At 39.4% G+C, this 67,830-nt stretch overlaps 2 protein-coding genes across 2 annotated transcripts; both read right to left on the bottom strand.

Moving 5' to 3' along the window:
* Positions 1-13,535: 13,535 nt before the first annotated feature.
* On the bottom strand, positions 13,536-45,200 carry LOC139450797 (uncharacterized). Its single transcript, XM_071232638.1, has 11 exons — positions 45,168-45,200; positions 33,906-35,183; positions 33,094-33,189; positions 32,599-32,712; positions 29,687-29,800; positions 25,751-25,864; positions 19,548-19,661; positions 17,106-17,219; positions 16,429-16,542; positions 15,911-15,997; positions 13,536-13,981 (listed from the first exon to the last, which is right to left on the bottom strand). The coding sequence occupies exons 2-11, from the start codon at positions 35,170-35,172 to the stop codon at positions 13,815-13,817; spliced, it is 2,301 nt and encodes a 766-aa protein (XP_071088739.1). The 5' UTR covers positions 35,173-35,183; positions 45,168-45,200; the 3' UTR covers positions 13,536-13,814.
* An 8,122-nt stretch (positions 45,201-53,322) lies between these two features.
* Positions 53,323-66,657, bottom strand: LOC139450483 (layilin-like). Its single transcript, XM_071232196.1, has 5 exons — positions 66,580-66,657; positions 66,201-66,351; positions 64,108-64,346; positions 55,227-55,307; positions 53,323-54,014 (listed from the first exon to the last, which is right to left on the bottom strand). The coding sequence occupies exons 1-5, from the start codon at positions 66,635-66,637 to the stop codon at positions 53,833-53,835; spliced, it is 711 nt and encodes a 236-aa protein (XP_071088297.1). The 5' UTR covers positions 66,638-66,657; the 3' UTR covers positions 53,323-53,832.
* Between the last annotated feature and the right edge of the window lie 1,173 nt (positions 66,658-67,830).

Genomic DNA, 67,830 nt, shown 5'->3' with positions numbered 1-67,830 from the left:
TGTACTTTTATCTCTCACAAACGGTATAAAAAAACTGAAAGTATTCCTGGAACGTGCACTTTAATATATTACGGTACACAGATATTGTTTTCTTATTTGCCAGTGAGCGCCCTTCAGGGCAATCCGTCCACCATTCGCCCGCTGGAGTAACTGCCCTTTATCAAAGGGAAACTACTCTAGCCAATAAAACCTCACCTTCGTTTAGAGTCTGCCTGGCTTTGCGTAATATGTCTTAACGGCATTGCGAAATAAGGTCAAATATGCCAGCGACAAAATAAACCAAGGTCAACTTTCCGACCTATTTCGATCAAAACTGTTTTTAATTCGGGGATAAACGATTTTCGGTATCTTAGACTATTATTCTGATAATGATAGCAAAGTTCGTAGTAATTGGTCGCCGATAGAAGAGGGGATGTTATATGGGTTTGTAAACACTGAAAGTAATACCTACCTATCCATTTATGTTTGCATTTCTCATCCGTATATGAGACGGTGCAGTTTTTAGTCGTTGGCTCTATTCTGCCGAGAAACTTTCCCATTGTTAACAATGTTTGTCACATACAATTAAGCTGTCTTGTATGAATAGCAAGACAGGTTTATAACCTCGACATATGTTTATCTTTCAGACAATGACGTACGTTTTACTACGTCTACATTTATCTCACGTACTACATACGCATCTATCATTGTTAAGTGTCACATGTCTTATTTGTTTAGGGGGCAAGGTAGGCGCCGCGATTCGCTGTGCAGAGTTGCGTCCCTTGGGCACGCCAGAGACCTATAATTGTGGGTTCTAATCCCGGTTCGCCCCGATTATGTTTCTAGGTTTGTCAGCACCATACCTGTGTGGTAAACCGAAGTGGTAAACGTCTAAGACCTGCATCACTTTGGGCTTTCCTTCCACATTAAGCTGACACGCCGTGATATAACTGGAATACTTTTAAAAGCGGCGTTAAACCCAACTCACTCACTCACTCACTTATTTGTTTCCATTTCCAACATTTTATGAACGCACTGATATATGTAAGGGTTTGATCTCTTTGAATCAGCATTAAGTTAATTTGAACACATCACATAAATTCATTTCCAGGATTGAATCATGCGAACTTTAAGCCACCGTACTCCACTTTTGACGTAAAATAACACAACGTAGAAACCACATAGACACCAACCAACCCTTTACCATCCCATTCCTTGTATGCCTTTTTATGTAATTATTCGATCGTTTGCTTAGTTTGTACTGATAGAGAATGTCTAATTCATTGTTAAATACTTGGAACTGTTTTCTTGCATGCAACGCATCTTTTTACATGAAAAAGAAAGATGTACGGCGATTATTGTGTGGAAGCTGTATCCAGATGTTTGCTGCATCGTCGACATACCTGTAATCAGTCAACTTTACAATTTGTATGTATCGCACATTTTCAATCTCTATGTTTGGTAAATCACACGAAACGACATCAGGTCAACCACCTCCACTTGACGTGAAAAAGCGAATCGATTTGAAAGAAAAATGTAATACCTCTGTGAAAATATTGACAATGATATTTGGCGTCATTCCAGATATATATTGTATTCCACTTTCACACTTCTGCTATAACTTTATTATATTAAAAATGTCGACGTTTAATTAGGTTATATAGCAACATAACTATGCATTTCTACTGGGTATAAACTCCTGTCTTATCCAATTCATCAAATCTTGATAAATTTAAATCTATTACTGCGTTTCTTTCATCTTTGTGAGAAGATCTGACACATCCTCCATAGGAATTCAGCTTCATGTCTTTACAAAGTAGAGATAATTTATGGATAACAACTTCAATATTTTCTGTTAAGGCGACGTTTCGTTATAGATCCTTATGCCGGTGTCAAGCAAGTTGTTATCCATAAATTGTCTCTACTCTGTCATCCGTCAACTTCTTAGTAATGCCTATCAAACAAGTCATGTCTTTACCAACTCTATTCGGACATTTCCATCTTAACCAAAGAAAACCGACCCAAAACAGATTTTTTTACTGAACTATTCGCTTGTACACACTTTTGGTTACAAATGTAGTGGCGCTAAGAAAAGAGAAAGTATTTTAAAACATCCATAGCAACATGAAAGCCTGGCATTTTATGTCTTCCTTTAAAAACTACCCGTTTGACGTAATTATAATTACGAGAAATTTAAACTGCAGCAACGCTGTAGTTATCAGATAGCTATGCAATTACAATGAGATACATGTATTACTTTTTAATTATGCGATAGCTAAGTCGTAATTACGAAAACTGAAGTCGTATTTACGGGTGAGCTACTTTGACTTTAAAATATATATTTACAGATGGAATCAACCGGCTACGATGCATCACATATGTTGCTGACATATGATTATAAATCTTACAGATTTATACCCTATATTCATTAGGGACTGTCCATGGGATATTCTGGAGGGGGCGGCGGCGGGGCTGGGATTTTGTCTGGAGATTAGATACGTTTTTCAGCTGCAGCTGTAAAACCATATATTTTTTTAATTAAAACTGTGAGCCTGAATATTTTTTAAAAGAAGAACACCTTGCAACATCGAATTTTTGTTGCAGACAATTTCTTTTTTTAACAGTCTAAAGCATAATTATTTTTTTTCAAGAATTCTCGGGGACAAATTTGTGGTCGGTCCCTTAAAAAAACATCTTGCAATGAAGACATTTTATTTTTAGCTGATGCAATTTCATGACTGTTGCACTATTTCGAAGACAAATATACTCTTTGGTGAAGCGACGCTCATGTCACGCTACGTTGATCAGTTCAACGAAATATGTTCTTAAATTTTCAACGGAATGCAAAACCACATTTCCGCTTTCTAGAAACTATTGTCGGCAAATGTAAACACGTTCAAACCTTGACATGAAAACTGTCACAGGTATATAAGTAACACGTAGCTATGGGAGATTTGTCATGTGCAGTTTCAATGCGTTCGAAGATGATAATGGTAGTGTACTCAATGCCATGTGTATACAATGCCATGCAAGGGTGTATTTGAGTCCACTGTAGCTATATACAGCCACTAATCAATTACATACAATGCCAACTTACAGGTGGACACTCCTGCTGCATTAATCTTCGTATTTATTGTGGTATATTGATCATTTTATCAAAACCAAATTGTAAAACACAATAGCCATGATATTGAGCTTATTAGATCGTTCCATGTTCCGGTCATATGAAGGTTCTTATGGGAGGCGGAATTTTTAACAAGAACAAAAACATTATGTTTTATGCAAATGTTGATGAGTCAAACATATAAAATCAATCTATTTACATCACCCATATATACAACCAGGACATTGCAGCAAAGCATTTGTGTAGGATCGATGTAGGTGTGCTAGCTGGGATGATTATTGTTTTATGAAGGTTTCGCAAGAATATTGGATTTGAACTCATGGTCATCGGATCCTAACAAGAGAAACCGAGGCAAGTCTGTACCACGATTGCAGCATATTAAACCGAAGGCCACCTTCGAGACCCATTCCATGCAAACAATCAGTTTATTTCAGTTATTGACATTGCTTTAGAACATCGTTGCAGGTTGCCGAGGTAACTAAGTGGTGAGTGAGTGAGTGAGTGATTTTGTTTATGCCGCTTTGAACCTTATTTCACTGATATTACGGCGTGTCACTCCGGAATTATGCAGGTCTCGGGGTTTGCAACTTGGATGAAACCCACGAAGATGAGAAATATAATCAGAGCGAACTGGGATTCGAGCACACATCACGGCTGCAACGCTACACATTGAATTGCTCCGCCTCAGACGATTGACGATTATTATGGAATAATATCACACCATACCTTTCTACAACAGAAAGACAGTTCTATTGACTCGAGGTGAAATGGGGTTTAACGTCGCGTTCAAGATTACTTACATAGTGCCAGGAATTCACGTGTTTTTGTGCGTGCGTACGTGCGTGCGTGCGAGTGTGTGTGCGTCTCTTGGTGTCACACGGTCGGGGATGGTAATTACAACACCTGGGTAGTAATTCTTAGATATATCACACCTTTACATCAAATTAGCTAGACCCCATACTAGTATGTAAAGAGAGAGAGAGGATATGGTTTTACGCCGCTTTTTTATCAATATTCCAGCAATATCACGGGGGAGGACACCAGATATGGGCTTCACACATTGTACCTATGTCGGGAATCGAACCCGGGTCTTCGGCGTGACGAGCGAACGCTAGTATGTAAAGTAATCAGCCAAGAGCATTATGATATTTGCTTGCGAGGCGGCAGTGCGGCTCACAAAATGACTATGGTTTAGAAACATGAACGTGTGTCATGAACAGGGTTCGACAAATACGCCGGCCAACTAGACAAATGCTAGTGAAACTTGATCTGGGCCAGTAATTTTATATTTATACTGGACCAGCTGGCTATTGAAATAATTTGATTTTCCGTCGGTCTGGAATCTCGAACCAATCTGATTATACAAACAACAAAGTAGATTCATCTGGAAAACATGGTCAGTCGTAAACCTTTTCAAAATTAACTATGATGGCATTCCCAAAGACATAAACAAAAGTTACTACATTTTGGGATAGAGGGCAAATTTCAAGATTCTTGTAATGGCCGCGCCCACACTGGTGGCAGCGATGTTACCAAGAGTGTAACGAGGGTGTCACGCGCTGGGAAGGAGCTTGGACCGTAACACGATGTATAAAATATCTGTAAACTGGCTATTTATGTCCGTGTGGCATGCGCATGATATGGTAACAACTTTACATAGGAAAGTGAGAGACCAGTTGTTAATAACCAATAAATTCCATCGTAGCAAACAGGAAGTGATTAATGTGACCAATCAAATTAATGCTACTTTCTACGCTTCACATACCGGTATAAAAAAAATGGCCGTCATGGCCGGAACCGCTTCGTGGAATTTTTTAAAGTCACTGTGGCAAATTGAAAAGCCCTGTGAACCAACACAAAGTGCCAGAAAGAAGGGAAGGACATTCCAACAGTCGTGGAAGCTCAAATTTCCATGGTTAGAAGTGCAAACAAACAAAGTCAGCAAGATTTATTGCAGTGTGTGTCGGAAGTACGAGAAAGCAGGAGCTTTTATTACAGGTTGCAACAATTTAAAAACTAGATACAATCAGAGAGCATGACAAGTCAAAATCACATATTAAATGGTTTCTAAAGAATGCTGCTAGGACACAGGAACCTGGCACTTCACCAGCAGAAAAACACTTCAGTCGTTAAGCTGCAAGGACTTATTTTGAGTTTTGTTACACTGTTACAAGTGTTTGAATATGTTACTAGTGACACCTCTGATTGTGCTACGTTATTTGTGCAGGAGACGAAAGCACATATGTCCTCTTTTATTGCCTGGTTGACTTTCTAGTTTTACTGAGATTTACTGAGTTGTGTCAACGACCTGACAAATAAAGGTAAAAAACCCAAATTCCTTCTGCTGCTTTTTCACCTTATCTACAAATAAACGAGACCAGTGAAACCGCCTAACCTGTTTCATATTTAGATCTTTGCATTAAAGACTGTACTATGACAAGAGGGAGTTCATGTCGAGCAATATTACAGCAGCTCCAGCCTTTGGTGTCTGCATTTCACAACAAATGAGGCACAATCAAACGCAAGCGTGCTCTTTCTACGAAGATTTCAAAGAGGCGCCTCTCCTCCCCGCCTGTGTGCAGCGTTCCGTCTCTTGGACACGCCAGAAACCCTTAACTGTGGGTTCGAATCTCCGTTCGCTCCGATTATGTTTTCAGGTTTGTCAGCACCATACCCGTGCTCGTGGGTTTCACCAAAGCGGTAAACCTCTGTGACCCGCATCACTTCGGGTTTTCCCCTAAACAATAACTGACATGCCATGATTGGAATACTGTTCAAAACGGCGTTAAACCAAACTCTCTCACTCTCATGCTTGTGGAAATTGTTTTTGTTGCCTTACTTTCCTGTTGCGGTCAAACTGCTTTGACTTCTACGTAGAGTCTAATTTGAAATGAACACCACGCACGTGTATTAGTATGTTTAATTTCGTCAATGGGACCTGGGGGAGTAGTAACTCATTATCTACACATACTTTATAACATATCGTCATGTACCTACTTCAAAATTGTACCTATTTGACCAGTTGAGGAACAAAGTTCAATGAAACAGTTAAGTTATTTTAGTTGCAGAAATACTTCGGACCTGTTGGACCAGTTGAGGAACAAAGTTCAATGAAACAGTTAAATTATTTTAGTTGCAGAAATACTTTGGACCTGTTGGACCAGTTGAGTGACAAAGTTTAATGAAACAGTTAAATTATTTTAGTTTCAAAATACTTCGGACCTATTTGACCAGTTGAGGGACAAAGTTTGATGAAACAGTTAAATTTATTTTAGTTGCAGAAATACTTTGGACCTATTTGACCAGTTGAGGAACAAAGTTTAATGAAACAGTTAAATTATTTTAGTTGCAGAAATACTTCGGACCTATTTGACCAGTTGAGGGGCAACGTTTAATGAAACAGTTAAATTATTTTAGTTGCAGAAATACTTCGGACCTGTTGGACCAGTTGAGGAACAAAGTTCAATGAAACAGTTAAGTTATTTTAGTTGCAGAAATATTCCGATCTTATAAATTCTATTTGCGTAATCAACACTTTCTCATTGCTTCTCCATTACATCATAACAAAGTGTGTCATTCATATAAACATAATATTCAGTGTGAAGTTCACGTGACGACAGCTTTTTTACACTGGCCAAGAGGCTTGTCACTTGGCTGGTACAAGCCGAAACAGATAGAACAGTGTAGTAACAATAATACGCCGCTTTTAAATATCAGGACGCCTCCATTGTTTTGTGGGCAGAAATCTCCATGGAGAATCGAAGGTCGGTGGTTCGACCAACAGACGTTAAAGAGCAGTGCGTGTTGTTACCCCGCCTGGGCACTCAAGGGATGAAGCAACGACTGGTCGGCTTAGAGTCAGAAAATGTATCCGAGTCTCAGGCTGTCCATGACAAAATGTTCTCTCAGTGGGCTAGCACTATAAAACGGGCAGCAATCCGGAGAGGCGTGCACGCGCACACACACACACACACACACACACGCACGCACGCAAGCACGCGCGCGTGCATGTCGCTTGATAAGTGCAATAATGATGAAGGTGATGTCAAACCTTATTTCACCTCACCGTTGATACTGGCTCGGCATATCAACACCTCGAACCTCTTGGGGTGCCACACTGTCCGTGTGATGATGCTACACGTCTTATCACAAGAAGTTTACTCGGAATGTTTGATCAAGATTTGAGATTTTACGTACGCTACAATTCGATGGTGGCATCACAACTGAGATGGATTAAATCTTATGGTATTTTCTATATGTAATACTTCCTTTACAACCTCTATTTGAAGCATGTAACTTGAGCCTAATTTTGGAGAAGGTTTGTTACAAGTGCCACCGGTCCGGCACGATACGTTCATGATCATGGGAAGTTCTTTTTCGCTTTTTCCAACTGGCGACACCTATTTTTTTACTTTTTACAGCCGACAAGACAGTCGCAGTTGCAGACAACAAGCTCCTTTCGAGACCGATGTTGATTGTTTAAAATAATATACTCAACAACAAAAGTTCCAGTGACACCAATATTTTAGTGTATTTTAGAGTTTGGTTTTCAATATTGTAGTACATGTATGGATTCAATCCACAAAAACGCAACTGCTACAGAAAAGCATACATTCCATGCAAAAGCTGATTTTTATGCAAGCCCCATGCATTTCACTACCCAAGAATGGGTATAAAAACATGTGTGTTAACGGGATTCCATATGCATTGTTTAGCATCGTGCTGACAACAACCACTCAGAAAAACAACAAAATTAAGCAATTATTTAACATTACGAAATGCTACGCCTGTCCGAAAATGAGCGTCTGCGAGCCATTGGTATGCTTGAAGCAGGATCTAGTCAACGTGATGTTGCAAGACAATTTAACGTCCACAGAAACACCATTTGGTGTTAATGGCAACGTTGGCAACAGACGAATACAGTCAGAGACCATCCTTGGAATGGCAGGTCACGCGTAACCAATAATCAACAAGACAACTGGATTCGAACAACACACATACAAAATCGATTCCAGCCAGCAACAATGGCTGCAAGAAGTATCCCTGGCCTTCGACGAATATCTTCACAAACCGTACGTCGCCGCCTCAGATGTGCAGGGATTGTCGCCAGAAGACATTTGACATTTTGACAGGAAACCACCGTCAATGACGTCTACAGTGGTGCAGACAGCGTCTACGCTGGACGGCCATTCAGTGGGGACAAGTTCTATTCACTGACGAGTCTCGTTTTCACCTCAGCCACAGCGATGGACGGATTCGAGTGAACCGACGATCGAGCTCAAATGGCGAATCAAATTGCTGCAAACTTTCATCCGACTACTGGAGTACGGAGTATGGGTCAGCTCGTATCCATGCTCGACGGCCACGTTTTGTGTTACCCCTTACAAATCGTCATATTGCCCACAGACATCAATGGTGTACACAATGTCGAAATTGGGGTAATCGTCGTTGGTCACGATTCAATCTGCACTTCCTTGATATAGCAGTGGTCGTGTCTGGCAACGTCGAAATGAACGTCAGGCTAATGTCAACCTAAGACCTCATGACAGATTCGGCGGTGGATCGGTTATGGTGTGGGGTGGCATCACTATGACTGACCGAACCCCACTCCATATTGTGCATGGAATGGTCGACGGACAGTACTATCGGGACAACATACTGACATCCACCTTTTGCAAGGTGTGTGGGTTGACGTTTTGTCTTTCAGGACGTCAACGCCTGTGCTAACGTTGCTAACCGTGTACGAATTGTCAATGTTCAGCTCCAGCAGCTCAACATCCAAACAATGTCATGGACAGCAATGAGCCCAGACCTTCCTCGCATTGAACAAGTATGTGACATGATAGGGAGACGTGTGCGTCAACGTCATAGGCCGCTGACAACGTTGGCTGAACCTGGCCAGGTGTTGCAAAAGTGGGACAAACTCCCTCAAATCGCCATTGCCTCGTCGAGTGAATGAATGTTTGACAAATTGTGGCGCTATTACGCCCTATTGATCTAAAAACGTTGTAATTTCCCATGTTCCCCTATTGTACTTTAAGATCCTTGGCGGTCAAAACATCTGTTGTCATGCTTCGATACCAGTTGCAATGTGTTCTCAATGCGTTCATTATTATTATACAATTATTTAAGGATTGACTGTGTATTTTGTTCCGGTTCATTGAAGTATGAATAAAAAAACCGATGTGCCAACTGTATGAGTAGCGGATTCTTACAAAAGTCTGCAAATCGGTTTTTCAATTCATACCTCAATGAACCGAAAACAATACACAGTCAATCCTTATGATTAAATTCGACAACGAAAGCATGTTTTATCTACAATAGTTTACCGAAAACAGTTGTATATATCAACGCAGACCAAAATTGACGAGATTGATAAAACATTCCATGTTTAGGAATACGTGCTGTGGCGTGACATGAATCAGGTGATTGTTTAATTTATTCACTTAACTTGACATGCCAACAATTCAGTAACCAGTCAACGGAGAGTAGGATAAAAACAAAGTTAATAGGACCTGTCAATCAAGACATTGCGTTAGAACCTACACCGAAACGTCGCTCTTAATTGTAATAAAGAAGTTGTTCATCCATAAATTCCTATCCTTACTTAATCAGAATGCAGGAATTACAATGAACACGAGACAAATTTATTTATTACTAAATACTAATATCTCTTACAATTTTGGAAATATCCAAGTATCCCAAACATTTTTATAGATTATACATAAGAATACTAGGCTAATACGCGATTCTGGATAAGGGCCTAATTACATATTATATATCATTTAATATCATGTAAATTAGAAATTAACGTGTCCGATTTATGAAAAACAAGTCATGATTATACAAGTTTGACTAAAGGGTTACGAGTATTAAAAAATATATAGTATTTATCTTATTTATTTCGTGATGCTATCCCAAACACACCACTCTGGCATTCCTCCGCGGTGTAGCCATCAACGTAAATGCAGGTGCAGAAGTTGAAACCATCCACCTACCTGCCCTCATTATGACAGGGAATTACTGAACACTCATCGATGTCTACAATGAAGAACCCCATACTCTTCACTGTTGGGTGTCAGTAGTTCATGTGCGAATTTCGAAAAAAATCATATTACATTAAAATTTGATGTGTGTTTATTGTGAGTGAGTGAGTGAGTTAGTATGGTTTTACGCCGCTTTTAGCAATATTCCAGCAATAACACGGCGGGGGACACCAGAAATGGGCTTCACACATTGTAGTGTTTATTGTGAAGTGAATAGTATTGGACCTTAAGTGCGCGTGACCTATCACCGTTTTTAACTATATTTAAGTAAAACTGTATATGACGATGTCTAATCAACTGAACTAATTATTTTACTCTCACATATAGTCTCCCAGAATATGTTAGAAACCTGTCAGAAGCCTTCCTTTGTAAATGTTTCTTTGTAATTGTATTAAATGAGGACGGGAAATATCGTATTCATAGGTCAAGTCAATTGCAATCAATAATACATCTCTTACTATTGTTGTATACTTGGGATACACATGAGTAAATATCATGAAGATTGAATATAATTTCAGAAACAGAACCGTAATTCTATTTTACTAAGACCCGTAAAAATCCGGGGTAGAATATGTCTTCAGTAACCCATGCTTGTCGTAAGAGGCGACTAACGGGATCGGGTGGTCAGACTCGCTGACTTGGTTGATGCATGTCATTGATCCCAATTGCGTGGATCGATGCGCATGATTTCAATCACTGGATTGTCTGGTCCAGACTCGATTATTTACAGACCGCCGTCATACAGCAATAATATTGCTGAATGCGGCGTTAAACAACAGACAAACAATTCTTGTCGTAAGAGGCGACTAACGTGATCGGTTGGTCAGGCTCGCTGACTTGGTTGATGCATGTCATCGTATCCCAATTGCGTGGATCGATGCTAATGATATCAAATTACTAGATTGTCTGGTGTCGACTCCATTATTAATAGCCGGAATATTGCTGAATGCGGCTATAAACAAAACAACTATTTATTTGTTTTAAAAAAACAAAAAAACTGCGGCATTAAACGACAGTTACTCACTCACTTCTTGAACTACTGCTATGGCTGTATATAAACACTCACTCAAATCTATGTACTTACACAAACAATGGCTAGGGTAAAGTATTCAAATATTTATTAAATCCCACAAATTGATAGCGCTTACACAAACAATGGCTAGGGTAAAGTATTCAAATATTTATTAAATCCCTCAAACTGATAGCGTTTGCACAAACAATGGCTAGGGTAAAGTATTCAAATATTTATTAAATCACCACAAATTAATAGCGCTTACACAAACAATGGCTAGGGTAAAGTTTCAAATATTTATTAAATCCCACAAATTGATAGCGCTTACACAAACAATGGCTAGGGTAAAGTATTCAAATATTTATTAAATCCCACAAATTGATAGCGCTTACACAAACAATGGCTAGGGTAAAGTATTCAAATATTTATTAAATCCCTCAAACTGATAGCGTTTGCACAAACAATGGCTAGGGTAAAGTATTCAAATATTTATTAAATCACCACAAATTGATAGCGCTTACACAAACAATGGCTAGGGTAAAGTATTCAAATATTTATTAAATCCCACAAATTGATAGCGCTTACACAAACAATGGCTAGGGTAAAGTATTCAAATATTTATTAAATCCCACAAATTGATAGCACTTACACAAACAATGGCTAGGGTAAAGTATTCAAATATTTATTAAATCCCACAAATTGATAGCGCTTACACAAACAATGGCTAGGGTTAAGTATTCAAATATCTATCAAATCACCACAAATTGATAGCACTTACACAAACAATGGCTAGGGTAAAGTATTCAAATATCTATCAAATCACCACAAATTGATAGCACTTACACAAACAATGGCTAGGGTAAAGTATTCACATATTTATTAAATCACCACAAATTGACAGCGCTTGCACAAACAATGGCTAGGATAAAGTATTCAAATATTTATTAAATCATCACAAATTGATAACACTTACACAAACAATGACTAGGGTAAAGTATTCAACTATTTATTAAATCACCACAAATTGATAGCGCTTACACAAACAATGGCTAGGGTAAAGTATTCAAATATTTATTAAATCACCACAAATTGATAGCGCTTACACAAACAATGGCTAGGGTAAAGTATTCAAATATTTATTAAATCACCACAAGTTGATAGCACTTACACAAACAATGGCTAGGGTAAAGTATTCAAATATTTATTAAATCACCACAAATTGATAGCGCTTACTCAAACAATGGCTAGGGTAAAGTATTCATATATTTATTAAATCACCACAAATTGAAGGCGCTTACACAAACAATGCCTAGGGTAAAGTATTCAAATATTTATTAAATCACCACAAATTGATAGCACTTAAACAAACAATGGCTAGGGTAAAGTATTCAACTATTTATTAAATCACCACAAATTGATAGCGCTTACACAAACAATGGCTAGGGTAAAGTATTCAAATATTTATTAAATCACCACGAATTGATAGCGCTTACACAAACAATGGCTAGGGTAAAGTATTCAAATATTTATTAAATCACCACAAGTTGATAGCACTTACACAAACAATGGCTAGGGTAAAGTATTCAAATATTCATTAAATCACCACAAATTGATAGCGCTTACACAAGCAATGGCTAGTGTAAAGTATTCAAATATTTATTAAATCACCACAAATTGAAGGCGCTTCCACAAACAACCTTAAATAACAAGAGTTACACATTATAAAGTAAAAAACAACATGACTTAAATATGGTAATTTCAACGAAAATAAGAATAATGTACTTAGGAATACAACTTTCAAATCAAATATCAATATGGAATCTAAATATGTGAAATCAAATACAGGTTGAATGATGGAACCAATCAGTGCTGATTACAAAGAGACGTTTAACCTATATTTATCAAAGTCGTGAACGCACAAAACTAAGACGGGTATATTCTATGTGCACAACAAATATAGGTTCATATAATATAAATGTGAATCTTGAAAGGTACTAAATGGACACAGTCAAAGGTTGTACATTAAACATAAATATAAACAATAACAATGAAAACAAGTAATGTGTTGCAAATGATCATGCGGATTTATCTATGTGTATACAACAAACATTATCGCATCCATATCTCAATATCATATCTCAGCCCCACATCCTCCGGCGCTTACGTTCACCTTAAAACTTCCTTCCTATAAAAACGACTGATATAATAGCCAAAATACATAAACAATGTGGGGAAAGCTTCTCATTAATTAGATGAGTGGCCTCGAAAAATAGTAAGCCTTTACAAAAGATCGAAAGGTTAGAGATCAGTCTTTATCAGGAACTGATTTGTGTGTAGGGGAGGATGACATGCAAAGTTATTTGGGTTTTTTTATTTTGTCCAATCGCACAAAAGTTTTTGTTTGGAAATGCTTGAACAATAGCCATACTGCTGAACAGTGCCATGCGTCTTCCATCCAGTATCTCCATATTCACATGTACAGGAGGGATCAAATAGGAGTCAATGTTAAGCCGATTTTCAATGTTATCAATGTACGTTCTGGTCCAACAAATCGGTTTGAAAGAAGGCAGGAATTTATTATTTGTTTACACAGTCGTTTTAAATGACTTTTTTAACGTAGCTTTTACAGTCTACTTAAATAAACCAGAGTAAGTCACTGAAGGCGAACGCATTTCCCCGAACCGGACACTGTGTAGAGCACAGACGCACAGAGAACGTCCTGTTTGCATAGGACAAGGCAGTCTTCCAGGTACTCAAGCTCATCGGTCATGTACGGAGCGGCCGAAACTGTCCCACGCCAAAACCGCGTCTCTCCATGAGCTGGAAACAAAATAAGTTAATGTTAAGTTATTAGTTAAGTTTAATGCTATCAACCGTTCATGCTCACAGTCGTTTTTGTTTGGTGAATGCTTGCATGCATATCGGTATCTGTGACAAAGGGAAATCAGCTGCTTTAACAAATACAGAATAAACCTGCACAGTTAACATAGACATAAGCTATTTAAGCAAGTCAGCCCTTGGCTGCCCACCATCCCGGAGGCCTATCTGGCGACAGAATATCAATCTCGACATCTCTAGGGGGGGCAGGTAACACTTGCGTTGACCACCGTTGGTGGTTTTTCAGAGAAATAAAACTGAAACTGACAAAACGGTGGTCGGAAAAGCACTTCGTCACTGTTGAGACTCGTGTCTACAGGCGTCCAGGTGAACGTTTATGTCACTCCGTACGTTCTTGGTAGCTTTTGAGGTTACGGCATTAGGACCTGGGGCGCCATAACGGCTACAAGAAGTACTCAAATCAGAGTGATCTCTCGAGCAGTTCTGACCCATTCTCTAAGTTATCCCTCGGGCACACCAGAAAGCTGTTTGTTTGGTTCGAATCCCGGCCCTCTCCGATTATGTTTTGTCAGCACCATACCAGTGCTCGTGAGTTTCACCAAAGTGGTAACAGTATGATACCTGAATCACTTCGGACTTTTTTCCCACATTGAGCCCTAGTCGCCATGATAAAACTGAAATACTTTTAAAAGCGACGTGAAACCCAACTCACTCACTACTCGCATGTTCTATCCAATAGACCATGATCCCTACTATGGTGGCCTAACTTTGGTTGCTGGTGGTCTCTAACCCATTTTTATTTGTATTGTTATGAATAGTTCAATGTTAATGGTGACATGCTAGTTTTAAATCTACGTCTGTAATGATCTAGTTATTTCAATCTCGATCAATCGCCATTTTGTCTTGCCTGTACGATATACTGACACATTGCACTAAATCACACTGATCATGTTTACACTCCCAATGTTCGCATGTAAAATTATAAAACGGCATTGCCAAAAAACAAAAGTCTCGATTATGCCAAAACAGATTTCATAGAGCCTAAAAGGAAAAGAGTTATAAAAATTATATGAATGGATCTCTGAAAATCAGTGATAAAATCGTCTGTTCGAAAAAGGTTATCGGGTATTGTCCTACAGATAGTACACATAAATAAAAACGACAAAACAATTTCCATATTCATAAGAAATATCGGCTGAAAGCAGAGTCTATTGTACAATCCCGACCAGATCATGTGTTTTTGAATCACTATGAAATAGTGATGATACCAGGTGCTTGCGAAAAGGTACGCGTAACCTGCCCCACTGGCGGCATCCGTCAGAAATACCTGCAAAAGCAATTCATTTGTTCACCTGAAAAAATGGGGAACATATGCTATAAGTCAAAATGAGGTATTGAATCGGACATCATTTTTGTCACTAATGCCTCCACATGTCTACCGTAAATCTTTTTGAAAGCTTTACTGAGGCATTGAATCGTAACCTTGATTAAAAAAAAAACTTTCAGCGTATGATGCGCTTGGAAATCTTCGTAGAAAAATTATGCCCGTTTGGACCTTAAATGTTGTAAAATGTAGACACAAAAGGCTGGAGCTGCTGCAATATTGAAGGGCATGTTGACTATTAGAAAGTTGAAGTCATCCCTTCACTTGACCAGTCGGATGAGTCCGATTCATATGCATAAACGAACAGATCAGCAAGAAGGGGAGCACAATTGATGCCACGTGCCATATGTAATCCAGCAATTGTTATTGTAGAAAAGTCTGTTCTGTTCTCTTTTACATCAAATCATGTTTTTGCCAACAGCTACAAAATTTTGATTTTTTTATAATTCGAAATATTTTATATTACTTGGCTATATGCAATCTCAGGTTGTAGTATGCTATCTGTCATCATAATCCAGATTACTTACAAACGCTCTCCGCCTGTTTATAGAATGCTTCGATGTTTGCCGGAAGGATGTTTGCAGTGTCGGAAGTTGTTGGTCGGATGTAAGTATCTAAAAGAAATACGTCAATGATATTTCATGAAAGTGACACGCCACAGTATTGCCACAATGATCCAATATCTCTCTAGTAAACCACTGAGTGGCCAACACACATCTCCCAAAGCATCATTCACCAGCTCTACACTTTCCACGTCATGGTTGCCATGGTCACTCCTGATTGCTTCTTTACCAAGCTACCTACCTACCTACCTACCTACCTACTACCTACCTACCTACCTGCATGGCCAGAATCACCTCAAAAAAGTATTATTATCATGTATTCTTTCTGGACTATGCCAGTGTTTGGGACACTTTAGCCTTTCCTCTCACAATGCTATGTCAGGCCCCTTGAAGACTGACATAATGGCATTAAGAAAACATATTAACTAACTAAAAAAATTAACATCTTAACAAAAAGGGAAATAATTCTAACGGGACTGCACCTGTCTGACAGGTTTGCCCTACAAAGCTCAGCGGACAGGAGCAGTTGAAGCCAACAGACGTCTGTATGCACGTGGCATTGTTCTGGCAGGGAATGGCAGCACATGGATCACCTCCTTAGAAACAGAGATTGTGAAACAATGAAAAAATATGGTTTATGTTTCCGCCTAAGGAATGTAGATACTGTTCATATGCTGCAAAAACATAACATATGATTATTTAATTAAATGCAATTTTATTACTCTGATGACATGTTAATACCCACTGACATACATACTTTGCACCAGGAACAAATGTTACCACACACAAAAAGTATACTTTTTAATGGTTGTTTCATTATCTTATTGTTATTATTTAATCACTATCACATGTTGTACAGACATTATAATTACTGTTACTTCCACAACATGTAAAGATGATACTTCAATGACGGGACATTAAAAACTTTAAATACAGTTATTTCAGACCAAACTCAGAAATATCTTATTCTATAAACATCTATCAAAAATATCATAATGATGTCCAATGTAATAGAAATCAATCTCAAATAATACATACCTGTCTGAAATATTACAATGCTATCCACGTGTTACCATGCAGTGGATACCTATTTTTAATGATCAATTTCACTTATGCATTCAGTAATCGATATTATGACCTGGGATTATAATGAATTTACCTATTTCACAGACAGTTCCGCTGATACCAACAGGGCAATTGCAGATGAACCCATTTACCCCGTCTACACAGGTACCGCTATTGACGCATGGATTGCTGGCACACTCGTCGATATCTAGAGAACAGTGAGTGGTTAATATAAACAGTTTACCAACCATATGAGTCTTAAAGTAATTTCGATTTTGACCTTAAATATCCTTGTTCAGTATAAATACATATACAGTAGCAAATAATATTGATATGAATGCGACACCTAACTTTCAACCACACACACGTTAAGTGTAGCATCTAACTTGTGTCTCGACTCAACGAATGAGTGAATGCTGTATCGGATTAATGTGGTGGGAATGTTGGTTACAAGCTACGGATTATAAACGTAACGAATCCGGGATTGGATCCAATCGGATTGTGGCAGCGATAATGGACACAACCGTGAGTCATACAAATCAAAACAATTCTTGAATATAAACAACATATGTCATATAATGGGTACATTTCTCGGCAGGATAAAGCCAGCGGATACAAACGGTATCCTTGGGGGTCATATACGGATAAAGATGCAAATATGAAAGGTCAGGAAGGTATTTTATTAACATTTTCAAATGGCGTCGACCTTATGAATCGACGATCGAGTCAGAATAATTGCTCTCAAATTTCCCTGAACCAAGTCAGATCTCGTGGTATAGGATATGGCCCCACACACCGAAATTGTCGAATTCACACACACAATGTGGGGCAAAACGCTCATTTCGACGACGATGTCTTCCATCTCGCCGGTGAAGAAGAAATCGTGATTCATCGCTTAACCACCCTCGTCTACAGTTTATCAAATTCCAAGGCTGTAAGATATGGCACCAACGCAAGCGTCGCTGTCGATGGATCGACGATAACTGGTCTTCTGGGTCGGATTCCAGCCTCGCGAAGATGGTTCCTGACAGTCTGGTCCGATATCCTCCTCAAACCAGAGATGCGTCGTGCAGTATCCGTAGCCGTGGCATTGCGATGACGTAGGTGGAACAGTCGAATGTAGCAATCCTGTGCAGGGGTGGTAACTCTTGGTCGGCAGGTTCTTGGACGGTCTGCATTGGAATTGAACTGTGTGTATAGGTCACAAAGGGGGCAAATGGTGCTGTGGAAGACGTTGAATTGACCGATTCCCCTCTTTGGATACGTCATATGGCGATGTTCCGATCGGCAGCGCTGAGTCTCGGCATTTACAAACTTGAAAAATGTTGACAATTGAATGACAAATTATTGGCTTATGCTTGCCTTTTTATAGCCACTATCGCCAGTTACGAATGCCATAACTTGCACGTGCATTTTGCTTTACTGTTTTCCTCCATGACATTTTTTAACAAGTGTGAAAGCAATGCCGTTTAAGACATTGCAAATCGACAATTACTGCGTTTTGTCGAACCGTTTGTCGAATATAAGGCTTCCAATATGTTCCAATAACATAAATTTATATCCAATTTATATCCTGGATTTTCAGGTTCAAAGAACTATGTACTACCTGTGCGTTTCTTTTCTTTTTTGAAGAGCGTATGTATTCCTAGTACAAGAATATTTACCATCTCCAAACAAACTCGCGTAATAACTCCCCTAAAATACATACGTAAATTACATAACTCTATCCCCATCATGAATATGAAAATCAATATGTTTATATGAATCATTCCTATAAGATTATAAGCATGTGATCATTAAAGTTATTACAATTCTGTTCAGCACATGATATGACATTTTAAAAAACAAAATAATTATATTTTCGTAGTGTTCGTTGTCATTCCTGCATTCTGATTAGTTGAACTTGTCACACGTTATTCCATTCCTTTCCCAAGGAATGGAAATCAAATAAATCACGCCTCTGATTCGAAAGAGTTGCAGTTCTTTTCTCCTCTTGCCTTCATTGACAGATCTCATGAACTTTGTTTGACGTTACTCCTTGTTAAATTAAACAGTCACCTGATAGATGTCACGTCTAAGTATGAATTCCTACGCTTTGAATATAAATCAATCTCGTCATATTTGTCTCCTTTGATTAGTAAAGCTGGCGTTGGGCTGATGCTGAAAATGGATTGATATTAACGTTCTATGAACTTTGGGTGTGTGTTTGAGTCACTCACTATTAGCACATTTTGCTGAAGGGCGCTGTTTTCACACTGCTCAAACCATGGATCACTTTTTAATCCTGCATCTACCTAATCACGATATTTATATATATCAATAACATTCAGATTATTCTAACAAATTACAGGATAGAACAATAATATACATTATACGAAGTTAACTCAGTTGACACAACTCACATTGTCCATATACCTGGTCATTACTGGTCATCTAACTTATACATGTTGATATTACTTAAAGAAGAAATATTTCATTAAGCATTTAAACTTTTTTGTTTTTGTATTTTTAGGCTGATATTATATGTAAAGCTTACTTGTCTGACATTCTTCCCCCGTGTATCCAGTAACGCACGCGCAGGTATAGGCGTTGACGGTGTCAACACACGTGCCGTTATTCTGACAGGGGCTCCCGGAACAGGAATCGAAATCTACAATTAAGAACTTCAGATTCGTCAAACAGAATTGCCAATACTTCCAACACCATGGTCTTGCAATCAAGAGGAGTTAAAGAGACAGTATTCTTCAGTTCCTGAGATAAATAGTTAGAGGTTTCAGAGCGTTTTACGGCATTCAGTGGCGAAATAGGACTTCTATTAACACAACCCAGTTCGTAGAGGTTTACAACTTCTATAAAGACACCAAATTAAACATGGTATCGGCAGAAATAATCATATAGTCATGATGAATCGGAGATTATACTACTAACGACCATCGGACACTAGCACGGTTCAGTGACGCAATTCCACACGGAAAATGTACATGTGTGTGGAAGGTGATATTCTAATCCCAGATACTCACTGAAAAAGATATTTTATTGAAAGCATTTGAGATAAAAATCATTATTACTGGCAATTACAAGCAACTTAAAGGGAGATAACTCTAAAACATTTGGATAGGTAAATCAGGTCATCGGCACGAGTTGTCCTTTCCTGTCTAACTTCTAAAGCGAGCTACACCCCCACCCGATGAGTTACCCTAACAAGCATCCCTTTGCTATGTGTTTATGGCTATGGTTTGGGGTTGGTCCAGCGGCCTGCTGGAGGGGATGTTCCGACGGCTTGCCGACAGGGGGATGGGGGTGGGAAGTTGCTCATCGATGGTTACCCTCGTGGGTTATCTCCTCTGGGTTCTGAGCTGCTCAGGTGTTCGATTTCGTCGCTCAGATGTTTTATTTGCAAGGTTGCTTCGACGGCTTTTCGACAGGGGCATGGAGGGGAGTTGCTCATCGATGGTTACCATTGTGGGTTATCTCCCCTGGGTTTTGAGCTGCTCGGGTGTATCATAATGGCGATGGGATATTATTTGTGATAAGTATCTCACCCAGGCTACCACCACCAATACTGAATAATCTGTGCCAATATTTTGCCAAACACAAGTATTTTGTTCTGTTTTCATATTTGATGTTTTAATTGTTTGGTTTTCATGAATTGATATCACAATAGTTCTTGTGATAACGCACAACTAGTTCATTTATAGTATTACATCTTATATTTTTAGAAGTCTTTTGGTAATATTTCACATTTACGCATGGGATTCAGAGAATTAAGTTGAGACATAACTTACTTATTGCTGAATTTTCTTTTTTTCCTGCAATGCACCATTTCGGCGCAGGTTCTAGTACCATTATATTGATTTCAAAGAATGGCGACCAACGTTTCTCAACTTTGGGACGCGTATTATTATGGGGGTGATAGTCTGAATTCGCTATAGCTTAATTTGCATCTTATGCCCGGTAGCAAACCTAAGTATTTAGAGCTAATTAGCCAATAATTAATATGTCCTTCAACATCAACATTCTACCTTTCTACGCAAAATGTCGACTTTAATTCAGTCTATAGTTCTCAAAACCTTGATAGACATTTAGTATATTGCACAATAGCATTATATACAAGTACATATGTCGAGAAGTTCCAGCATAGGGATTCCAAGGAAGAATATGTCCCTAGTATAGATGCTTATCGTAACCGCCGACTACAATATATGGACTAGTTACCCGGCCCGATTGTAGTTCATTAGCACAGGATGCCTACATCGTTCAGTTTGAATACATATAAGTTGGTGGTTTATTTAGTGTAGTTTGCATACACACCAGCTCAGTGCGATATGGGACTCGGTGTTCATGTCTGCGCTGTCCTGCGTTGCAGTTTGACAACTGTTGTTGCGTTAGGTACCGCAGTTATGCTGTATTCTCCAAGTTAAATTTCGATAACACTTTCATGCTGTTAATTCATCATTATGGTTGTAGGTACAGATGTGAGTTGTTTCTTTACATTTGGAATGTTTCTATTTACAGACGTTCTGAAACATAGCATGTGATTGAAGGAAGTGTTAATTAATACAATTTGGATAGTTGTATACGTTACAAGGATTTGTTTCCATTTGCAGCTTTCTGAACCTCATCATCAGCTGCCGTCTTAATTAGTTCCCAACGATACAGCGTTAATACTGCAATAATGCTCAACGCTACATCTTTTGTGCAAACGAAAAATGGAAATAAACTGTGTATGACGTGATTCTTGCAACAACATTAGGTATATTTATATGTTAATAACATTTGCTTAGTTAGGCGACAAGACAAGGACAGCAGATGTCAGATGAATCAAGGGAGATAACGCTGCTTTTATGCTGTAAACATCATGTTGTGGGAAGCTCCAGATTCTTAAGTCGATGTGTTCAGAACTGACATTAAATATTCGATATCAGGAGACCGTTCAAGGCATGTTCTAAGAGACTAAGTTATGCCAAATGATGGATGTGCCAATTTTAGGATGGTGCTCACAGATTGTTTCCCTTAATATGAGTGTGCCATGGATTGCACTAATTCAGTTGAGGGACACTTTGGCATGTAGTTTTCCATTGATTGTTTCATGTTTAGGTGTCAGTCAAAGGTTGTAATTTTAGTATAAAGTATTAAGAACATTGTCATCTGTCTTGTCATCGAGATCTCGTGATTTCGCGAAAATTGAAAATACTAAGGGCTGGAGACTCCGCAAAGTGGATGAAAATAACCCTGTGGGTACCCTGTGACAGACCAATAGTGACATTGGACTCTCTCAAAGTGCAGCATTCACCCAAATTAACTGTGACGGGAAATTGGAACACGGGAGTTTAGTCAGCGCCTTCTAGGATGTAAGGAGCTGTATGTAAAAATGCAACCAATATTCAACCAAAGCCCTGCCACAATTCATCATTGATATCTGATGTCTATTGAACGTCAACATTACAGCTTTCAAATCCACCCAAAAATCAATGTCATGTCTCTATTGAAGAACAACATTGTGTCAAAAGGTGATATCTGATGTTCCTTCAACGTCGACATTTCAACGTCATTACAACTTTCATATCCAGCCAAAAATCAATGTCACGTCAATGTTGAAGCATTACCTTGAACACTGACTGCCAGTGAACAGAACTTTGCACGGCAGAAAAAGAAGCCCTGTCTATCATATTTGACAATCAGAAGTTTCACAACTACATACATGGACGAAACTTCATGTTGATAACAGATCACAAGCCTCTCACAACACTACTAGGGCCGAAGACCGGAATAACTACACCAGCTGCCACATGATTACAGAAATGGGCAGTAGTCCAAATGGCAACCAGTATGAAAGCAGGTACCAGAAATCAGGAAATCATGCTTGTGCGGAAGCCTTATCCATCTAACCCAGCACAAAAGGCGAGAAATCGCTTGAGGCAGACATTAACTACTTCACCAACACGAACAACCTATCCGTATTGGCAGAAGAAAATTGTCCAAAGCACTGGACCTGACAACAAACGGATTGTCACATCATGTAGCAGATGAAAATCTTCAACCATTCTTCCGGCGAAGAACTGAGCTTTCTGTTGGCGAAGGTTGTTTACACTGGCATGTACGTGTGATTATACCATAGAAGTACAGAGACTATGTCTCAGAAGAATTGGACGCAGAACACATGGGAATTGGGAATTAGCAGCACATGCTTACGCGGCCATATCTCCCAGCATCAAATGGAGCTGCAGAGAGATCCCATCAAGAACGTAAAAACTGCACTAAGAAACACTTCATCGAATCCAAGAATGGAAGATATGAGTCTGTCAATAATAATACTGGTTTCCTTGACGACTCCACACTCAGGAGCAGGGCCAGATTATCTCAGTTGAAACTGGACTTGGGAACAAAATTGGAAAATGCTCAACTGAATCAGATATATTCGACGATGATCGTTCCTGAAAATCAGTACGCCAGTTGAATACCAACACTCCTGTTTTGTTTACACATTCCAGAGAAGGCACAGAAAGATGAGGATCGTGACGAATTATCACGAAATGTAGTCTCTACGTTATTTGGCAGAAGTTTGAGAGCGAACCAGATTCGTTCGTCAGGACCCAGGAAGGTGAGACAACCAAAATGATAACAAGATTGCAGAGAAGAAATGTCCGGAACCCAGTCACAGCAACAACAACTAGAAGCAGACGATTGTTCAAGAAGTTCCAATGACGAAAATCAGGCCCATAGTTTTAAATAAAAAAATATCTGGTTTTATAGCTGCAGTTGAAAAATATCTCACCTCCATACAAAACCCCCTTCATGCTCACCGGTATCATCATGAAGTTCGCAGGCCTAGTGACGTTTTAACGCTATTTTCGGTATCAATTATATCAAGAACAAAACAATACCAACGTCTTCCACACACACTGCACAAACACCAGAATCGCACAATCTCAGTTCCACAAATTTCATGTCTTAAGGTATCTTTTCTATATCGCATATCTCCAACTATAGTTTCAAGTTCTCAAAAGACTAATGTTTGAATCTGGCGGTTCCTAACTATGTCATTGAAACAGCCACCTTCTACCTTACCTATTTGTTCTGTTTCCTGACAGTTACATAGAGAATCTCACCAGAGTGTCTTTTGATATCAAATATATCAACACGAGTTGATAAAAGTGGAAAAATTCCGAGGCTTGCCGAGGATTTTTGCCACTTTTATCAACGAGTGTGGATATATTTGATGTCAAAAGACACGAGGGTGAGATTTTATTTATCATCCAACATCATTCTTCCAACTTTTTCAGTTTGTAGACAATTATAAGCAGTGTCTTCAGTGTAAAGAGTACTGCTTACAGCTTCAGTAGCAGAGCCATTAATGATGTCATTTGATTGTGATGTCATGGTAACCAGTGACATCACAATGGTCTGCAAAGCATTGTGATGTAATTTCATTGCAGCGATATCTACAGTGTAGATATCGCTTGATCTCATCCGAGCGATATCTCCTGTGGGAGCCAGTTTTGGATGATAAATTTTGTTCATCTCTTTCTGTCGCCTTAATTGACACATCCTACGAACTTTGTGTTACGTTACAAACCGTGAAATTAAACAATCACCTGACAGAGTCATGCCACAGTATGAACTCCTACGCCTGGGATGTTTACCCACTTGTCATATTTGTTAGCCTTGATTGATATCATTGTGTTTGATAAAGGTGTTGTGTTTGTGCATACTCCATTGATAGTTGGGGTTTTCCTCAGCTCTGGGTAGTTCCTGTGGTCAGTCCTGTACCCCGGATCTGACGTAATGTTATGATGTTATATTGTGTGGTCATCTCAGCGCTTGGCTGTTGACGGTAACACAAACCATGCTGGTAAAACGTAGTTAGTCCTTCCTTCAGTCGTTTGGCTTTCATGGGATCCAAGACGAAGAACATGACATGAACTGTTTTGTTTTTATTTTATCATAAGGATGGACTGACCGTTTATTTGTTTCGGTTCATTGAGGTATGAATCGAAAAACCGACGTGCAAACAGGGGGCACGGGTGACCCAGTCGTCTAAGGCACCGCGATTCGATGTGCAGAGTTGCGTCCCTTGAACACGCCAGAAACCTATGATTGTGGGTTCGAATCCGGGGTTCGCCCCGATTATCTTTCTAGGTTTGTCAGCACAATACCCGTGCTCTTGGGTTTCACCGAAGTGGTAAACGTCTGAGACCTGCATCACTTCGGGCTTTCCTCCCACATTCAGCTGACACGCTGTGATGTAACTGGAATACTGATAAAAGCGGCATTAAACCCAACTCACTCACTCACGATGTGCAAACATTTGTAGGCATCACCCGGCTACATGGTACACAACCGTCGACTGGAATACATCGTCGATAGCAGGTGTATTTGAGAGAAATATACCTGTACAATAAAATTTAGATTTTAGTTTTGAAAATCAGTTTTAAAATTTACTGTATTATTGGACTGGCTATTTTAATGACACTTGACATCATTCTTACAAATTACAGCTCAGAACAATAATATATTTTTCTCGCCACGAATAGCTGCAAGATTGCTGAGGCGTCATTGAGCAATAGTTACTCACTCACGCATTCATTTGACATACACAGTTCAAATATAGGTCATATACCTGTCCAGTACTGGTCATATAATTTATACATGTTAATATCACTTGTAGACGAAATATATCATGAAGCATTCAACAGTTTTTTAAAATATTTTTAGGCTGATATTAATAACAAAGCTTACTTGTTTGACATTCTTCCCCCGTGTATCCAGCAACGCACGTGCAGGTATAGGAGTTGATGGCGTCAACACACGTGCCGTTATTCTGACAGGGGCTCCCGGAACAGTCATCGATGTCTACAATGAAGAACTTCACATTGGTCAATCATCATTTCCAATATTTTCAACACCATGATTTAGGCTGTCAAAAGAGTAGTTAAAAAGACTGTATTGTTCAGTTCCTGAGATAAATAGTGAAAGGTTTCAGAACGTGTGGAGCATACATATGGGAAATAAGACTGACTTAATTCAAAACGACTCAGGTTGTACAGATTTACAACTTCCCATATGAGTAAGTTATTAACAAAATAAGGATCCTACTTAAGTTGAACCGGAGATTTTACTCCCAACGACCGTCGAACACTAGCATGGTTTACTGACGTAACTCAACATGGGCAACTTATGCATAATGATTGGAAGGTGATATCTTCATTCAAATAACCATGAACTTAATAACACACAATTAGTGAAATTATAGTATTATATCTATTTTTTTCTGAAGTTTTGTGATCATATCTCTCACTAATTTCATTTACGCAAAGACACTGGTTATCGTGGCTTTCATAGAATTAAGTTGAGACATCACTGACTGATCTTAAATGAGTAATATTCCTACAATGCACCATTACGACTCAGGTTCTAGTAACGTTATATAGAATTCATAGAATGGCAACTGACATTTCTCAACCTAAGGACGTGTATTATTATGCGTAGTCAGTTTGAATTCGCTAGAACTCAATTTCCTTTTTATGCTGGCATGGGTTGTAGACCGTTGTCCTTGGGATTCATAAGCAAATATTTCATATGTCATTTTGTGTCATTCTTCCTTTCGACAAAAAACTACTTTAAGTTAATTGTTTCAAAGCCTTGACACTCGTGTCGGTATTGCGTTATATCAAGTATATACAAGTTTTCGCTAAGTATTTCCAGCAAAGGGATTCCAGGGAATAATATATGCCCAGTGTATTTGCTTAGCTTAATAGCCTATCTCGACTGGTTATTATATATCATTGTACAAGGGAAACGTTGCTCGTCCTATCAACTACCGTTATTTCATAATCAGAAAAGAGATGGGCAAGGAGAAGTTAGCAAGCGAAACAAAATCAGTCAAAAGTCCCACTTGTTGTCAAATAAGATGTTACTTTTATTAAGAATAGGAAAACATGATCTGCAAAGACAAAGAAACCTTTATTTGTCACTGCCGACAAGGACTTTTCATTGGGGATAAATAGAGGCAGTATAAGTATGGCAACTGTCAGAAATGAAGTCTTTAAACCAGGGAAGCCAACAGATAATTGGCGCTTTGAGGAGCTTCCCAACAGACAAATTTTAATGGAAGCCAAAACTTCACAGTAAAAGCGGTCTTTCACTGTCACGGTTCACGGTAGTCCTTGTCTACCAACAACTGGGGACAAAGAAAACTACAAGACGTCCATCAACCGTGACCAGGGAACCTATCTGCCCAGTGCTTGGGATTTATTGCTTTAAGCTTTAATCAGAGTTAGTTACGGAGCTGCCTTCATTTGTCCATTGTTATTTCCATTCTATTACATATCAGTGCTAATTATCCCCCAGCCTCCCGTTTGCTCATTGTCCATTGCCTATTTCCAATCAGTGCTAATTATCCCCCAGCCTCCCGTTTGCTCATTGTCCATTGCCTATAACCAATCAGTGGTAATTTTAGTCCTGGCTTCCAGTTGCCCATCATAATCATCTGTCAGCGCGATTGACTTTCACAGTTTTGATCCATATTTTGGTTGAATTGTATAGACGGAATTCATATGTTTTATCTCACATGTAAGTCCCTCCAAAATGCAGACTTTGTTATAAATCAGTTATAAGCCTTCCTTTGTAAGTATTTCATTGTCTTGGTATTACATGAGGATGGAAATAGCGACTGTACAGGTGAGCTCAATTATCAACATGTAGGCTTGCAATAAAATCGACATCTTATATAATTGATGAGTGCTGGTGATACAAAGCATAACGAACTTTGAATACTGAAAAACGTCCAAACCCTTATTAAAACGGCGGTAATGAGCAAACGTAGATGTCTGTCAGCACAAAATAACGCCCGGAGATGTATTATGACAGGAGTGAATTGTTTCAACGCCATATTCGAAATTTGTCTGCTATCCACAAAGAACAGGAAAGTAAATAACATCAGACAAATACTTATCAATTTATGCTGTCACATATAGCAGCATCAATAGAAAAGAGTTATGCAACACAAATACGTAACTACGTAGAACGCTCAGCACATTATGTCCTCATGAATATGTTGTGCCAATTACAGAATGTACAACATGTTTACCAATGCAATGAGCTCTGGTAACAAGGTATTGATGTAGAAAAGAGATGAACTAAACGTATCGACAGAAGATAAATATTATTAATGAAAACAAAAAGCTTATCCGGTTAATTTTGTTTTTAATGTGCATTCGGTACGGGGCGTTTGGTGCCAAATACCATTTTGTACCCAGCTCACAGTCACATTATTATCTCCATTTATACCATGGTAAAATGAAACGCGAAGTTTTGTTGGCGAATATACGGAGTGAAACAACAAGGGTTTAGATATAGGAAAGAAATTAAGGAGATGCTGATAATAGCATTTGAACCATGGCACTGTAACACTAAACATATTTTCCCATCTTTATACTTTACTCTTTATATACTTTCCTTCACTATATGTACACTTTTTCCGCGCTCTGAAACTGTTTGGCAAACCTCACTGTACATCGAGAAACAACATGAAGAAAATTCGTACAATTTCAAGCTAAAACTGAAAGTCAGTTCTTATCGTTGATTTTGTGTCCCAAATGTATTGCTACACATACTTTGAATATTTTAGAAACAGTAGCTCTGCATTTTGTAACCTATCAATATCCCCACAATCCATGCCACATTGCCAGTTTAAACCATTAATTAAAAACATACCTGCAGGATCTCATGCAAAAGATGTGGGACACACAAGGAGGAATAAACAAACTTCTTACAGGCTACACTATTTGTTACACGACAACAGTTCTTTCTTCCAAATAAACAAGGGGCGGTCGGATAGACTGGTGGTTAAAGCGTTCGCTCGTCACGCCTAAGACCCGGGATCGATTCCCGACATGGGTGCAATGTGTATAGCCCATGTCTGGTATCACCTGCCTAGATGTCCCCGTCAAGAAGTTTGTGTTTGAATTTGTGGACTTTTTACTCGAAAGTCATTTGTTTAAACTACAAAGTTAGAAATCTTAATGTCGCATTGATCTTTTTATCCGAGTAAGCGGAGATCAAATTTTAACTTACTTAAAATATATTTAGATTGTTTGTTGTTTAACGCCGCACTCAGCAATATTCCAGCGATATGACGGCGGTCTGTATATAAATCGAGTCTGGACCCGACTATCCAGTGATTGATAATTGGGATACGATGACATGCATCAACCAAGTTAGCGAATCTGACCACCCTATCCCGTTAGTCGCCTCTTACGACAAGCATAGTCACCTATTAAGACAAGCAGGGGTTGCTGAAGACCTGTTCTACCCCGGATCTTCACGGGTCTCCGTTCTCGTAACTATATGACTGAAATACTGCCAATATGATGTTAAATCTTCAACCACTAACTCATCGTATTTTATAACCAATACTCGTGCGTAGCATTATTCAAAAGTGACTACCGGCAATAATAGACAAATACATTTTAACTTCGAGTGAGTTTTAACAACAATACCTTCACTTTGTTGAGACTCATGAAGTCGGGCATTATGTTGACAAACCAAGTATTAGGATTATCAGCCTAAATCAGGGATACAATCCCACGACCAGTGGATTCTAACTGAAGACATATTAATACACACCCATTCATGTATCATCATATGAAGGTTATTGAAGATAACGCTACTTACCTAACTGACAGTACGCCCCTGTGTATCCAGCAGTGCAGTTGCAGCTGTACGACTCCAGGTGGTCAACACATCTGCCGTTTATACATGTATTGTTGAGGCAGTTATCGACAATATCTGTAAGGGTACAACAGTGTATGCAGTCAACGAAATGACAATCAGTACATGGCACGGCGTTGGCCTGTTTACATAGTATTATATGTAGTTTATATATGAAACATGTATGTATCAACGCATTGTTTATGGTCGCATCAATATTCTGTTTATATATTTTAATGTTAATTTCCAAATATGTACATACATTAAAAACAGACACTCAATAGCCAAACATAGTGAGTATTACATATTCATATATGAATAGATATATAACATATTACTAATAACAATGTAATATGGACATGCGCTACATTGTATGATTACATATATATATTTGTCTTCTAACTCACTCAGTCACGAACTATAAATCCTGGAAAGGAGACATAAGTGAGTGAGTGAGTACGAAAACTGAAGTATTTACTGGTGAGTGAGTGAGTGAGTGAGTTGGGTTTAACGCCGCTTTTAACAGTATTCCAGTTATATCACGGCGTGTCAGCTTTATGTGGGAGGAAAGCCCTAAGTGATGCAGGTCTCAGTTGTTTACCACCTCGGTGAAACCCACGAGCACGGGTATTGTGCTGACAAACCTAGAAACATAATCGGGGCGAACGGGGATTCGAACCCACAATCATAGGTTTCTGGCGTGCCCAAGGGACGCAACTCTGCATAGCGAATCGCGGCGCCTTAGACGACTGGAAAGGTGACATAAGTAATTAACAGTGACCAAACTCTTTCCATATTCACAAGACATCTCCAAAAGCAGAGTCGATTGATTTTTCGAACTATATCATGAGCATGTGTTTATGATCTAGCAACAAAGAGTGATGATGCAAAGTGTTCCCGAAAAGGTGTGGGTATCCCATCCCAGGAGTGGCACCCGTTTCCCATATCTTCTTATTCTACCCCATTTACAGGATCCATAAGCATTACATCCAAGTTCATATGATGTAGGCGTTCACGTTTGCATGGCGCCCTTTCACCTTACACGAGTACATACAAAACTGGTTTCAATTATTATCATATTAAGTATATTATCTTTATTGATGGTATCCTGAATACGTATAAAACGTTCTGTAATATTGTTATTTATATAGGACGTTTTATTGTAGATGTATTTATATGACAATAATACATAAATAATATAAAACAAATGTTGTATTATTTCAAAAGAAGGGTGACAAAAACCACAAGAATCATCTGTTTTTCGTTTCATCATTTTCAGATATATATTTGTTGCAATAATTCTCCATTATATTCTCAACGGAAAGCACCTTAATTTGTTATTTTTGTACATTCAAATGTTAGCAAGTGTCAGTCATTCCATCCTTGCTTTGTAAACTGTGTTCCTAATACATAATCCCATTTTTCGTCACATTTTGGCCTGCTATGCATTGTCTGTGTTTTCAATGAATTTATCACAAAACGTTTTACAACCATTTTCATTTTCCGTCAAGACAAAACATTATGATTTCAGCGGACCCGTTCGAATTCCTTTCTGGGGGTACTGGTATTACCTATTTTATTCACACATCTCAACAGGCCATTGTATTGCTAAAAGTTAGCCTTCGTTCTATATGTTTTCTTTTTACCCATAAACAATAGATATTCGTCTTGTTCTTTCGGTATATCATCAATATTTCTTATTTTCTGAGAATACAAATGTTTATCAAATTTACATCTCAGTTTAATTTGATCATTTCACTATAGACATTCGGATACTAAATCACATTTGTCAATGTACATTACACAATTTTAAAATTTTGCCCATGCTAAGAGAACATATGCCCAAAAGGTTTTTCCTATTATTTGCAAACGAGCGTATGTTCTGACATCCATATTCAAAAAATCCCATTGTAAACAGACTGTATCTCATGTTCGCAATATGGATTTGTTTTTCATAAATATATTTAGATATCTTAAAGAACGTGTAATTTTAGGTATTTCTTGCAATTTGTCCATTGTTAATTTTCTATGGGATCATATTTGATAAACCAAACCTGCAAAGGATGTAGTTTTGATCTTTAAGTGATTACAAACGATTTATTAATATATATCCCAAAAATTGGAATCTTTTCAACGCATTTTGGGCCATAAGTGTCACATATTAGCTCCATCAACCCATCGGCTTCAGTGGAGAGGTTCTTTACAGATCAAGGTGAAATTTATTGATGGACTTTTCTCTATATGAAACGATGCCTCAGTTTTCAATTCGACAGATTAATTAAATAGAAAGAAATCCCATCATAGACAATATCAATTAAGTTGTAGCAGGATCACGAGGGGTACATGTGGTTTTTGGCGTCCCGCGTTAGGTTTTATACCACTAGCCGGAGGCGATGAACCTGACGTGGGGCGCAAAACAACACATGTACCCCGAGTGATCCTGCTTCAACGAATTTATCTTAACGACATGTTGTAATGTGACATTAATGTTTTAATGTAAAAGAATAAACACTAATTCAAAATTGATAGAAAACAGCTGTTCGATTGAGCTGAGGTCAACTTGTGCTTTGGCACGTAACTTCCATTGACTCGGGGAGGGCGTGCGGCTTGTTGTTTTGACGTGGGGTATAAGGCTTATATTCTGTCTCTCAGAAATCCTCTTGCAGCCATTGTTGTTCGTGGCGGGTGTTAAGAGATATATTCCCCCGCTGAAAAATGTATTACTCTTCAAGGCGGGTTACACAGGATTTTATCATGATCACGTGGACCAATCAGATCTCACCATTCTGAAATGGAAGTATGGTAATGTTATATACTCTTGATACAGACCGGCGTGCATCCTCAATGACTTTGTATCATAGACACCAGGTACTCACCAAACTCACAATGCGCTCCTCCCGATCCAGTGACACAGTCACATTGGTAGAGGTTTGTCAGGTTCGTACAGGCACTGGAGTACTGGCACGGGTCCACGGCGCAGCAGCCTGAAGCTTGAAACAAGGAAAACAATTGCATCAGTACCAGAAATACACAACTATGTACAAACACGAACATGACTTGATGATATCAAGTGGGCACCAGGGATATATTTCGTAAAATTGACAATGGTAAATATTATATCACACCAAGAAGCACAAACGATCCCTTTTACCGTGAACACATTACACAGCACGTGACGTAGTATTACACTTGTCTCACACTGTGTTGGGTTTAGTAAGTATTAACTGATCAGTAACTGTCAAATTATTGGAGTTCAATCTGGACATCCCAAGGTTAATAGTGTCATCTCTAGATTTGATGTTGTAATATTACCTCCTGATAGTTGAATAGAAAACTAAATACATCCTCAGTGTGGAAGTGAAAACACTTACTGTCATTACACTGGTATTCAAAGTATCCTGAAGAACACGAGCAAGGATATGGAGTACCATCCGAACACACTGTCGAGGCGGGACACGTGGATTTATCTTGTAACCAAAGAATATAACATTAAACATACATCTATACATGGCCCCTTATACCTATAATATATATATACTACATCAACGCCAGAGAATAGCTAGTTTCTATCATGCGACGAAACAAAGGCGTGAAAGACAAAATAGCGGGAAAATTGTTTGACAAATCAATTCAATTGTTGGAAAATCATTGGTGACACCAGGTGTTCGCGAAAAAGACACCCATGACCTGCTCCACCGGTATTACCCGCAAACTTGTTGTCTGATACCGCAAAGCAGTACCCCTGTCATACGACGGAGGCATGTAAACAACCTAGACAATCACGAGACGAACCAGAAATCCACGAAATCACACGATTGCGCATTTACTGATTTTGTTAAAACTGAAAACAATAATTATGTTAAACACGATCAATTTTGATATATATTTTAGAGTTTAGTGTCAGAAAATATGGTAAATCATACATAACATAAACTGATATTAGCCATTATAGGTCACTTAGTATGAGTTGTTTGTTTGCTTGTTGTTTAACGCCGCTCTCAGCAATATCCCAGCTATATGACGGCAATTGGTATGACAACCTATGTTGTGTTTGTATTGTAACATCATTCGAAAACCTATAATTCGTTAATTGTAATATCACCCGATAAACATGTTCTAAACCTATGCACATTCACACGCTATACGTGGGCTTCAAGTTTCTGTTACTTGTACATGTACTTACCGACATCACTTGTCAGATTCAGTCCGGCCGGATGCGTAAACACACACTGACTGTCGACAAACGGAAAGACGTACATCATAGCGCCAAAGGGAACATCATCTTCGTGGGTCAGGCGGTAGAATCCTGGTGATGTCAACTCCACTGATGCTTCAGAGAAACAGCTGCCTTTAATTACTTTGAATTGGGGAAATATTTGTGGTCGTATTCCGAGAACCTTGTCAGTGGGAACAATGACTGTTATGAGCACCTTCTTCAGGTCAACTGTCGCATGAAGAACAGGCTTTCCAATGTCATAAGAGCTGGAGTATAAACTAGTCGGTGGAACGATTGCCAGAGAAGGTTTCTCTATAGTCATCTGCACAACGAGGACAGGTTTATCGGCCTCAAGGTACACTGGGCCTGTGGTAGAGTCAACAGTAATGTCATGAGACTCCCGTGCACCAAGGGAGAAGGATATACCACTAACGTACGGGGAGCGTACCGAGGTCGACGCTGTTGATCCCACAACTCTGTATATTGCCCCACCAGTAGTAGATGGCGGTTCTGGCAAGTAAAAACTTCTTCCAAATGATTTCACAGGCAGCAACATTTCTTGCATGCCATCTTTAACGCCAGGAGTAAACTTCATGTTATGCCCACTAATCACAGCCACGGGTTTGTCACTGGTAATCAGTGTTCCAGTAATGTCCTCGGCACAGTAGGCGCCAACTGTCTGATACTTGTTGAGTGTAAATGTTCTGCTTTCCCCATTGAAGAATGTCCCATTGCCACATCCACTTGCCATAAGGGGTCCTTGTATCTTCAGACTGATGTTCACCTGGGTATTGTCCTCCGTAGCGATGATGAGGAAAGCAGTCTGTGTGTTCTTTGTGTAGGGAAGTGAAGTCTCAGCACTTTCACTCTTGTGAGCATCGATGTGTGTCACTACAATGTACTCCGTGGATAAAGTCTCAATCGGCAAGGCAAGGTATCCTTCTCCTTTATTAGCAAGTACGTGGTAACAGAACAAGGTTATTTCCTCAGTGGATGTAAAGTAGAATGACATGTCAGTCACCTGAAGGTTGGCTTGGTAATAAAAACTTTCATCAACTTTGTACTTGTAGTCCACCATGCCTTGGATGTGTAAATCTTCCGAAATACCGAATCCACTCTCAACGTGAACAGTGGTATTCACCTCAGATAGAATCACAAAGAACATGTTTGGAAGGCTTGCAGAATTGTATGGTTGTTCAAAGTACGCTGCAACGAATCGTCGCCCCTTTGGCATGGCTGAAGCACCTGCAGACAAGAGTGTAAAACGGAATTTTCTTAAAAGTGAAACGATTCGACCAATTAAGACAAACGTTAACATTTGATGCATGAGCAACACAGTTATGTATGGATATGAGTCAGCTTTCATCGTTGAAATTATTAGAATGTATAGACCCAAAATAATACCGTAAATGTGTCATTCATTGTCAGACATATATATTGGACTACTACCCACGTCATTGGAATCCAGAACACGTCAAGTCAAGTCCCAACCAGCTTTCGAGTATCGTTTTTTGTCGCCTCCAATTTATGACAAGCATGGGTTCCCTTATGTAATTTGTTGTTAAAGAATATGTAGGAAGTTAAGTCAATGTATTGATCAAGTTTATTCTTTGTTTCATTTTAAATGTGAGTGAGAAAGTGCGTTGTTTTTAACGCTGCTTTTTTCAATTCTTTAAAAACACAAAAATAGCTTATCTGATGGACCAAGAAACTAGAAACCATACACATCTTGTCCGACAAACGTCGTTGTCGAATGCGTTCTAGGCAAGATTGAGGACTATATCTTCCTCTAACCCCATTTCAATAGATCAGTCCCATTAGCAGTCCCAGCCAGTATAAAAATGGGATGTGAAGTCTGGGGATGCCGGGGGAGAATATCCATCCAATGGAACATGTCTGTCGTAATATTCGATAAGGAAGTCGGTCGTCAGGCGCTGTTACATACTGACTGTATGTAAAAATGCCTTGTTGTATGGATGGTTGATCATCTCTGGTCCACACTCGACCAGTTGCAATCCGTGATGCACAATAAGAATATTTCTGACTATTATGTTTCAGAATATCAACTCTTCCCATCACTGTTGACTGACACTTTTTATCATTATGGATTATTTACTGAAACTCGTGAATTGTATTTTCTCACTTTCACGATTCAAGGTGCATCATGGGGCAAATTTATTATGAGCAACATGAAATTTGTCCAACGCTCTTTCAGTGTAAGTAATGAGCGACAAAACTCATAACATAATCATGATCATGCGAAATATTTGTTTAAATCATGTTTGGACTCATTTTGCCTCTTTTACTCAAATCACTGCGCTATAAGAAACCTCTAACATCAGCTTTACGGAAATAAAAAAATCAATCATAGCATTAATGATAGATCTAGACCACATTTGGGGAACCTGCCCTCTTCTATAACAATCTTTCAACAGTGAATTTCCATTACTTAACAATATCATTGGGACTTGTAAATAAAGTTACCAAAACATTTACATAATTATAAGAAATCTCTACTAAAAGACCAGCAGGGTCGACTGTATCATACGTATGTGTGTATAAATCCCTATCAAATAGTGATGACACCAGGCGTTCGAGAAATGGTTAGTGTATCCTGACCCATCGGTGGCACCTGTCACAAACACATGCAGAGGCAAGTCAATTCTTCACTTGAAAAACACTGGGACATATTGTGTAAGTCAAAATCAGTTTTGTCACTGATGATTTTGGACCCAGGCAGAGTTCAGAATGTTCCAAGAACTTGGGATGCAGGTGTTGCACTATTTGAAGGGAGGGCCGTGCAAATTCGTAAGAAAACTCGGACCGCCTCCTAGGGCTAGCGGTAGAGCGTCCGCCCCGTGATCGGAAGGTCCGGGATTCAATTCTCGGCCGCGTCACACCAAAAGACGTTAAAATATGGTACGTGTTGTTACTCTGCCTGGTGCTCGGCATTAAGTGGCTAAAACAAGGACTGATCGACTGCGTATACCGGTATTCATGTTAAACTGCGGATTTTCCCTCAGTTGTTAAAGATCCTTCCAGCAGAAAATAGCGGTGCACATAGAGAGACTCGCAAGCTGTAACGTTGTGTAACATGCACCTTTTGCCATAAGGTGATCTAAATATGTGTTGGATGAGTAGGTGAAGTAAAGAAACATGTTTTATCGCATTTGTACCTAATAAAGTCGATACATTTAAGTTCATATCATAGATACAAATATGAAATTTTGGAGCTCGACAGACACATGTTGTCGTTGTACAAAGGCATTGAAAACTGTTCATTGTCATGTCGCATAAGGCCACAAGGTTGCGCTGAACTCAGTATCTCGTGTGAGCGCCCTGGGCAGCAAAATCCCGGCTCTGCATCTCATCGGCACTGACTGGATAAGTGTACGAATTCTGTCCTGCGGAATTCTGCGCCATTCTGCTTGTAATGCGTTGGCCAGTTGTGGGATTGTCTGCGGCGTGTTCTGACGTTGACGTACACGTCGATCGAGTTCATCCCAGAGGTGTTCTATTGGGTTGAGATCTGGAGATCTCGACGGCCAGGGCAAAGCGTTCATGTAGGCATTATGAAGGTAGTCTGCCGTGGCACGAGTTGTGTGCGGTTGAGTGTTGTCCTGTTGAAACAGCTCCCTCTGGCAGTCAATGATTGGAAGAAGGTGAGGTTGAATAATTTGATTCATGTAGCGATTTGTTGTCAAATTTCCCTGACCCACGTGCATTTTGCTTCACTGTTTTCCTCCATGGCATTTTTTACAAGTGTGAAAACAATGCCGTTTAAGACATTGCAAATCGACAATGGCTGCGTTTTGACGCACCGTTTGTTGAATATCAGACCACCAATATTTTTCTCCAATAACATATATCAAATTTATATACAGGATTTTATGTGTAGCCAGGTTCAGTGAACTACTTCGCGGAAGTGCTTCAACGGTGTACATTATACGTTGTCCAGCGGTCTCGAGGGGAACATGGGTTGATGTACCCTCTAAGTCAGTTTATATTCTCTGACCCCGAGGGACCGGTTGACAACGAATTTTGTTCTTACCGCACACCTATCTATATTGCAGACACGTCTTATGCATGCAAGCTTTGGTAAGAATCGGTACGAATACCACAGTTAGGCATTTACAGCAGATATCGTAAATATTCGGAGGCTGGAGTCTTACATAATTGTTAAGAGAAATTAAATTGCTGTTCATATGTTGCAAATGTAATGCCAACAGTTCGGCAATTCGACAACTGAACACACAAAATATACCTTACATGTTAGCGAGGTTCATTGAAAATAATAGAACGGTTCTTAGCCAGTCAGAATGAGACGTCCATATTCAAGGTAAGATAAGCACGTTTATTCCATGTATCCGGTATTGTTGCTGATACTCATAAACTACAAGACAAAGACGTTTCATGACAAAGGAACCCAAGAGTCCCACATGCAGCCTATTGGTTGCGGCACGACATGAGTTGCTTCCAGTGTTTAACTATGTTGTAACCTGGTGGTCATCGGGCAAAGTTAAACGTTAGAAATTGATCGGCATACATAGATAGTCATGATAGAATTTGGTGAGTGAATCAGGAAACGTATAAATGTATTGATAGAAGTTTCTGGTTTATTGCATATGGCGACGTTTCGATGTATATCCTTACACCCTTATCACTGCAGCTGGACAACGGTGTAAGTATCGAAAGTACATCGAAACGTCACTAACTGTAATAAACCAGAAGTTGTTATCCATGAAAATGTACGTTTGTTTATTTGCATTCATTTGCTGAAATTTGAGCTCACTGACATGAACATGATGTTTTATCCACATGTTGTCAACACACAAATACTGTCAAGAATGCAAGTACATGAGAACTGTGCATCACACTGTGAACGGGTCGATTATAAGACTTTAAGATGCTTAAGGGCTTTACAGGCGTTTCAGACGTGATGGTACTTGTCGAACATTAAAAAGTGAACGCGCGTTTGTAGATTGATTACAAAGTACTTCAACATCACAGAAACAATTGGAGTTTCAAGGGATGAGTTGCACTGACACTTACTGGTGCGGCGTCTCAGCTCAGATATGTACATGCACACACACAGACAGTACACGTGTCAGTACATATCAGTACACCTGTCAGTACATGTGTCAGTACACTTGTCAGAACATGTATCATTAAACATGTCAGTCAGTGTTTGTGCCTGCCCGCTGATCAATACTCAGGCCCATACACTCGTACTGACACTGGTCAGTACACTGGTCAGTACTCAGTACAAACAATCTTCAAAACTCACACACCCAATCCCATGAAAACACTTATTGCCTGGGAACCGACACATGAGACCCGTGAAGATTTCGGGGTAGAATAGGTCTTCAGCAACCCATGCTTGCCGTAAAAGGTGACAATGCTTGTCGTAAAAGGCGACTAACGGGATCGGGTGGTCAGGCTCGCTGACTTGGTTGATACATGTCATCGTATCCCAATTGCGTATATCGATGCTCATGATGTCAATCACTGGATTGTCTGGTCCAGACTCAATTATTTTACAGACCGCCTTCATATAGCTGGAATATTGCTGAATGCGGCGTTAAACAACAAGCAAACAAACAAACAAACCGACACATGGACATACATTAATCAAATATTACCATTATATCAATTAATAAACATAGTTTTTAAGGAACAAAATATTGGCAACAGTCAAGCAATGGACTCCCCCGCTGCAACACGTGTTTTATATGTTCGTGATATATAGAAATATGACAGTATCTTTATTGACAAGTGTATACTTGTGGTATAATAATTGCGGTATAAATACTTTGTGCGGATGATGGATCAATCTCGTTATCTATCGATTTATCCGAAGTTCCAGATAAGCGGAATTGTCGCAACCACTCCTCATAACCACTCCTCACAACCACAGAGTTTCAAGCGTGAAGTATTGAAAATAGTGACAGCTTAGTTTCAAAGATAGTTCATGTGTATTTTATCATCGTCTATTCGGTTAGACTGAATGTATTTACTCTTGTCAGTTAGAACCCCTTTCTCTTTACAAATATATCCATTTTCACTTTTATCTCGATAAATCCCTAAAACGTCATATTTACAATTACAGCTACATTTTATCATTAAAATGCTCTGTGAAATTGGTCTTTGTAGATATGTTTGAGATCACAGCCAACATAATCGTCATCTCCGTCATTCTGTGTGAAAAGGCTTTTATAGCATTTCTCATCCACTAATTATAACGGTAATGTCTTGTCAAAATGCGTGCCTGCAATAAGTAAATTCAAGTTGAAGGTCTAAAAGCTGGTCATTTACATAAAGAGATTCTAATTTTGCCAGAGTTTGTTTATTCTCTAGTCGCATTTAGAGGCTAGAGGTTTTGATGATGCTAATGTGGGAGTGGAGGGATTCATTTAAAATATGAACTGTGTGTAGGGTAAAAGGTTTGCCAACTGACATATTCCTGTATGTACGTCATTGAGCATTTAAGTGAATGTTCTCATCTTAAGATTCCTTATAGTCCTTTTGTTGTTAACAGCGAGTTGAATACCTGTGTAAGTTAAAAAAATAGTTGTTAAATTGAAAACGATTTAAAAGGTTTCGAATGACATAATTGTCCGATATTATCTGGAAGATCATTGATGAAACGTATCCCTTTTACAAACGATTCTTTATGAACATACTGGTATTTCCTTTTTTATGTTCTCGCTATGCAATATATATTGTGCTAGTATACCTCTGTCATTTATACGCTCGATGTGGGTGTTTTCTAAGTATTTGCACCTGGGACTGGAACCATTGTAGTTTAGTTACGTTCGTGCACCTGAACGGGATAGAATTGATCCTCTTGTTCTTCAATATTGTGTCCACGTTCGTACTCCCATTTGGCATAACGATTATTTCTCTCACATATATTTTTGAAAATTAATAGTTTTGAGTATAGTGTCGAATAATAGATTTTAACTTCTTTTAGTTTATCATCTTGTTATTAATCTTTCTGCCATCTTCGTGTTTTATTCTATTTATGGATTTATTTAAGATAGTTTCTTGATTCAAAACTTAAGAATTCTTTTGGTTGTTTTTTCCCTTGCTACCGCCTACGCCTACTGCCTAGTGGTAGAGCGTCCGCCAGGAGAGCGGAAGGTCCGGGGTTCGACCCCTGGCAGCGCCATACCAAAAGACGGTACTTGTTGTTACCCTGTCTGGCGCTTAACATAAAGGGGATAAAACAAGGACTGGTCGTCTCGGAGTCAGTATACTGTGTCTGAATGGGGTATTCATGTTAAACTGCGACATGGTATCTCAGTGGGCTAGCACTATAAATCGGCATCAGTCCGGAATAGTACAAGCAGCCACACACACAGAAACACACGTGCATGCACGTCGCTATATAAGTGCAATAATCTTGGAGGCGACGTTTAACCCCATTTCACCTCACCTTGCCCCTTGTTCAATCCACTGTGCCTTTGTCCGTACCATTAACCCTTTTGTTTTATGCTTTATAATTTCTTCTAATTCTGTATTGACTATCATAATCTCTGCCAGAATTTCCTCTTTCACTGTGTGCTCCCTTTGGAGCTTGATACAGCAGTGGATTTCCAGTTCTGAAGGAATTGAGATCTATATATTTTTTCAACCGTTGAGGCCAGCCATGGCGTGGAACATACCAGTGGGTTTGGGTATGATAGTTATCTCATATATTGTCAATAAATTTTAACCATAGGGCATTTTCAACTTCAATGTGATTAGAATATATGTATTTGTAAAGTATTTGGGACGGTTTATGATACACTTCTGTAGACGTAAGCTTATATCAAGACGAAATAAGACGTTTATAAACTTAAATACTAAGTGGTTCCCTGCCCAATTCGCCATACAACATACACTCCGGAGTTGTGTTTTTCCGTCGAGTAGCTAATTTAAGGAATTTTAGATGAACCCTTTCTAAAGTAGTTATATTCTCGTATCCCCAGATCTCGACACCATATAACAGTATGGGGGCGACTACTGCAAAAAATGCAGATGAGATCAAATAGCAAAGTAACTAAAAGGGGCTGTACATGGCCTTAGTTGCGTTTTCAGACACAGATTTTACTGCTTGTATACATCGTCTGTTCCTGTGTAGTTTTAGGCCAAGGTAGTTATATGAATGTACGATGACGACAGGGTAGGACCCAATAGTGAAACATAAATATATGCAGGTCCGCCACCAAAGAGAACGCAACTTTTGTTTTGTAAGATTAAGATGTAATTTCCATAAATATCAGTAGTCGGAAAACTCATTTACCAATTTTTGTAGGTCTTTAGGATTATGACTTATTATAACGGTATCATCAGCAGATAGCAGTATTAAGAGCTGGAAAAAATAGTTAGGTTAGTTTCGATCAGATTTTTAATGTTCACACCATTACATTACATTTGTTCAAGATCAAATGAAGATAGGAGAGGGGAAACGCTGTCACCCTGTCGTACACCATCATGTCAAATGAAACCGTCAGAGAACTGATTATTAATGCTAATTTTAGATTTAATGTTGTGTTAGATTTTCTTAACCAGGGTGTGAAAAACATTCCTTCTATCCCAAGAGTTTTTTTAAGTTAATGCCATAGACCAAATCTCCATACTTTATCAAATGCTTCAGTAAAATCTTTAAAAACCGAATATAATTTCATTTTTAATATTTTCAGGATTTGCATCAACATTTGCATCGCAAAAATGTTATCATAAGTCGAAAGCTTTCTAAAACTTACTTGCGCAGGATTTAAAATATTATTATCATTAACAAATTTATATTAGTAACCGGGTTAAAAGTTTGCCAAAGTAACTATAAGCCTGTATGAATTAGGGTCTAGGCGATTGCCCTTGCCTTTTCTGGTTCACAATCCCCGTAAGCCTTGTATCTGGCAACAACCCAGAGATATTTTAACGAAACGGGACAATGGTGTCTATTGCAACTATAAAGTAATCATTATCTAAAAAAATCCAGACCTTTAATTACAATTGTAATTTCTTGGCCGACATCTTTATTGTAAGAACTTTAGTATATAATGTAAGGTTGTCTAGCAGGTTGTCATCGATGGTTGTATCATATGTAGAGTGTTCATTAATTTCTGTGAAGTAGGCGTAAATCTGGTGAAATTTGGGGTTTGGGGTGGGGCGAAAGGCGTTATATATATTATTTTTGAAACTTTTAATCCGTTTATCAATAGACCTTTTACAGTTGTTAGATATTTGGTGGTAATGAGCACTATTTAAAGGCGTATTAGACTTCCAATATTATTCTTATCTGTGTTAAACTTTTTACGCTGGATGCTACAGTTAGGCACTGGCACGCTTTGTGGGCCATACACTGCCAAGGGAGATAACTCTAAATCAAGGTCTCTACCATAACTCAACATTATACTCGCTGTCACTTGCTTTAATCAGAAATAAAGTTACATGAAATACTGCCAAAACTCCAACAGCTCCAGCTTTTGGTGTCAACATTTCACAATTTGTGTGGTACGATCGGAGATTCAAAGAGCCTCATACGACTCTTGCACAAAAATTGTTTGATCAAAGTTTCAACATTCAAGGCCTCAGCAAAGCTTTCACAACGTTTTATTGTAGGCATGTGAAGGACATTTTGCAAATCTGACTCATCAGTAACAACAATTATGTCCGATGAAATTCCCTATTTTGACTTCCACAACGTGCTCACGTGTTGTTGTTTTTTAGGTGAACAGTTGACTTGCCTTTCAATGTGTTCGTGATACGTGGTTATGATACAGTGGGAATCGTACAATCGGCTCTGATTTAGCAGAAGTTTCTTGTGGCTATAGAAAGGGTTTTGTCCCTTTTATCTTAATTAAACACAAGGCACGTTATATACCTGCCGTAACATAATGGTTTTCCTTATACGATCTTTACAAACGTTAGACAATTTCAGACGGTCATTCATGAAATAATAATATAAATGTCCGCGTCCATTGAGCACGTATATTTATTCAAACTATTGATTTTATCTTTTAAAGAAGATTGAAATAGGACTAGCATTGACCCTAGTATAGTTAGTTAGTGGATATTCAGAAAAGGACACTACCGGGGCCATAATCTTAAAGTTTCAACAACGGAAAAACAGCAGTTCATACAGTCATATGGACCAATAATAGATTGTGGTTTCGTTCTACGCGAGGTGCAGCCATGTAAATTGCCTCAGTCAGTGTACACGCTATGTACACAAAGATGCTTCGCTAAAACATCAAAGGCGCCGACTGTGCTTTATCACTTTTGTAATTGCTGTGAATCAATAATCGATTGGTGGAATAGTTTCTTTCTGGGATGAAAGATGGCAACATCAAATCAACCATCTGTCACGCCGCTGGATTATCCCAACATATTTAAGCCACTGTGTCCATGCCACAACAGCCACAAAGTTGCCGGTCCCGGCGTTGGTGCCCTAGGAATCAAGTATGTCTCAACGTACACCACAACTCAAACGTTTGATATCGTGTTCTGCAGTAAAACAGCCAAAAATTTGCGAATAAAATGAAAAAAAATGCGAATAATTTCCAAAAAAAATACGAATAATTTGCAAAAGAAATGAATAAATTGCAAATAATCCACGGATTTCTGCGAAGCTACTTTATTGTTTTACGGCACTAATTAGGTGTTTTGTGGCACTCTCACATCATCAACGCTTTGCGGGCCATCGCAATACCATCCATACATACATGTACACTGTATACTATGATGCTACACTGAATGAATTGAAGGTACATGTACACCAGTTTGAAATATATTCCTGCTATTGTAATGCTGTCGTTGAATATTACATGAATATTTGACTTATGATCAACTTGCATTGCCTCATGTCATATACAAATCTACATGTACATGTATTTGCATATACTTATGTCTGGGGTAGAATAGGTCTTCAGCAACCCATGCTTGCCGTAAAAGGCGACTATGCTTGTCGTAAGAGGCGACTAACGGGATCTGGTGGTCAGGCTCTCGTTGATGCAGGTCAACGATATCCATTGCGTGGATCGATGCTTATGATGCCACACACTGGATTGTCTGGTCCATTCTCGATTATTTACAGACCGCCGTCATATAGCTGGAATATTGCTGAGTGCGGCGTTCAACATTAAACAAACAAATATATATGGACAGGATTATAGGTGCATAATCATGTCTACTCTCTGATACATGTGCTGATAATTATCCGACAAGAAACAAATAACTTACCCGCACAGAGCAAGAGAACCAGCAACACTGACCTCATCTGGAAGAAGAAATGATGTGATGATGAATATTCCTTGACTTACTACATATTGATGGGGTAGGCATTTATTATATGATGGTTTCCTTCGGCAACCAATAATATCTATCATTTGCGTTCACAAAGACTTAGTATACACATAGACACATAGACGCAGTATGTGAGTGAGATAAAATTGTAAACCACATCTGCAATATTTCAGCCATAATGCGATGAGAAATTATCATCATAAAATACCCACCGACAAAGGAAGTAAAGTATAATGAACAACAAAAGTTCGTGTGACATTGAATAAGATTTAATGCAAAGTTATGTTTTTTACCAAATCTGAAACAATTTCGGTTTGCAACAGATAAAAGACTCCTGTAAGTGTTCAAATGGTAAAATATGCCATACTGACTTCAGAAAATGCGTGATTTCATTGAAAAAACATGAACATGCCAAAATGTCAATGTAGCGTGTGTGTTCACCCCTGGTGTCACAATTGAAAGCACGCCCATAACTGTAATTTTGGTGATTATGGACGTTTCAAAGTGAATTCTCTCTTATAATTAATGTATTTCAATATGTACAAAATTGAAGATATTTTACTTCATTCACAATTTACTTATTACGAAGCACATTACACAAATATAATAAATATATTATATAATAAAATAATATTCGAAATATTAATAGAGAGAGTTTTACAGTTTTAAGTCAGAGCCTCTGATGATCACGGGGAAAATGTAGTCTTCAACCAAACATAAAGTCAAAATGTATATTCCGACCGTAATCCTAAAAACTCCGAATTGACAAGTGTTACAGTCCCCAAAACCAAGCTAGTAATTGAGTAATGTTATGGTTGGTTGGTTGGTTTGTTGTTTTACGCCGCACTCAGCAATATTCCAGGTATATGACTGCGGTCTGTTAATAATCGAGTCTGGACAAGACAATCCAGTGATCGATATCATGAGCATGTTTCAACCAAGTCAGCGAGAGCCTGACCACCCGATCCCGTTAGTCGCCTCTCACGACAAGCATAGTCGCCTTTTACGACAAGCATGGGTTGCTGAAGACCTATTCTACCGCGGATTTTCACGGGTCGAGTAATGGAATTACCCATGTGTTCAATTGCGTGGATCGATGCTCATGATGTCAATCTCTGGATTGTCTGGTCCAGACTCGATTATTTTACAGACCGCCGTCATATAGCTGGAATATTGCTTAGTGCGGCGTTAAACAACAACAACAACAACAACAAAAAACCATGTGTTCGACATAATGATAAGATATGTCCTTACCTTGGCAGAAACTAACGAGTGGATACACTTCACAACACTGTAGGCTCAGAGAGTGCCTGGCTCAAATCGATAGATCCCGTCTTCTATTTCTCACAGGCTGAAACCTTGTTAGAATCGTATATAAGACGCATGTCCCAATTAAACACCGAGGGGATAATGACCAATCAGCTTATACGTACCAACCGTCGTCATTCAGGCAGTATTTGCATATCTTGATTGACATCACACGCCCATTTGCGAACTTCAAAAACCTGATTGACATTCAGGAGGTTGGAATCAACATATGAAACTGAGATGCATATTTCCAACAATAATGGTGGACGCAAACCTACAATTGTGGTATGCTAGCTTTCTTGTTTGTTTGTTGTTTAACGCCGCACTCAGAAATATTTCAGCTGTACGATCTGAATATAATCGAGTCTGGACCAGACAATCCAGTCATTGATGTCATGAACATCGATCCACGCAACTGGGATCGAAGACATGCTTCAACCAAGTCAGCGAGCCTGACCACCCGATCCCGTTAGTCGCCTCTTACGACAAGCATAGATGCCTAACTCTCATCAGTATTGTAATCGCTAAACTTAAACATTTCTCATTCAAGCAGATACTTATTTAATGTTTATTTTTAATGATACATGAATTTATCGTTCGAGAGATACATAGATAACTTTGAAATAATTATGAAAAAAAACTTTTTTCGCATCACAAACATGTATCATTGCAAAACCGCAGGTATCTGGTAAAAAAAATTTGAATGGTTGTTTCAAGAAGAGCTTTCTATACTCATAATTGTCATTTTATTTAATATAGACAAGGATGCCGGAGACAAATACATCTTTTGATTTAAAGGGACCAGTCGTAATACACACTTTACATTTAGAAGAGCGTTAATTATAACAAAAACATAATTGTCATTATTTTGGACAATAATTGAGTTGTCATACATTCCCTTTCTTAGTGAGTGAGTTAAAAGTGCATCGGCATTATTTCAGCCATATAGCGACGAGACAAAGTTAATATGTTTACAATTTAGTCATTAATGCAAAGTTTTATTTAAAAACAAGTTGTAAAACATATTTGAGCATAATATAATTAGAAACAATTTATGAAACATATTTGAGCATAACAATATTATATATACAGTTTTAAAACACGGGCAAAAGGCCACCAGTAAAAACCAAAGCTAGGCCACCTCGCTGGGGATCATGGGAACTTACAGTACCTCTGCTTCCTGCATGATACCCTAGCAGGATTTACGTCATCACTTCAGCCACTGGTGGTTGTGCACAATGCTAGCCAATATTAAAAAATACTCATCAACGAGTTGGCTTAAAAATACTGCTTGGTGATAGTTACATTGATTATGATAGGATTACACACAGGGGGACAATATTTTTACGGTACTTTAACCTCCTGGACAGAATAACGTCAGTTAATAGTAGCATCACACCAAATTTAAAAACAAGCATTTAATTATTCACAAACATATTTGAAATTTATTATACAGACCAATTTCTTTCAAGTAATTTATGATGAGATGCCCGCTGACACGGGAAAAGAGATCTTTTAGATTTACACTTTGATAATGTGAATTCCTTGCGATTGCAAAGTCCACACAGTCTAGCAATATATGCTTGACGGTGAACCTTTCAACACAAGGGATACACTTAGGAGGTTAGTCCTCATCTGTCTTAAGCAAATAAGTAGTGGAGATAACGGTTTGTCAAGAGATGCTTTAGCTGCAGCATCGGCTTTTGAGTTTAACTGTTATGCCTACATGACTTGGTAACCGGCAAAAGACGACAATGTCGCATTGGCAAGTAGAAAAATCATTGAAAAGTTCTAAAATGTCTAGGATTATATAGGAGACACTTTAAGTGCCTGAAGGCATGACAATGAATCGGAGAAGATGATGAACTTTTTAGATTGGTTTTGATGTGTGATATAGGTCAACGCTGTAAAGATAGCTTTGACCTCAGCAGTAAAAATTCAACTTGAATCTGGTATTCTTGAGGAGACAGTTCTGGATCCAGTGATGGTGGCACTTGCAACTTGGCCGCCATCCTTGAAACCGTCTGTAAAAATGGATCTGTGAGAATTATATTTGGTGCGTAATTGGTTATAAGATTGTTTATATACCAACGGATTAGTTTCTGACTTTTAAGCTGAGTTAGAGTGAGGTCTACTTCTGGCTTCACCATCTGCCAGAGAGGAGAAGACGGTAAGGTGATATAATATTAAGATCTATTGTAGCTGCGGTGATGTGTGGTTGAATTCTGATTCCAAGTGGCGGAACCAGGTTTGATATATTTCGAAATAGGTTTTCATACTGAAAGTGGAAAACACAATTGTATGCTGGATTGGATTTATTTGAGCGCAATTTAGTAATATATTGCCTCCACATACAAACTGTCCACGGGAGAGGTCCTAGAAGCTCCAAGGCAGAGCCTTAGGCCCTGATGGTGTATTGTGTCTATTTTTTCTAAATTGTTTTTGCACGCTCCACCATAGACAATGGAACCATAGTCTAGTTTAGAGCGTATTAACGATCTGTACAAGTGAAGGAGGGTCGTCTGATCCACTTCCCACTCGGAATTTGAAACGACTTTTAACAAGTCGAGAGCCTTCGGGCACTTTGCCTTGAGATATTTGATGTGTGGTAAGAATTTGAGATGACGGTCAAATATGAGGCCCAGGAACTTGGCCTCCTCTCCTACCTTGATAGGAGTACCATCTTAAAATAAATCTGGATCCTTGTGAAGTTTGTACTTACGACAAAAGTGAATACAGTTTGTTTTGGATTTAGAAATTTGAAGCCGTTTTAGTTCGCCCATTTTTAAATTTTGCTTAGACAGAGCTGTAGCTGTCTTTCTATTGTATTCATATTATTACCACGACAAGAAATGTTGAAATCGTCTACAGAAAGTGAACCATCAACGTTATTGTTTAATACTTTAGTGAGACTATTCATTTTTATGCTGAAAAGTGCGACTGATAGTATGCTGCCTTGAGGGAGCCCTGATCGTGATCGAAATTATTCCTTTCTTAACATACAAACACAAAAATACTGTCTTTGAGTCGCATTGCCGTCGACATATTGTATTATTCATGTTCAAATGTTGAGTCCCATGAACCTCCACCGGAAGCTTTGTCAGAGTATATGTCGGGATCGGGTGGTCAGACTCTCTGACTTGGTTGATGCATGTCATCGTACCCCAATGGTGTGGATCGATGCTCATGATGTCAGTCACTGGATTGTCTGGTCCAGACTCGTTTATTTACAGATCGCCATCATATAGCTCGGTTATTGCTGAGTGCGGCGTTAAACAACAAACAAACAGAGCTTATGTGGGGTAGTGAGAAACAGATCGCGATCGCTGTAACGCTGTGAGGAATGATGACAAGTGCCCGATGAGGCGAACGTAAAATATTGCTTTCCCTGCGTATTCTGCAGCGTCGCTGTTCTCACTTAATGCTGCATAAATGTGCGTCTGACAATGTGGTACCTCTATGATAACTCTAAACAATTTCAATTTTTAATGGCGTTAATGGACAGATTTCATAATTATTACAGTCCATACGTAACAATTAAGTCTTTTTTCACTCATGTAGCATACCAAAAAAATCACATTTTTTACTCTATTTTAGCTTATTACTCCTTATTCGACCATGTGGTTGTTTTACCGGTAGCCTTCCCCATATGTTTATGCTTTACATACAAGTTTTCATAGCATAAATAACAGAGCCACAGTTTCTGGGGGTTCTTTGTTAAGTTACCCTCATTCCACTTTTTTCATCGAAGCACATCCAAGGTATCCAAACACTTTTGTAATTGAAGGACATGTGTTCTGTTTCACGGTTCCAACTTCAATATCCAGCCATGGTGGTTGAGTGTTGTTACATTTCTAGTGTCCCCCCGATAGGAATTCTCTTGCTTTTGAAACAGATTGTGTATTCTGAGAAAAATAGGTTATTCTTTTATGTCGACAATCACAACCATCCAATCTGTCTCTCAGCAATGCACGTAAGCTCCCTACAGGTATCTAATGAAGCGAACGTAAAATGTCATTGTTACGTGTTTATTTGACCCCAACCAGAAGACAGCGGAGCATCACAGATATACGTCACATAATTGCAATGAATGACATAATGAGTATTTACAACGAGTGAGTGAGTTGGGTTTATCGCTGCTTTTCACGGTATTCCAGTTATATCACGGCGTGTCAGCTTAATATGGGCACTCACTCACTAATATGGGAGGAAAGCCCGAAGTGATGCAGGTCTTAGACGTTTACCACTTCGATGAAACCCACGAGCACGGGTATGGTTCTGCCACAGAAACATATTCGGGGCGAACAGGGTTTCGAACCCACAATCATAGGTTTCTGGCGTGCCCAAGGGACGCAACTCTGCACAGCGAATTGCGGCGCCCTTGACGACTGGGCCACCCGTGCTCCCGTATTTACAACGACTCTCCCCAGTTGGTCAAAGGCGATAAACTATCACACTAACGAATACACATGTGATGTTCTAATACAATGAATAATACAACGGAACAGTGTTTGCTTTTCAGGAGGGAAGGGGGGCAATCTGCATGTTGACACGGTCACAATATACCTATGCTACGTGTGGGAGGTCGGGGTGAACAGTATGTTTCTTGACTGACATCGACTTCGTTGACACACAAGAGCAGAAATGTGACAGTGGTTTGTTTTTCTGTTATTCGAACAAACATAATCCATGTGCTGTGTGAAAGTTCATCCTTTCTTACAAGATAATGAAATTACTTGAAAACGCTCTTGCAACACAGGCGCGAACGAAGCAACACCCATTCCCTGTGATATGCCACTTTGCCATATACACCACCGACAGAAAATAAGGGAGCTGATGAAATTATGAAAAAAAAATTACATTAAATGTCTGTAAAATTAAGTTTTGACGTGTAGATCTATAGCTTGTGGGTAAGCCATGCTGGGAGAAACATGCAGGACACCATGATGCTATGCTGTTGAGTAACCTGCATCTTGGTATTTCCTGCCATTCCATCTGAAAAGCTACCCCACGATGGGCCACGTTGGCGGGTGCTTGGTCTCTAAGGTACAACCTCCCTCTGAGAACATCCCACAGATGCTCTATTGGAGACATGTTAGGGGACTTCGCGGGCCAAACCAATGTCCGTACGCCTTATCGTCGGAGATGACATACCCCTGGCCAGTCACAAACAAAGCTCAAACTCAAATACCGCAGTTTACAGATATATGTATATTTTGAGAAAAAGAGCTGGGTGTTTTTCATTCATCTCTTCTACCACCTGACCCATGATTGAGGACTCCTCTCTCGTAAATAGTTGATTTGTGTAGTATTTGCTTAATCTAACAAGTTGACCTATCTATATTAGCATTTCGGTTAAACTGAACAATTACCGAATGATTGTTGATTGGTACACTATCAGGAGGGTTACAACAACCACATGGTCGATAGTGTCGGCCGCCATTTCGTCAGCCGATTTACGTCCCTTGGATTGCAGGATCCGCTGATCGTATATTCGAATAGCAGATTTGCCCTGATTATGACCCTTGATTTGTCAGCACCTTCCGCATCTTGTATGTTACACGAAGGTGATAAATGAAGTGGCGAGTTTTTCTTCTACATGTTGCACATACTCAAAGCAAGTAAATATCTCGTATTGCTGCTCCATATGGTTGTGGGGACCCCTCGCTGGAACAGATTGTTACCAATTTTGTAATAGTCATTAATGTGAAACCAACCCTTTAATATTCAGGGGAGGGGATGTTTGAGACAACATAGCTTCAAACATAATTAATGGGTGGTTGCAACATTTTTTTAAAAACAAACATTGAGCAATTGATTTCATTATATACTTCAGTGTGGTTTTCTGAAGTTGAGAAAAGTTTTATTTCTCTGAACACTTTGACGGAACTATTGTCATACAAGAGTTACCTCCACGCAGATTGTCTCCCTTTATCGCACGTTTCTAGATCGTACACAAACTGTTAACTTCCTTTTTACGTTAGCTCCACATTGACAAGGCAAAATAATGACAGATAGTCATTTATGGAGACGATATCGCTTCTTGTCATTTGTGAGTCTCTTGAAAATGTTTCGTTATAAACTGCAAATTTTTAATTTCGTTAAGCAACAAACAAATCATGACATCAATCACTGGATTGTCTGGTCCAGACTCAATTATTTACCGAGTGTGACGTTAAACAACAAACAAACATATTATTATTTCCAGCAATTTCGGAAACATTGAGTCCCAGAATATATGTATCACAAGGGTTGGCAACTTATTTATCAAAACATAACTGGTTATGGTTGGTGGTTGGTTAACGCCGCACTCAGCAATATTCCAGCTATATGGCAGCGGTCTTTAAATATTCCGAGTCTGGACCAGACAAACCAGTGAATAATATCATGAGCATCGATCCACGCAATTGGGATCGATGACATGCATCAACCAAGCCTGGTGTAACCTGGGGACAAAGTATCATTTACAGCAATTTCGGAAACAGATTAAGTCCCGGAGTATCAAATGGTCGGCACCTTATAATATCTCAATATATATCTGCGTCTTTTACACCAGGACCTGGGGCGGTGGGGTAGCCTAGTGGTTAAAGCGTTAGCTCGTCATGCCGAAGACCCGGGTTCGATTCCCGACATGGGTACAATGTGTGAAGCCCATTTCTGGTGTCCCCCGCCGTGATATTGCTGGAATATTGCTAAAAGCGGCGTAAAACCATACTCACTCACTCACTACACCAGGACCTATGCCCTGAAAGCCGTGGATGACGGACGACGAAGGGTGTTTCAACATCGGCTTTATTCATGATACAAAACCTTTGGATGATTTACATTAACTGAAATATCTTTGTCTAAAGTCCTGCATAAATGTCGATTGTTGCATTCTGGTAGAATACCACTAACATACAGATGTGCATTTGACATGTCTCCTTGGAAATGTGTTACTGGGAGTAGCCCAGTCTTCTTGCGCCGCAATTAGATGTACAGAGTTGTATCCCTTGGGCACACTAGAAACATATGATCGTGGGCTCGAATCATGGTTCACGTCGAATATATTTCTAGGGTTTCGCCAAAGTGGGAAACGCCTGAGATCTGCTTTCCTCCCGCACTTAGGTGACACGCCGTGGTATAACAGGAAAGGTGTTCAAACGCGGCGTTAAACGCAACTAACTTCTCTTGCAAAAGAATATAATGACCGCATTTCTCAGGCTGAAAAAAAAGGTTTGCTAGCATTTGCTATGTTTTAAGGGTATCTCCTGTCGAAAGGTGATGTATGTAAGCCGTATGTTCCTGCGCGTTGTTACACTATGGGAGATGCTTGTTGGCGGATACAGTGAGGTGTTTTGGAGTCGGTGAATACAGCTGATATACACTGAGCCTCCTCTGCGCATGTCACAAGACAGTCCTCCAGGAACTCCAGACGGTTGCTCATGTAGGGCCAGGCTGTAATAGTGCCTCGAGAAAACATAGTCTCCCCGTGAGCTGCAATACACAAAAATGTAGCTGTAATATGTGTACAAGCGGAATAACGTTCCTATGTTTTATGTATGAGAGCCCTCCGGGAGAAGATAGGCTGCATTTTCGTGGTGTTTACTTGTTCAAAGGTACAGCGCAAATGTCCCCGGACAAGGCGACAATGTCATTGACGGTCTCTTGCGCGATAAGATGTGAAGTCTTCATGTGTTGTCATTTCTGTATTGCCATATTGAATCGTAATACATAAGACTGTGCATTACTAACTTTCATGGGAAAACCAAATTATTTATTGATCAGCCGATATAGGTAATAAATTGCACAAAATACAGGCTTGTGACATGCAGGGTGTATGTGGTTGGTTGGTTGGTTGGTTGTTTAACGCCGCACTCAGCAATATTCCAGCTATATGACGGCGGTCTGTAAATAATCAAGTCTGGACCAGACAATCCAGTGATTGACATCATGAGCATCGATCCACACAATTGGGATCGATGACATGCATCAACCAAGTCAGCGAGCCTGACCACCCGATCCCGTTAGTCGCCTTTCACGACAAGCATAGTCGCCTGCGTATGTGGAGGGAGGTTGGGAGGTATTATGAGAGGTGACTAACGGGATCGGGTGGTCAGGCTCGCTGACTTGGTTGATGCATGTCATCGATCCCATGAAGCTCATAATGTCAATCACTGGATTAGCTGATCCAGACTCGATTATTGCCTTTTTTGTTGTTGTTTAACGCCACACTCAGCAATATTCCAGCTAAATGACGGTGGTCATATATTGCAATCAATTATACATCTCTTGCTACTGTTGTATACTTGGGATACACAGGAGTAAATATCACGAAGACTTAATATATTTCCAGAGACAGAACCGTAATTCTATGTTATTAAGACCCGTGAAGATCCGGGGTAGAATAGGTCTTCAGCAACCCATGCTTGTCGTAAGAGGCGACTAACGATATTGGGTGGTCAGGATCGCTGACTTGGTTGATATATGTCATCGATCCAAATTGCGTGGAACGATGCTCATGATATTAATCACTGGATTGCCTGGTCCAGACCCGATTATTTACACACCGCCGTCATATAGCTGGAATATTGCTGTGCGCGGCGTTAAACAACAAACAAACACTCCTTAAAGGTATACACAGAAATTCATCTTCAGGTTGCGTCATTACAATCGGGTTTATGTGCAGGTTAAAAGATAAATACTTACGACCCTTCTCGGCATTCTTATAGAATGGTTCAATGTGGAGGAGCATGGTCGTGCTCGGGGTGACTGGCTTGGTGATTGTACCTGAAGAAAACAAATCATAAGTTCTCTTGTACATGTGAGTTATAATTAATTCCCCTGGACCAGACCCGTGAAGATCCGGGGTAGAATAGGTCTCCAGCAACCCATGATTGCCGTAAAAGAGGACTATGCTTGTCGTAAAAGGCGACTAACGGGATCGGGTGGTCAGGCTCAGAAATATTCCAGCTATATGACGGCGGTGAGTAAATAATCGGGTCTGGACCAGGCAATCCAATGATTAATATCATGAGCATCGTTCCACGCAATTTGGATCGATGACATATATCAACCAAGTCAGCGAGCCTGACCACCCAATCCCGTTAGTCGCTTCTTACGACAAGCATAGTCGCCTTTTATGGCAAGCATGGGTTTGATATTGTTACAGGAGAATACATATATGTCAGAACATGAAATACTTTACAGTGAATACCTCTCTTTAGAATAAAATGCCATAAACAACCCTGTTAACAAAATAAAATGCCCGTTTGCAGTCTTCAAAGAGACAGTAAGATCTACCACTAGCGTTTGATAAATATTTTTGGATTAAACTCTGAAAAACAAACTTATTATGAACTTTGCTTTACCCAGCCCTAAAACATGCGTGCCACTCTGGGATTCTATCATAAATATCACAAAACATTGTAAGTTTCTTATTTAGAATACTTGTAAATATGTTCCTAAAATATCTTATAATTATTAAACTTTCCCTTTATGTCGAGCAATATTCCAGCAGCTCCAGCCTTTGGTGACCACATTTCACAATTTTTTAGGAAAAATGGAGCACGCTCATTCCACGAAGATATCAAAGAGCGGCATACGACCCTTGCTCAAAGCTCAAAAGTAAAGCTTTTAAAAAGTGCTGTGGTATACATGTGGTATTATCAGTCTTCTGTATCTCCAGCCAGCATAAATAAAACTACAATGTGAATGATGAAATAATGTTATTTGTGTCGGTTACAAATTTACATTATCTACCTGGGCCTAGATTTTCGAAACGATCTTAGCTAAGATAAATCTTAAAAACTTACGTTCAAAGATAAGATATCTTAAGGTTAAGATAAGATAGATTTTCGAAACTATCGTAAACCTGTCGCAGATCGTTCAGAGTTACGATACCTGTCGTAACTCGGACAGAGAACTCATTTGTGTTAGAGATTGAAAAAGCGGGGTGTTTCCCAGTGACGTCACGGGGATTTCCCAACTGCATATGCGTTCAGCATTTAACATGCGTGTTCGAGTCTGATGTTAAGTGATGTATACTGTATATTTTTATGTTTATGTCAAAAGTCAAGTTTATATTAGTGTAAACACCAACATTATACGTTGACACACTCAAAACAAAAATTGTTCAGGAAGCAGCACACCCACAAGCAAGGTTATATGACAATCTAAGCTTGTTAAGTTTGTTTTGTTACTTAAGTATCCAATATATTTCACGAATAAACCAAGGACTTAAATACAATATCAAGCTATTAGTATTTAGATGATGAAATTATTTTTTTATCTATCTAGATCCATAATTATTTTCAAAATTTAAAAGTGACACTAATTTTCGTTCGCAAAGAGAGATAACTTAATGTCAAGTTATGTTGTCTCATTGAACACGCCACAAGTTAACGTGAAAATACATATAATGTAGTCATTTTCTATCCTTTTAAATTAAGTAGAGCTAATAAACTGATTTGTCTGATTTCATTTAAATCTGGCTGAGGAGCAAAATACTTTGTAATGTGTCAAATCTATTCCAGAACGTAGTTCAATGATGTTTGGTTTGTCTGACAGAATTGCTGAGGATCATTTACTAGTATTTGTCCGTTGACCCTATTCGTTACAACGATTTTATTGTCTGAATGGTCTCAAGGATATCTATATTTTTTTAAACATAAAACGGGAAGATGTAGACTTAAATATTAAAAAGACCAAAATATTTTAAAACCGGCTTATTGAATGCAAAGATTGTTGTGTTGAAAATGTGTATTTTATGTTGATCGGTAAATTTCATTCCATAAACTTTTTTTCTGCGAACATATATTTGAAAGTGAATTTTGGACAATGTGCAATCCATGCTACATTTTGACGAGAACCAGAACGAGCATGGGAACTCATTTTTTATTTGATTTGTCGATACAAAAATCTGTGCTTAACTTTTGCTGTCAAAATTACAGTAAATTGTTATATTTATAAGTAAATACATCTATATGCCATTAATCACCTGTTTTCAAAGAATGCAATTGTTCGACAGACAGTTTTTAATCACTTTTTATCAAATATTTGTCTTTCAAGAGGATATAGATAACGCAGGTATTGAATTTAAAACGAAACAAATTACAATTACTTTTGCACGAAAAATATTAGATAATGTATACAAATATTTGATCACATGTATTTCCTTGTTAAGTCAATAAATACTACACTGTATAGTTAAAATTCAATTATTAAAACCACCCGTCCCACACGATTTTAGATGTAAAAACTTATGCGAAACCTTTATGGTTGTTTTTACATATGTAGATTCATATAATTTTATAAAATGCGAAAATAAAGACTAAAGCATTGACACAAATGCGACTCAGAAAATATAACAGCGGAACTCTGCGCTTTATGAAAACTGTACCATTGAGCAAGTGTCCCGGGCGAATACAAAGGGAAACCACTCTCAACTAGAGTTTGAACTAAGATTCGCTCCCCCTAAACAATCAATAAGGTCACGGTCATTACTGTAGCCTGCCGACACCTTCCGTTTTTATCCTTCCCAAATTATCGAAAAGGTATGTTGTTTCACACTTCTTCAGCATTGACTCGGATATAAATATATTGTAAGCTATCGACACCACAGTTATGTGTATCGCTGTCGCGATTAGAACATTTTTGACGTGAAATCCTTGATGCGTTCTTCGTGTTTTCGAAGTGTCAATTTGAATCACTCCGTTTTACAAAATGAAATGTCAATGTTTGAACGTAAAGCGGACTAATTGTTTGGCAAAATATCTATGGAAAAGTATGCCGCCATCTTGGATGAAGATAAAATAAACTTACGACAGGTATAGGGCTATCTTAGATTTACGACAAACTGAAGATATCTTAGGGCTACGATAGTTTCGAAAATAGCCTACGATAGCCTACGATTTCCTTACGATAACTTTACGATAATCTTAGGGCTAAGATCGTTTCGAAAATCTAGGCCCTGTAGTGTATTACAGCAGAATGTTCCAGATTTTTCGTAGTTGGTTGGTTGATTTGTTGTTTTACGCCGCACTCAGCAATGTTCCCGCTATATGACGGCAGTCTGTAAATAATCCAGTGGTTGATACCATGAGCATCGATCCACGCAATTGGGATCGATGACAATGCATCAACCAAGTCAGCGAGCCTGACCGCTCGATCCCGTTAGTCGCCTCTTACGACAAGCATAGTCGTCTTTTTAGGGCAAGCATGGGTTTCTGAAGACCTATTCTACCCCGGATCTTCACGTTTCGTAGTACGATGCTGGGACAATGCATGCGTGGGGTCATTAATACCAGATCGATATGACATTTCGTTAATTATTACTTTTCCATTGTGCACTGCATTAGAAAAGCTTGAATCAGTGATAATCACTTCGCCCTTCTGTTTGCCATATAATATCGGATTTTTGTTATAGCTGTGTCTTTTTACAATTTCAGTCGCCATAAATATCAAGAGAAGCATCACATTTGCCAATTAAAAGGTTTACTGTCAACATTGTACTTCAGCAGCAGTAAGATACAAACACCATGATGTATGAATACCAAGGATGAAGAAAGGAATTATACTCAGCAATGTAAAACCTGTTCGGGTCTTCCGGACGTGTAGCATCGCCCGAAAGCTTGGAATCGGTTTTTTTCCAAAACGAGTGTTTTTGAAAGTGTGGCAAAATGTTTTCAAATAAATGAAAAAATCATCACTTCGAAGAAATATTTTATCAATTTTGTGAATGTTTGTTTCACCTAGCACTGCTTCTTCGATCCATGTAAAAAGGCACGGTCAAAGGTCCAGGTCGCATCAATTGCATTTGCAGCGATTCTCTTCTTGAAACTATTTGAACTGGTTGAATTCACATAATGAAATGGTGAACTCCCCCAAATCTAATTGGTCTGAAACAAATCGGTAAAATTGTCGGCTACTTGGCTAAGTTTGGTTGTTTATTTGTTGTTTAACGCCGCACTCAGCAATATTCCAGCAAGAGGTGACTAACGGATCGGGTGGTCAAGCTCGCTGACTTGGTTGATGCTTGTCATCATATCCAAATTACTTCGATCGATGCTCATGTCAATAACTGGATTGTCTGGTCCAGACTCGATTGTGTTTAGACCGCCGTCATATCGCTGGAATAGTGCTGAGTGCGGCGTTAAACAACCAACCAACCAACATTAGCCATTCAGAATGCAGCTTTCTAAAGCATAACCGTACTCGTTTCTAACTGGCGACTTCCATTCCAGACTACGCTTTGAAGATTATCGATTCAAAATTTGAAAACTAAACAAAAGAACATTATGGAATGTAAAAATACATTGACGTAATTATATGACTGCACCTCCCATGGGCTGTGAAAAGTCTCTTACGTTTCAAATGTTCATCCAAATGAAGCGAGAGACAGACATTACTTTGACGGAATCAATGCTACAGCTCGTAAATATTGTTCGGAACATCCCGTATTCGCCTTTTCGAGGCTGCATGATTAGAAAACACATTGAAATGTCACTTTCCCGATTACGTAAGCGACGCTCTGATGGATCGGATGAAAGGCCGTTCTGACGTGACCCGTGATGGGATGACCTGAGATCTTTGTTTGCTTGTAGTGAGAACGAACATCTGAGTTTAATTATATTGCCCACCCGACCCATTATCATCTCGTTCAAGGCTGTTAGTCGACCGATCATTACTTTCCACCTGGATTCTCTCGTGCCACTCTTGCGTTGTTGGTAAACTGCAGTAGAGCAGTGGGTGGTATTGCATGTGTCACCACTCCAGCTCCGGAGGCTGTCCAGGCTCTTTCCTACCCCCAAAGGATCATGACAGCTGCTTCTGCAGGTTAATTCGGTAAAATTCCAATCAAAGCACACAAAAAAACACTACATCTAGATTCAGGTCCATCACGTTTGGGCCTCTTGATCTTTCAAAGTCAAATGCATCCCTCCAGAAGTTAGCCAAATGCTTGGATAGGTTCTGGCTAACAAGTTTCTCACTAAATATACCTGTGTCACAACGTTCATTGTGGAGTGGCTTTTTGCAGTGTCCATTCGGATTTGTGTTTTGCACGTCAGTTGGCTGGAAAGTATTCACTTGGTGTTTGCCCTGACACATTTGTCCAGCCTCTCTACATTGAGGCTACCGAAATTGTTAAATCCTCTTATCCAGATAATTAGAGAATGGAGAATGCCTCGAATCAAAGTAGAACGGGTAAACTTTGGATTGAATACTTGAATCAAGTGTCCATCATTCATCGTTTCAACGGATCAGAGAATACTAGGTTTTTGGAATTTACACCTTCAGTCAGTCAGTAAAATTATTCCCTTATTTCATGCGCAGAGAACTGCGGTGCCTTAGACGACTGAACCGCCCGTGCCCCCTTATGGGATTGCTGACGATCTCTGTAGGTATGGTCCGTGGTCGAGGAATCACAAGACAGCAAAATCGCCAAATTGGCACAAGCCACGCCCCGATGCATTCCCATCTGTGATTCGTTCGAAAGAGTCACTAGAACAAGCAATTTCTCTTGGTATCCAGTTAGCTTCAACTACAACTCGTCACGCATATGCAGACATAAAGTTGAAGAGGAACGATCGAGTGACAATCATTAGTGCGTGGAGTTAGAGGTAGAAGTGAACTCAACATGAATACTCTTGAGGGCCACATGTGTGATTAAGGATAGATCTGAAATGGAATCATATCTTCTTCATGAGTTGGTCAAACACCTGGCAAGACTCAAGTCAATGTCCACGATCTACTTCCTGGTGGTTCATGCTTCATTGTTGACGGTAGTCACCTGCTCTACATCTTGCCCTGGCCTGTTGATGGATATATGTTATTGGACAATGTTGGTGGCCTGATATTCGACAAACGGTGCGTCAGAACGCAGCCATTGTCAATTTGCAATGCAGTGGCTATAAAAGGGCAAGCATAAGCCAATAAATTGTCATTCAATTGTCATATTCATATTTCAAGTTCGAAAGTGCCGAGGCTCAGCGCTGCCGATCGGAACGTCGCCATAGGACGTATCCAAAAAGGATAATGTTGCACGCCACTTCAACGTCCACCACAGCACCAATTATCGTCTTTGTGACCGATATACACAGTCCAATTCCACTGAAGACCGACCGAGAACCGGCCGACCAAGAGTTACCACCCCTGCACAGGATCGCTACATTCGACTGTTCCCTCTACGTCTTCATCGCAATGGAACAGCTACGGAGACTGCAGGACGCATCCCTGGATTGAGGAGGATATCGCACAGCTCGTGTCACGGTAGACAACCCGCATAATGCCAATATCAACGGCTTGCCCTGGACGTCGAGATATCCAGATCTCAACCTAATAGAAAACATCTGGGACGAACTCGATCGACGTGTACGTCACCGTCAGAACACGCCGCAGAGACTCCCACAACTGGAAAACGCATTACAAGCAGAATGGCGTAGAATTCCGCAGGACAAAATTCGTACACTTATCCAGTCAGTGCCGAGGAGTCCGTGATTGCTGCCCAGGGCGGTCACACGAGATACTGAGTTCAGCGCAACCTTGTGGCCTTATGTGACATGACAATGAACAGTTTTCCACTTCGGGGAAACCCACGAGCACGGGTATGGTGCTGACAAACCTAGAAACATAATCGGGGCGAACGGGGATTCCAACCCACAATCATATGTTTCAGCCGCATTTCTGATGAGTATTTCTGATGATTGTTAGTGAGTAGCTTGTCAGTTCACTTCCGGGACTCCCTTGAGGTAGTAGTTTTTTAGAATCCTGGCTGTATCTATAAGAGCAAGAAGAGGGAGATTCGATGCCTCTACTTGACTGGCGACGCATCTACTTGCCAAGAGAAGACAGTTTAAGAAGGAGCGGAATTGTCTGTCTTCTTCTAACATTATTTCATGGATTCAAGAACGGAACAACCGTCTTTGTCAGACATTCTACTATGATAAAAACAAGTGAGTGAGTGAGTTGGTTTTTACTCCGCTTTTAACAGTATTCCAGTTATATCGCGGCGTGTCAGCTTAATGTGGGAGGAAAGACCGAAGTGATGCAGGTCTCAAGACGTTTACAACTTCGGTGAAACCCATGAGCACGGGTATGGTGCTGACAAACCTAGAAACATAATCGGGGCGAACCGGGATTCGAACCCACAATCATAGGTTTCTGGCGTGTCCAAGGGATGCGACTCTGCACAGCGAATCGCGGCGCCTTAGACGACTGGGCCACCTGTGCCCCCTGAAAAAACAAGACATTCCTGAGTGTACTGACATTACCGACATATAATATTTGACTCATTGTATTTTTTTAGGGTTGGAATCCTAGTCATGCGTGTTTCAATTATATATGATTTATTAATTATTCACTGATTGTGTATGCTTATTTACCGATTTCACAATTTAGTTGTATTTAGGTATTTTCTTCCCGGTTCATTCAGCTTTATTTTGCCTTTTATGAAACACTTCCCTGATCTCAGAATACACAACACTGAATAATGCATACTGATATCGTCGGTAACGTTTAGGAAGCTATTAGAAAAAGTGTTTACCATTAACGCTGGTACATAATTACCCTCTTAGTTTTTCATTTTTTTCCGTGACAACTATGGACATTATCAGACTGTAATGGTTGGTTGGTTGGTTGGTTTGTTGTTTAACGCCGCACACAGCAATATTCCAGCGATATGACGGCGGTCTGTAAATAATCGAGTCTGGACCAGACAATCAAGTGATTGACGTCATGAGCATTGATCAGCGCAAATTGGGTACGGTGACATGCATCAACCAAGTCAGCGAGCCTGACCACCCGATCTCGTTAGTCGCCTCCTTCAAGCAAAATATTGGTTCTTTGTGAAATTTACATCACAACTTGCTAACTCGAATATGTGTAAACTGTCAGTGAATCATCATCACGTTACAAGAAAATGCTTCAAAACATAATTATGTTTCGGACTTGTGTATTTTTTGTATTTTTGCTGATGTAATCGAAAAAATAGGTTGTCGACATACAAAAACCCAGTCCGAAGTGATGCATGTTTTAGACGCTTTTCGGGGGGCACGGTCGGCCCTGTCGTCTAAGGCGCCGCGATTCGCTGTGCAGAGTTGCGTCCCTTTGGCACGCGAGATATCTCTGATTGTGGGTTCGAATCCCGGTTCCACCCGATTATGTTTCTAGATTTGTCAGCACCATACCCGTGCTCGTGGGTTTCACCGAAGTGGTAAACGTCTGAGACCTGCATCACTTCGGGCTTTCCTCCAACATGAAGCTGACAAGCCGTGATATAACTGGAACACTGTTAAAAGCGGTGTTAAACCCAACTCACCCACTTAGACGCTTTTCACTTTGGGGAAAGCCACTAGCACAACAAACAAGCAAGCAACAAACAAGATGATAAAAAAATAATTCAGGGAAATGGTTCGAGTGTGTACTGATTGCGTTTGGCCCTTTTGGCAATATTCCAGCCAAATGGCAGGGGACACTACAATGGGTTATAGACCATGTGGGGAACCCAGGCTCTCGCCGTGCATATTAATTAGAAACAGCAAAGGTTAATGTGGTGCTATGTCTGTCCTTAAAACACGGAAAATATAATCACCTTGGCATACAAATGCCCTCCTCTTGCTGCAGCGGTCCATTTCCCACTCGTAGTTCATGGCGGATGTAGTGGTCACTATAGCCCCACACGACATACTTGAGGCTATAGAGGTGGGCGGGGAACCGGCTGCCCAGCTTGACCACGTTGGAGAAGAGCCATCCTCCCACTGGAACTTACTCAAGTCTGGTGTGCCACTCCCAACAAAGCGTAGACCTATCCATAATCCTTTGGCTACACCCCTGGAAGTCAACGTTATGGCGTTCTCAGTTGGATGGACGTTCAACATAGAAAAACGTAATTTCGTTTTTATTATTATACATATTAAATCAGTTCCTAAAAAATTACCACCTGATTATGCGTTTCTTCTAGTCTTGCCTATAACAGAACTAAATCAAGAACGCTACATTTTCAACAACGACAGCAACGCAGTTATAACATTATCATAACTAAAGATACACGAAAATAATTTAAGTAAACAAAATTCAACGTTAGCGCTTAAGAATTATTATTCTGCCAAAAAGAAAAGAAAAAAAAACTCTTCCGATTGGCCAATGCTGACACCAAACCAAGTCGATTTGTCTGGTTAGCACGCCCACTCTCCTACCCAGAGTTCCATGCGACCAGCATAGTACCTCTGCCACAGGCCAGCGCCATGTGACAATTCGTCACATCTTACAGTGACATCAATTCACGATGTTACATGTTTTTCATATGTATCATTTTTGACAAGTCTACATATCTAGATGAACATATGTCAAAGAATGGTTAACTTTCATTGAGAAAATATCCTAACTCGTGAAAAACTATTTCCATTTGCGTAGGTATCCTATGTTTACATTGGTTGTACGACTCCACGTGCTGTCATCGAAGCCCTTCGGAGAGCTAGCGATACGGTCTCTTTGATGTACAAATATGTATTGTGATGCAACTCACTGTCGCAGTTGTATTAGCCAATGTATAAAATTATGCCAAACAATATGTAAAGCGTCCCCAAATACTTGCATTAGTCCGTCCTATTCTGATTTCTGAAAAAGCGCGTTTTTTTACGAACAAGAGAAAAGTCAAGTGATATGCAAATTAGCCTGTGGCACTGGTGTTATGCTAAGTCACCACTGCGCCGGAATATGTAGCACGCCGTCACGTGTGTTTCACGTCACAGCTGACTCTTTTCGCAATAGAGCTACCATGCTGGGCGGTCCTTATGATATTTCCGTTACACGTGACACTAGCAGGGTGTACGGGGTTTTACGAGCCAAACATTAGTGTAAACATCGGCGACCAGACCATTTCCATATTCATAGGAAATATCTGCTACAAGGAGCGTCGGTTGTATGTTTCAACTACATGTATATCATGAGCATGTATTTATGAAACACTCTTAGTATTAAATAGGGATGATACCAGAGTTCGCGAAAAGGTGAGCGTATCCTGCCCCACCGGTGTCAGCCGTCACAAAGACATGCAGAGGCAAGCCAATTGTTCACCTGACAAAAACGGGAACCTATAGTACATGTCAAAATAGGGAATTGCTTCGGACATTATTTGTGTAACTGACGTGTCAAATTCCTCCACATGTCTACCATAAAACTTTTGGATAGTTTTACTGAGGCCTTAAATGGTGTAACTTTGATCAGACAACTTGTGAGCAAGAGTCGTATGATGCTCATTGAAATCTTTGAATATTCGTAGAAAGAGCATGTTCGATTGTTTTGAAATGTAGACGACAAATGCTGGAGCTGTAACATCGCTCGACAGAAATGGACCTTCTCAAAAAATATATCGTGGGTTATAAGCCTATTCAGCTTACAAAGTCCTAAACACCACGGAGTGGCATATGTAACTTATAATGTGACACAGGTGGCTGAGTGGATGTTTTTAAAAACCCAAGTCAGTGAAAGAAAATGGCGAAAAGAAACTGTTTCTCTGTATATACTTGAGATATAACTGGATACATAATTTGAAATTTAAACTTAACTTGTACATTAAATGCATTTATATATCATTTCTGTGACTCGGCAAAGATCTAAATAAACATTGTATCTTCTTATTAAACGCCAATGCCAGCCTTTTTCCATCTAATAACAAGTACTTACCCCGGCCCATGAGTTCCAGCTAGGTATTTTTTTGCCTCTGTAAATATTGTTTCGTTTGCAATAGAAAGCAGGTTCATCCCAAAATGTGCGCACGATTCACTGGCTTGCTGCCAGGTGCCAAATCCATAGACGTAAACGTAATCTTCAGGAGCTGAGAAATACAAAACAGCTGGTCATCACATGGGTTGCTGAAGACATATTCTACCCCGGATCTTCAGGGGTCCAAAAACAAATGATGCATGGACTCGCGTATAAGTTTATATTATTCATTCGCTTGACTTCGGAAAACACGACTTCTCTACACATTCTTTAAAGTATAAAAAGGAAAGTAAAAATCATTACTTAAGAGGTAATAAAGACAAACAATGACATGTTTTACCTCCACGGACAAACGTTTCACAGTTGAGAACACCAAAAGCAAGGACCCACATCAACATGGTGGGCCTACGTAGCGATCCCAACAACAAAATGCAGTGGCAACTGACAGAAGTCTGTGTGCGCATAAAGACACTGATGGAATCAATAGCGCGAGTAGTGTTTACCATTTAACTATGCTACATTATCGAGAAATAATTGATTCTGTTTGCAGATAATTTATTCAATGAGCAATACGTTGTCGCTAACAGTAATCCATACAAGTTTCCTAAGATTCAGGTCGCTATGGCAACTGAACCATCAGAAAGCGTTAGATTACAAACAATTCGCTGAGCAAATAAAATCAAGAAGAGGCCTTGTGAGCATGAACGATATACTGTATGCTTATTTAATAATAACATACCTTTTTGTGTTTCTCTTACAGAAATTGCAAACCTGCCATAAAAAGTTGCATGTCTGTGTTGCGCCAATATTTATTTGAAATGAGTATACGTCAGGGGAGTGGATACCCATATTTGAAACATTGAGGCAATTTAGGAAAACAAGCGTTAAACGTAATCAATACAACGACCATCGCTTATATTTTCACAACGAGTTCTAGTTTAACGATCAGGCCGTGAACACATACATGTAGCATAGATTTTAACTCTTCATCAACGATCCAACCCATAGGCTATAGACCGTTAATAATTCCTGCATGTAGAGACTGTGTTTCGTGTAATCAAGGAAGTTGGGCAAAACCTGATATTTGCAAACAAGAGAGACCATTATCGAGTTGCTTAATATGACCTTTATAGCTGCGTACCCTTTTTAAATCGACCCGTGAAGATCCGGGGTAGAATAGGTATTAAGCAACCCATGCTTGCCGTAAAAGGTGACTATGCTTGTCGTAAAAGGCGACTAACGGGATCGGGTGGTCAGCCTCGCTGACTTGGTTGATGCATGTCATCGATCCCAATTGTGTGGATTGATGCTCATGATATTAATCACTGGATTGTCTGGTCCAGACTCGATTAATTGCAGACGGCCGTCATATAGCTGGAATATTGCTGAGTGCGGCGTTAAACAACAAACCAACCAACCAACCAACCTTTTAAAATCGCAGTTTTAGAGGCGTTGGCCAAGATCTATAAAGGCTCTCAAAATTTAAAAGTGCTTCAACATACTGCTGCAAACAGGACACTTTATCACATAATCACAAGTGTACCCTTGTACATCAATGTTCTATTTCAAATATGTTCTCAGGATGCTTTGT

This window comes from Haliotis cracherodii, unplaced genomic scaffold, assembly GCF_022045235.1.
Source record: "Haliotis cracherodii isolate W230 unplaced genomic scaffold, xgHalCrac1.p SCAF_8, whole genome shotgun sequence".
Taxonomy (NCBI): Eukaryota; Metazoa; Mollusca; class Gastropoda; order Lepetellida; family Haliotidae; genus Haliotis; species Haliotis cracherodii.
The sequence above is the reverse complement of the archived record's forward strand: the minus strand, read 5'-3'. Positions and strand labels throughout refer to the sequence as shown.

Excerpts from the sequence above, each read along its gene's own strand:
- LOC139450797 (XM_071232638.1), bottom strand. The coding sequence starts at position 35,172 with ATGCCAAAGGGGCGACGATTCGTTGCAGCGTACTTTGAACAACCATAC. Across the intron at positions 25,865-29,686 it reads AGGGGCGTACTGTCAGTTAG|ACATCGATGACTGTTCCGGG; the intron begins GTAAGTAGCGTT and ends TCTTCATTGTAG. Across the intron at positions 16,543-17,105 it reads CGGAACTGTCTGTGAAATAG|GAGGTGATCCATGTGCTGCC; the intron begins GTAAATTCATTA and ends TCTGTTTCTAAG.
- LOC139450483 (XM_071232196.1), bottom strand. The coding sequence starts at position 66,637 with ATGTTGATGTGGGTCCTTGCTTTTGGTGTTCTCAACTGTGAAACGTTT. Across the intron at positions 64,347-66,200 it reads GCTGGAACTCATGGGCCGGG|GGGTGTAGCCAAAGGATTAT; the intron begins GTAAGTACTTGT and ends GTTGACTTCCAG. Across the intron at positions 55,308-64,107 it reads GAGGGCATTTGTATGCCAAG|GTACAATCACCAAGCCAGTC; the intron begins GTGATTATATTT and ends TGTTTTCTTCAG.